The sequence below is a fragment of the Oryctolagus cuniculus genome, chromosome 6 (assembly GCF_051225735.1).
Source record: "Oryctolagus cuniculus isolate XC-2025 breed Fujian yellow rabbit chromosome 6, ASM5122573v1, whole genome shotgun sequence".
Taxonomy (NCBI): Eukaryota; Metazoa; Chordata; class Mammalia; order Lagomorpha; family Leporidae; genus Oryctolagus; species Oryctolagus cuniculus.
Window position 1 is genome coordinate 45,318,172 of NC_142872.1, and position 60,948 is coordinate 45,379,119.

The window sequence follows — 60,948 nt, forward strand, 5'->3', positions numbered from 1 at the left end:
CACTGAAAAAGCTATATAGGGATACACACCTAAACACTACAGATAGATTATTTATATAATGATATAAAGGGTAACTCCACCAAAATGCATAGTAATTCTGAATGTGTATGCACCAAACAACAGAGCCATAAAATTGGTGAAGGAAAAAAAAAAGAGCTAAGAGAAACAGGATAACCCACAAATATTTCAAAACTTCAACATCCCTCTCTCAACAATTTAAACAACAACATGGAGGCCAGTTTTGTGATTTAGTCTCTAAAGCCACACCTGCAAAGCCAGCATCCCCTAAAGGCAAAGATTTGTGTCCCAGCTGTTCCACTTCCAATCCAGCTCCCTACTAATAGCCCGGAAAAGCAACAGAAGATGGCCCGAGTGCTTGTTGCCACCCATTTGAGACATCCACATGGAGTTCAGTACTTCTGACTTTGGCCTGGTGCATCCCGGCCATTGTAGTCATTTGGAAAGTAACCATCAGATAGTAGAGGATCTCTATTTCTCTATCTCTGTATCTCCCCTCTCGTAAGTCTCTTTCAAATAATAAATAAACCCTAAAACAAACGTACAAACAAAAAAATTAGCTCTGCTACTGGTTCCAGCTTCCCGCTACTATGCATCTTGGTGGCATCAGATGATTGCTCAAGCAGTTAGGTTCCCATCACCATGTGGGAAATCTAGGTTGAGTTCTGGGCTCCCGGCTTTGGGCTGACTCAGTCTGGCTTTTATAGGTATTTGAGGAATGAACCACTGGACGAAATATATCTCTGGGTCTCTTCCTTTTAAATAAACAAAGCGGAATTATAATTAAAAATTCTCAACAATAGAAGAATTTAACAACACTCTTCAGTCAATGGGATCTAAGTGATATTTATAAAACCCATGTACATTGGCCGGCGCCGCGGCTCAATAGGCTAATCCTCCACCTAGCGGCGCCGGCACACCGGGTTCTAGTCCCGGTCGGGGCACCGGATTCTGTCCCCGTGGCCCCTCTTCCAGGCCAGCTCTCTGCTGTGGCCAGGGAGTGCAGTGGAGGATGGCCCAAGTGCTTGGGCCCTGCACCCCATGGGAGACCAGGAGAAGCACCTGGCTCCTGGCTTCAGATCAGCACGGTGCACCGGCCGCAGAGCGCCAGCCGAGGGTGAACCAACGGCAAAAGGAAGACCTTTCTCTCTGTCTGTCTCTCTCACTGTCCACTCTGCCTGTCAAAAAAAAAAAAAAAATGTACATGGCCAGCGCCATGGCTCAATAGGCTAATCCTCCACCTGCGGCGCCAGCACACTGGGTTCTAGTCCCGGTCAGGGCGCCAGATTCTGTCCTGGTTGCCCCTCTTCAAGGCCAGCTCTCTGCTGTGGCCCAGGAAGGCAGTGGAGGATGGACCAAGTGCTTGGGCCCTGCACCCCATGGGAGACCAGGAGAAGCACCTGGCTCCTGGCTTCAGATCAGCACGGTGCGCCGGCCGCAGCAGCCACTGGAGGGTGAACCAATGGTAAAGGAAGACCTTTCTCTCTGTCTCTCTCTCACTGTCCACTCTGTCAAAAAAAAAAAAAAAAGTACAGAAGAATATACATTCAGTTACCATAGCACATGTACCAAAATAAACCATATAAGCTATAAAACAATCCTTAAATAATTAAATAAATTTAAACCATAGTGAATATATTCTCTGACTGAAATGCAATGAATCTAGCAACTAATGACAGAAAGATAACAGCAAAATCCCCAAACACTTGGAACCTAAACAATGTGGTTCTAAATAATCCATGGATCAAAAAGGAGATTTTTAAAATACTTTGAATTAAATGAAAATCATAACAAAACTTTTGATATACAAATAGTGAACTCGTACATACTGAAATTAAAATATCATTAAAGTTTCTCAAAAAATGAAATACTTAAATATAAGTCTAACAATCAATGTACAGCACTTGTATGATGAAAATTATAAAATGTCAAGGAAAGTAACTTCAAATAATATTTCAATAAATAGAGAGATATACTACATTCATAAATTGGAAAATTCAACATGGTAAAGATGTCAACTATCCATCAATAGACATACAGGTTAAATACAATTTAGATAAAAAATTCCAGCAAAGTTTCTAGTATTACAGATAGAGTTATTTTGAAATTTGTAAGGAAAACCACAAGAACTAGAGTAACTGAAACAATTTTGGAATTGTTACATTAAGTACAACAATTAATGTAACAAAATGGGAAGGATGATTCTATTCAACTTTAAGACTTAGTAATGATAATAATAGTTTTAGCTAATAATAGCCATCAAGACTATGTAATATTGGAAGACTGGTAGACATACCAATCAATGGACCCTAAAATAGAATCCAGAAGTAGACCCATGCAAATATGTTTGACGAAACTGCAAGCACAATTCAGTGAAAGAAAGAGTTCCTCCAATAAATGGTAATGGAGCAGTCGGATACACCTAAGCAAAAAAGAACCTCAACCTAACTTCACATTTTATACAAAAAGGAGACTTCAAATGGGGCATGAACTTGTTGAGGGGAAGAAAACAAGAGGAAATCTGGATCTAGGGCCTAGCAAGGAACTGTCAGACTCAACACCAGAAGCACGATTCATAAAAGGAAAACAAAAGTGAGCCACATCAAAATTAAAAACTTTCTTCTATGAAGGAGTCTATGAAAAGTAAAAGATAAGACACAGCCTGCAAGGAAATAATCACAGCCGCATATACAGCAAGAGACTAATATCTAGAATATATAAAGAACTCTCAAACTTTAACAGTAAAAAAACAAAAGAAAAAGATAGAAGGAAGGAAGTCTAATAGGAGATGAACAAACAACTTGAAAGGAAACAGAAGATATAAAGATGGCAAGTAAGCACATGAAAAGATGCTTAAAATTGTTAGCCATTAGGGAAGAGTAAATTAAAACTGCAATGAGGTAACACTACATACCTATCAGATTCATTAAAATTAAAATTAATGACATCAAATGCTGACAATTACCCAGAGACACTGAATCATTTGTGTTTGCTGATGTGAATGTAAATGGTCCAACTATTGTGGAAAATAGTTTGGTGAATTCTCAAACAATGACTCAAAAGTAGATTCAAAATTAACTGTTAAATAACAAAGCAAGCTACAGAACAATATGCACAATTCGATCCCATTTTAAAAAAAAAGTGCAAAATCAAATTCTGTTGTATAGGTATTGTGTTTTTATTTGGCTATAAAAAGATGTGGAAGAAACCACAGCTGATGAATAATGGTTACTGTCACAGAAAAAGGGAAATGGAGGAAAATGCTTTTTCCAGATGTGACTCAAGGCAGTCTCTACAGCAGCAGCGCCCAAGAGAACATTCTGTGATGATAAAAATGTCTCAACTGTGCTGTTCATGAGGGTAGCCACTAGCCATTTGTGGCTACTGAGGACTTGAGATGTGGCTTAATGCAACCGAGGGCTGAACTTTTACTTTTAAAGTTAATTTAAATTTTAGGCCGGCGCCACGGCTCACTAGGCTAATCCTCTGCCTTGTGGCGCTGGCACACCGGGTTCTAGTCCCGGTCGGGGTGCCGGATTCTGTCCCGGGGGCCCCTCTTCCAGGCCAGCTCTCTGCTGTGGCCAGGGAGTGCAGTGGAGGATGGCCCAAGTGCTTGGGCCCTGCACCCCATGGGAGACCAGGAGAAGCACCTGGCTTCTGCCATCGGACCAGCGCGGTGCGCCGGCCGCAGAGCGCCAGCCACGGCGGCCATTGGAGGGTGAACCAACGGCAAAGGAAGACCTTTCTCTCTGTCTCTCTCTCTCTCACTGTCCACTCTGCCTGTCAAAAAGAAAAGTTAATTTAAATTTTAAAAATAGCCATATGTGGCTAGTGATTAACTTAATAGAATAGTAGAGCTCTAGAATCAATAGAGATGGATCCACACCCTATTTCTACCCCTTCTGAATTGCTTGATTGGGAGTACCTTGCTGGACTTCTTGATTTTTTTTTCCTCATCAATTGGGATAACGAATTTTCCATTAGTAAAGTCATTGTGTAATCTGTTGAAACATCAATAGTGAAAATTTTTATTTAACACTATGTGTTGTTTGAATTTTCACAATAAACAAGTATTTTTTCCATGATTTGTCTAAAATATATTTTTGAAAGCTAAATCTTCACTGGCTTTATAGGATCTTTTTTCCATGCATAGAAAAAAAAAACTCCAGCTTGAGCATGACTTCCCCCTTGAGCTGTTTATCAGCGAAGGCTGGCGTTGTTGAATTGCCAGGGTATAAACTCAGAAATAGCTAACTCGGGGGTTTCTAAGAGGACAGGCTGCTCTTCTTTTGCCCCTATTTTAAGGACTCTTCAGAGAGTTAGCCTGAGGCACCACTGGACCCTTGCCCTCCTAAAGCCTCCTCTCTTTCCCCACCCTTCTTCCCTTCCTGTCTCACAACCCTGAGATGTTGAAACTTTCGGAACTACCCCACCCACTGCCTTCATAGAGCTTAGACTCTAGTGGGACACAGAGAGAAGATAAATAACCAAATTGCATTTAATGATGAACCCTATGCATAAAAGGAAAGAACATAGTTTTAAAAACACATGAAACTGGTAGGAAAATTGATCAGGGAAGGTGTTTTTGCGAAAGTGACAGTGATGGTTAATCTTATGCTCACCTCAACTGGATCGCTGATGTCCAGACATTTGCTCAGATGTTTCTGAGAGCATCTGTGATTTTCCTGATGAGTTTAACATTTTAGTTGGTGAACTGGGTAAAGCAGGAAATAACCCCCACGTGAGTGGGCATCATCCAGTCTGTGAAGGCCTGAATAGAAGAGAAAGGCCAAGGCAGGCTGAATTAACTCTGCCTGAAGGTGTGAACTGTCACATCAATCTTCTTCCCCCTGGTTCTCAGGCCCTCGGCCTCTGCTTCATCAGTCCTCTGGCTCCCAGGCCTTCAAATCACTTCACCAGTTTTCCTGAGTCTTCAACTTAAAGACAGCATGGCCAAGGCTTCTCAGTTTCCATAATTGTGTAAGCCAAGACCATACAATAAATGTCCTCCTAGATAAATGAATCAATGGATAGATGATAGAAAAAAGAAAGAAAAACAGGAGGAAGGAAGAAAAGGAGGGAGGGAGGGAGGGAGGGAGGGAGGGAGGGAGGAAGGAAGGAAGGAAGGAAGGAAGGAAGGAAGGAAGGAAGGGTGGGTTTCCTATTGGTTCTGTTGCTCCAAAGAATGCTAATATGGTAACATTTAAGTTAAGAGCTAAAATTAATAAAGTCAGCCATGAAACGAGCTGAAAGCCTGGCTGTTCTAGATGGAAGAAGCAGCCTGTGCAGGTGCACTAAGTGGGAAGAGTACTTGGACATTCTTAAAGGTGAAGAAGGCCAGAGCGACCACAGAGCACTAAGTGAGGGAAAATGGTTAGAATGGAATAACAACCAGACAAAAGCCAGAGGACACAGCCAGAGTCAGGAGGGCTTTTAGCTTAAGGGCTATGTCCATGTGTGTTATGTGATACAACTTGCTTTTTAAAGAGATCTCTTCTGTCAGAAGTGGAAGGATAATCGCCCTATATTTTATGAATCCCTTCCCTTGACTGTTATTAAAACTGGTTTAAGGGCTCTGTTTCACTTTGCTGCATGCCTAACAGGTCAAAATTTTGTGGCTTAAAACCACAGTGTCTTACCATTTCTCACATTTCTTTGTTGGCTGACCGGGTTCTTATTTGAGGTCACACTCCTGTGGTTTCAGTAACGGGCAGTCTGGGGCTGCAGTCTGCTGAAGGCTTCACTGGGCTGAGCCTCCAAAGTGTCTCCCTTCTGTGGCTGTCAGCTGCTGCTGGCTGTCAGCTGAAACTCAGCTGGCCTGTCAACCAGGGCATCTACCCAGCTTCCTCGTCTGGCATGGACTGCTTTCCCCATAGCTGGGTTCTGAGCAAGAACAAGAAAAATAGAGAATCTCAAGAACAAGTGTTTCAAGAGGTCTTGGTGGAACCTGCCAAGCTTTTCATGACCTACCTTCAGAAAACACTGAAGGTCATCTCTATCATGTTCTACTGGTCAAGCATTACTAAGGCTAATGCAGACTCAAGGTGAGAGCAACTGGACTGTCAGCAAGGGATATATCTTAATTATCTAATTCTGCTGGAAAACTCACTGTACCATGGATACTTTAGAGCACATATATTTATTATCACACAGTTTTTACAGCTCAAAATGCATTGGTCAGCTTTTTGTTATTACAAGGAAATTCCTAACATAAGCCACTTATGAAGAAAGGAGGCTTATTTTGGCTCACGGTTTGGAGTGGGCTCACTGTTTCAGTTGACTGGTGAGGTCCAAAGATAGCAATGGTACAGCATGTGCTAAGGAGAGCTGGGCTCAACTCTCAGGATTTTATAACCAAGCCTCTAGGAAGAATTACCTTCTGATCACACACTTCTAGTTGTGTGAGAACATCCCACTAGGCTCACCTCCACACCATGATTGGAATTAAGTTTCCACCCTGTAAATGTTGTTAATTTCTAACTCTGGAAATCAACGGCATGCATGTATTTGGAAGCCATATCCTACTGAAACCCTAACATAAGAATTTCACCATGGCTTGGCTGTGGCCTCTTCTTTGGGGTTCCTTAAAAGTGAGCAACCAAGATCTCACCCAGGCCTAGGGTCTCACCTGATGGCTCAACTGAGACAGGACATACTGCTCACTTACATGGCTGCAGGCAGAATTCAGGTCTTTGTGAGCTGTCGGGCCGAGCCCTCAGCTCCTCACAGTCTGGCATGCAGGGTTGGCGCTAGGTTCCTTGCCGTGAGTCTCTCTATTTGATGGCTTTTTTCATCAAAGCCAGAAAGCCAATATGGAGTCATCTAGAAGACAAAAGTTCCAAGCTCATGTGCTCATTAGAAGGAAATCATAAGGCTGGCTCATGCTCATGAGCAGTGAACTTCAAAAGGGTATGAATACCAGGTGTGTGGCTCCCTGGGAACATTGGAAGTCTGCCCATCCTTAACCTACCAAAGGGACTTTCTGCTAAAGACTATAAAGGAACTAACAGAGATTAGTATCTTCAGCATTTACTGGGTGCCAGATATGTATCTTACAGGCATCGGAGTAGACCCAAGAAATATGAGCTTAAGAAACAGCATCTGGCCCCACGTAGGCCACAGGTCAATAGTAAAGACAGACCTTTGAATCAAGAATGAAATACGTGATCTGTGTAGAGTGACAAAGATGATGATAAGGAGAAGGCTTGAGAGAGTGAAGCCTGAGCAGGTGCTGAGAGGTGAGTGGGAGTTACTAAAGAGGCTGTACCAAGTCGTGGGACCAGCATGTGCAAAACAGCTAAAGTGAGAAAGCCTGGGGTACTTAGAGAATGACAGGCCACTTGCCAACAGGGAGGACTGGGGGCGGACAGTGGCCTGTGAAGAGTGCATTGAGGACATGTCAAGATGCGTGAATTTCATAGGTAATGAGGTAGAAGGCAGAGCCCTAAGTCAGAGAGAAGTATGACATGTTCTGCTTTTGCAACACGTCTCTACAGTACTTGTGCAGAGAATAAGCCAGAGAACAAGGATGAAGCAGAGGGGCTGAGGAGGCCATCTCAGGCATCTACCCATGGTTAACCGAGGCCTGCACTGAGGGCACAGCTGTGGGAAAAGGAAGGGTGGACACGTATCCAAGACAGCTGGAGATAAGATCAACAGGAGGTGCTAACTGCTTATAGGAGATGGAGAAAAGAGTTTCGCGGGGGAAGGAAGCAAGAGGCAAGAATCCAGGCTGCATCTGGGTTTTGAACCAGAGGCTGTTAAAGAGGAATAAAGCTAAAATTAAAAAAAAAATGCTGAGTTAAAATCCAGACACAAGGCTCCAGCTGCCTCTGAGATATTCAGATGGAAATGGCCAGCTGGGAGTTCACAGCTAAGTCTGCAGCTCCGGAGAACGAGCTGCTGCTGCGGACAGCTGAAACCTGAGGATGGACAAAGCATAGAGAGATGTCTTTTTATTGGGGACAGGCATTGTTTGGGCTGCCTACATCGCCCATCAGAGTGTCTGGTTCAAGTCCCGTCTGCTCTGCTTCTGACCCAGCTTCCTGCTGGTGCACACCCTAAGAGACAGCAGCTGATGATGCAAAACTTGGGTTCCTGACACCCAGGTGGGAGATCCAGATGGAGTTCCAGGGTCCTCATTTTGACCTGGTTCAGCCCTGGCTATTGCAAATGTCTGGAGAGTAAACCAGTAGATGGAAGATATCTCTTCCTATCACTGACTCTTGCTCGCTCTCTCTCTCTCTCTCTCTCTGCTTTTCAAATAAAAAGGAAAACAAATTAATTAAAACTAAAGACATGAACAATGAGTTCTGAGGGACATAAAAACTTTAAGGACACAACCACAGATGCTAAGAACAAAAATGCAAATAGCTAGAGAAAAAAAAAAACAGGATAAATGTTACCATTGTACAAAAGCAAAAGGGGAGAGAAAATTGTTAGACAGATTTTGCTTTATCAGTAGGGTCAAAGGCTACAAAGATGTCTAGTATGATAAGAATTAAAAAATACCAACTGCACTTACAGTGAACTTTTGACTTCCTTAAAAGGGTGAGGCTGGAAGTAGATTTCATTTCTTTAAGGAGTAAAGGGGAGGCAGGGAAATAAATTTTTGGAACAAAAAATGTGGTCAGAAGTAAAGGAAAGAGATAGGAAAGTAAAAGTTGTTGTAAGGTTAAGCGAATATTGTTAGGGGATGTTGTTTGTCATTTTGTTGTGTTGGTTAACATGTAGGGATTTGAACACACTCACAGGCAGAGGGTAAAGTTCCAATAAAAAGCAGAAGATGGGGGAAACAAACGAGAATGGAATTTACATTTATCAAGAGATAAAGCTCTCATACTCATGGTCTTTGTTCAAAGCCCAAATGCTTTCAGTCTGTTTCTATTCCTATACAAGGATATCATGTAAAAAAAAATACTCTTCTTCTTAGAGTCCTCAAATCACACATTCCCCTCTATTAATCAACTCAAGTTTGTCTCCTACTTTTAATTAATCTTGAAGCATAATACACAAAGCATAAAATTCACCGATTTAAAGTAGTTTTACTGTATTCATAAGGCTGTACAACCATCACTACTATCTAGTTTTACAACATTTTTATTATTCCAAAAGGAACCCCTAATCCCTTATACCTCTACTGCAGTCGTTCCTCATTCTCCCCTCTTTCCAGCATGTAGCAACAACTAATCCACTCGCCATTTCTACGAATCTACTACAATTAATCTACTCTCCATGTTTGCACATTCTGGGTAATTCATAGCATAGAAGCACATATTCATGTCCCACTGTATCTGGCTTCTTTCATTTAGAATAATGTTTTTGAAATTTATCTACATTATAGCATAGATCAATACACTTCATTTAATTTTATTCTCCTATATGAACATACCATATTTTGTTTATCCATTCATCATTTATGGACTTTGATTTTATGAATGATACTGCTAAAAGCATTTGTGTTCAGTTATTTTGGGTATATACCTAGAGGTAGAATTACTAGGTCATATGATAACTCTGCATTAACTTTTTTAAGATTTATTTATTTATTTGAAAGGCAATGTTACAGAGATAGAGAGAGGAGAGAGAGACAGAGAGAGAGAGAGAGAGACAGAGAGAGATCTTCAACTCACTGGTTTACTCCCCAGATGGCCAAAAATGCCAGGGCTGAGGCAGGCTGACACCAGGAACCTAGAGCCAAGAGCTTCCTCCAGGTCTCCTACGTGGGTGGCAGAGGCCCAAACACTTGGGCCATCTTCTGCTGCTATTCCCAGGCCATTAGCAAGGGACTGGATCAGAAGCAGAACAGCCAGGACACGAACTGGCACCCATATGGGATGCTAGCATTGCAGGTGGCGATATTACCTGCTATGCCACAATGGTGGTCCCTGTATTTAACTTTTTGAGGAATGGTCAGACTGTTTTCCAAAGTCGCTATACCATTTTATATTCACAATCACATTGTACAAAAGTTCCAATTTCCCTACATTCTCACCAACAGATAATGTTTTCTGCTGTATTTTATTCATATTTGAGAGAAAGAGGTTTCTGATCAACTGCTTCATTCCGCAATGACTGGGGCTGGGTTAGTCCTGAAGCCAGAAATCAGGAACACAATCCAGGTCTTTCACATGGGTGTTAGGGACACAATTACTTGAGCTGTCATGCTGCCTCCCAGAGTGTGCATTGGCAGGAAGCTAGGGCTAGCAGCTGGATCCAGGAATTGAACCCAGACACTTTGATGTGTTATGAAAACATCTTAGCTTCTTGACCAAATTGCTTTAATTATAATTATCCAGCTGAGTATCTCATAATTTCCATGTTTTTAATAATTAATGGCATTTTTTGTTTTTCTTAAGATGTATTTATTTATTTATTTATTTGAAAGGCAAAGTAACAGAGTAGGAAGGAGGGAAAGACAGAGAGAGGCAGAGAGAGAGAGAGATCCTCCATTCTTTGGTTCACTCCCACAATGTCCACAACAGTCAAATCTGGGCTTATAATTCCATCCTGGTCTCAACATGGGTGCCAGGGGCTCAATCACTTCTTCCATCTTCCATTGCCTTCCCAGGTACATTAGCCAGAAGCTGAATTCAAAATGCAGTTGCTGGGATGTGAACCAGTGCTCCAATATGGGATGCTGGCGTTGCCAAGCAGTGACTTAACCCATCGTGCTATAATGCTGGGTCCATGACTAATGGTATGAAACATCTTTACATTTGCTTCTTGATTATCTGGGTATCTCTGGAGAATTAGTCTTTCGAGTCCTGGTAAGTGAAGGCCAGCATCATAGCACAGCAGGCACAGCCACCACATGCAATGATGACATCCCATTGTGGAACACTTTTGTGTCCCCCCTGGATGCTCTACTTCCCATCCAACTCCCTAACAACGCACCTGGTGAAGAAGCAGAAGATGGCCCAAGTGCATAGGCCTTGCCACCTACACAAGAGACCAAAAGGAACTCCAGGCTCCTGGCTTTGGCTGGGCCCAGACCAGACACAGCAGCCAGTGGGGAATAATCAGCAGATGGAAGACATCTTTCTCTCTGTGTTTTCCTCTCCTCACTCCGTCACTCTGCCTGTCAAATAAATAAATCTTTTTAATAAAGTAAATGTTGAGGGAAGTATTGAAGGGACTGGAAAATACCAATGTGATTTTAAAAAAAATACATATGTGAATCCATAAAGGGAAAAATTCCTAACTTATCTTAAATATCTACCCAACAAAAAGTACAACAGAGCTAACATCATTTTTAGTGGTAAGAAATCAGATGCTTTTTCACCACAACACAGGACAAAGCAAAAACATTCTCTTTAAACTATTCCTTTTCAACATCACACTGAAGGGTCTAGCTGATTTAATTTAAAAAAAAAAAAAAAGAAAGAAAAGAAAAGCAAATAAAAGGTATGTGATTGGGAAGGAAGAAATGAAACCACATTCACATAAGATCATCTATTTAGTTTCAACGAATCAACCAACAAAAAAAACATAAACTTGAAAAGTGGGGCAGGCACTATAGCATAGTAGGTTAAGCATTTGCCTGTGACATGGGCATCCCATATGGCTGCCGGTTCAAGTCCTGGCTGCTCCACTTCTGATCCAACCCCCTGCTGATGGTCTGGGAAAGCAGTAGAAGATGGCCCAAGTCCTTGGGCCCCTGCACCTTCTTGGGAGACCCAGAACAGCCATTTGAGGAGTGAACCAGTGGATGCAAGATCTCTCTGTCTCTCCCTCTCTCTCTCTAACTCTTCCTCTCAAATAAGTAAGTCTTTAAAAAATAAAATTAAGTAAGTAAAAGATAACTTTAAGAAAAAGGAATTGGGAGGGGTAGCACTGTGGAGTATTGGGTAAAGCCGCCACCTGCAGTGCCAATGTCCCATATGGGTGCTGGTTTGAGTCCTGGCTGCTCCACTTTGAATCCAGCTCTTTACTATGGCCTGGGAAAGCAATGGAAGATGGCTCAAGTGCTTAGGCCCCTGCACCCACACAGGAAACCCAGAAGAGGCTCCTGGCTCCTAGCTTCAGATCAGCTCAGTTCCAACTGTAACAGCCATTTACAGAGTGAACCAGTGGATGGAAGACCTCTCCTTCTCTCTCTGCCTCTGCTTCTCTGTAACTTTGCCTTTCAAATAAAATAAATAAATCCTAAAAAAAAAAGAAAAGAAAATTGGGGGTCAGCGTTGTGGCATAGTGGGTTAAGTCTCCACCTATGCCACTGGTATCCCATATGGACACCAATTCAAGTCCCAGCTGCTCCACTTCAATCTAGCTCCTTGCTAATTTGAGAAAGCAACAGAAGATGGCCCAAGTTCTTGGCCCCTGCACCCATATGGGAGACCTGAAAGAAGCTCTGGGCTACTGGCTTTGACCTGGCACAGCCCATGCCATTGCAGCCATTTGGGGAGTGAACCAGCAAGTAGAAGATCTCTCTTTCTCTCTCTCTCTCTGCTCCTCCCTCTGCATTTCAAATAAATAAAAATCTTTTAAAAAGAAAACTGACAAACTGATTCTAACATGTACATGGAGAAGCAAATGATCCTAAGTAACTAACACAATATTAGAAGAGGTGAACAAAATCAGAGAACTGAGAGTACTCAATTTACTAGAAATCTATAGTAACCAAGACAGTGTGTTATGGGTGAAGTAATAGACAAAGAAGTAAGCCTAACAGAGAACGGAGAAGTAAACCCACATAAATATGGTCCAACTTTTGACAACGGAGTGAAAACAATAGAATGAGCAATGAGTCTTAACAAATGTGCAGGAGTAACTGGACATCCACGTGTGAAAAAATGAGTCCAGACACAGACCTTATCCTCTCAACAAAAATTAACTCCAAGGGAGCCATGTCCCTAAATAGCCTACAAAACCAATCTGGATAACCCTGGGTTTGGTTATGACTTTTTAGATGCAACACCAAAGTCCTGGACCACAAAAGGAAAGAAAATGTGAAGTTGGAAATTTAAAACTTCTGCTCTCAAACACTTTCAACAGAATGGAAGCCATAGACTGGGAGAAAATATTTTTAAAGTACTTGTCTAATGTCTAAAAAATATCAATATATAGAGAAGGAACTCTGAAAATTCAACAGTAAGATAACTGTTGATTTTAAAATAGTTGAAAGGTCAGAATCAACAGCTCTCCAAAGATGGTATCCAGATGACAAGCAAGCATATGAGAGCATGTTCAGTATCATATACGTTAGGGATGCAAATTAAAACAACAGTGAGACACTATTACATTACTTAGCAGAATGGCTAAACTTCAACACCAAATGCTGGTGAGGACATAGACAAACAAGAACTCTTCTCATTCATGTTTCATGGAAACACATTTCCATTCATTAGTCACAGAAACACAAAACAGCTCAGCTACTTTGGAAGACACTTTAGTGGTTTTTTACAAAACTAACCATTTTCTTACTCAGATGATACAGCAATCATGCTCCTTGAAAATTACCCAAATCAATTGAAAACTATGCCTACACATAAACTGCACATTAATGTTCATAATAGCTTAATTAATAATTACCAAAACTTGGAAGCCACAAATATTCCTATAGAGACTAATGAATATTCAAATTGTGATAGAGCCAAACAATAGGATATTATTCAGGATATTTTAATTCATTATAAAAAAGAGCTATGAAGTTAATTACAGAAATGGAGGAAGCAAATGTACATTGTCAAGTCAAAGATGCCAGTCTGAAAAAGCTAGCACTGTGTGACTTTAACTGTATCACATGATAGAAGAAGTAACACTTTGGACACAGTTCAAAGGTCAGTGTTTCTAGGGATGGAAGGAGAGGGAGTTCGCCAGGTGGATTACAGGGGATTTTTAGGTTGATATGGAATAGTTTTAAGGCAAGGAAACTACCCTGGGTAATACTAGAGTGGTGGATACATGTCATAATACGTTTGTAAAAACCTAGAAAATATAAACCACCAAAGAATGAGCCTTTTATTTATTTATTTATTTTTTGACAGTCAGAGTGGACAGTGAGAGAGAGAGACAGAGAGAAAGGTCTTCCTTTGCCATTGGTTCACCCTCCATTGGCCGCCGCGGCCGGCGCACGGCGCTGATCCGAAGCCAGGAGCCAGGTACTTACCCATGGTCTCCCATGGGGTGCAGGGCCCAAGCACTTGGGCCATCCTCCACTGCACTCCCTGGCCACAGCAGAGAGCTGGCCTGGAAGAGGGGCAACCGGGACAGAACCCGGTGTGCCGGCGCTGCAAGGCGGAGGATTCGCCTAGTGAGCCGCGGCGCCCGCTATGAATGAGCCTTAATATGTACTGTGAGTGTCTGTTGACAGTGGTGTGCTAGTGCTAAGTCATCAATTGTAACAAATATACCACACAGGTGGAGGATGTTGACGACCAGGGCGCGGAAGCCTTGTGAATGTGTTGGGTGGAAAGGGTGGTTGTATGGGAACTCTGTACTTTCCACTTAACTTTACTGTGAGCCTGAGATTTTTCTAAAAAACTAAAGAAAGTCGGTTAAGAAATGCATCAATCAGCCATCATCATAGTATTTTTTTAGACTCCCACAGGTGCAGGGACAGCCAGACAGAACAAACCCCATCTCAGCAATCCACACTATCAAACAGAGAAGGTTACCTTCGATCATTTCCTCGCAGACTAAAGGGGATTTTCTTCTTTGCTTATTTCTACAGTTTCAAGCTCTTAGAGGGCCCAGGGAAAAAGTCAGCTGAACAGCCAGCTGTGAGCCAGCCTCTGGGAAGCGCAACAAAACACAGCGGCACTCAGACTTCCTTTCCCAGAACAGACACGGATAGACTGTTGTTGCCATGGAAGCAAGACACAGGGCGGATCTGCTGTCTCAGGCTTCCCGCCCTTCCCCACACCTGCAAGTTCACCTGCCCGAGTCCACCGTTGATATCTTCCTGTTTTATTTTGTGTCTTTTCTGTTCTTCCAGAGCACTTGACATAACGATCATGAAAACACGCTGTCATTTCTCCTCCCCAAGTCTCTAGGTCGGTGGTTTTTAAGTTCTGCTACACACTGAAATCTCCTGGGCAGATTGAAAAAGGGCTGACACCTAGCCTCTGCCTCCTGAGATTCTGATTCAGTTGGCCTGGATCTGGATCAGTTTACTGCCTTCCCAGGTGACTCTAACATGTAACCACGCTTGTAAGCTTCTGGTCTTGGAGAGCCCTTTGGATTCACAGGCACCACCCTCCAGCCAGTCACATAGATTTGTAAAATCAGTTTAAGGACACTCTTTCCCACCCTACTCATCTTCAGCACATCCAGGAAGATTCCAGGAAGTATTTTTCATCCATTTGTTCCAGAATTTTAGCAGATGTGTCTGGAGCACCACTAAGTTGGATGCTGAAAAAAAGAGTTGCTTATCAAAAGCACTGTCAACCTAAACCTGTCTAATACAAGGGACTAAGTTATAGGGTCACCATTTATAGTTTTCATATGTTTCATACAAGATCTCGGGTCAGACTCCATTTGACAAGACGCTGTCCTGGTTCAGGGATGTGTTAGCCAGAAGTAGAGGTGTGTGTAGGGGGTGCTCTTTGTAATTCACTCAAAGGTACCACACAGTAGACTCGAGCGCAGACTTGAGCCTCATGCAGAATGACCAAGCTAGGCACTAGCACCATGCCTGACACATAGCAGGTACACAATTATTCCACACTAACTAAAAGGATCTATATAAAAATGTGCAGAGTTAGGGATTAATTCTATCCAGAGTGATGTCATCTAGGTAATATTGGAGCTCAGTCTGAGGCGTGACATGGCCTTCAGAGAGACAGGAGGGGAGCATTCTTCCGTGGAGTGGACAGTGGGCATCTGATACCTGAGTCATTTATACCCACTAAAGCACAGCACAGAGCGACCCCTTGAGGCAGGCAGGTTGAGTGGGGTACAAGCACTGAAGAGTTAATGATGGACTTGGGACTTTTATCCAATGGGGAGCAGTTGCAGGATTTCCAGGTAAGATGTAACACAAGCAGATCTTGGCTTCTAGATGATACCAGTAGCCAGGCCATATGGTGCAAGGTCACAGGGGGAACTCAGGAAAGGAACAAATGACCATTAAGACAAGCAAAGTTGAAAGGGCCCTTGGTGTACCAAGGGATCCTCAAAGGGACCTGAGGAGTTGATTCCTTAGAGTCCTGATGGCTCAGCTCTATCCTGCAGCCTCACACATACCTTGCTCACATTCTGCACCCCTTGAGTTTCCGGTTTGCTCTCCTAACCTTTGCAGTGGATGGAGCCATGGAGTGTGTGTGTGTGTGTGTGTGTGTGTAGGGCAGTTCCTTAGAAAATCAGATACCACCATCAGTCAGACAAGAAAGATTCTTGGGAGGACACACATTATTATTATTATTTTTTTTTTGACAGGCAGAGTGGATAGTGAGAGAGAGAGACAGAGAGAAAGGTCTTCCTTTGCCATTGGTTCACCCTCCAATGGCCGCCACGGCTGGCGCGCTGCGGCCGGCGCACCGCGCTGATCTGAAGCCAGGAGCCAGGTACTTATCCTGGTCTCCCATGGGGTGCAGGGCCCAAGTACTTGGGCCATCCTCCTCTGCACTCCCTGGCCACAGCAGAGAGCTGGCCTGGAAGAGAGGCAACCAGGACAGAATCCGGCGCCCCGACCGGGACTAGAACCCGGTGTGCCAGCGCCACAAGGCGGAGGATTAGCCTAGTGAGCCGCGGCGCCGGCCAGGACACACATCTTAATACCCTCCAAACCTGTTCACAACCAACAGACACAAGAGGACCTGGACCAGCAGGAGACAGAATGGCACACGGCCACTCCTCTCCTTCCAGAGAGCACAATGACCCCAGCAGAAACATTTCTGCAGAAACTTGGCTATGAAAACCGCACTGTAAATAGCCCTCCCTGCTTAGGGCTTTCAATGTTTCAATGCCTCTCTTAGGGCTTTTCTATGTTTCTGGAACTCTGAGTAAGGATATTGATTTAACCTCAAAAGTGGCATCTTAACACATCCACGTTCAAAAAACAAAAAGTTTCTGGTATTCCTTTCCTGGGATTTACCTCTGAAATGAGTAAAAATCGGGGTTAGTGTATGTCCTTATTTCTTCACATTCTTTTGTGAAATCTGAGTGTTCTTGTTGAAGTGTAGAACAACTCCAATAGTGTTATCTTCTGGGCATTTAAACAAACAAAAATCCCTAGGCCCCACGTCTTACTAAGTCAGAAGCTCTGCGAGTCAAGCCCAGTGCTGGGATTTTCACAAACTCCCAGCTGATTTAACCCATTTCCTCCCCGACTTCAGACATCCATGGAACTTTGCCATTTGCTACTATTCACTCAGGTTTAACTTTAAAAATGTGTTTGCCCTAAATAATATCTGATAAATTATTGATTTTGATGCATTTTTTAAAAATACACAAATAGTTATTTTTAAGATCCATTTATGGACCAATTTAAGTGGGCTCCTGCCTACTGCCTCCCAAAGCTGCTGATGTGAGAAGAGCTGCTGCAGGTCAATGCAGTCAGAGCCAAACGCTGCTACCCGCACTCTCTACCTGCAGATCCCCCTCTTGGGCTTGGATGAGCTCTGTGCAATGCCCCTGGCCGCTGAAGTGTGCCCTTGCCCTCTCTCTCCTACCTGCCTCCCTTCTGTTGCTGTGACCACCCTGAATTTTTCACAGTGAGCCATACCTGAACTTCTAAAGGAGGTAAAGAATGAGAGATGTTAATAGATGTCCAAATATAGTTTGGTGATGGATAATGTTAACCATGAATGTGCTAATGGGCTTTGTTTTCTAAGCATGGGACCCCTTTCTCAAAGAGATGTATTCCTGGAGCCCTTCCTACCTGGAGAGGCACACTGCCCACCTTGCTACCCTCCTCACGTACTTGGCTGCTCTCCCAGGGGCATTTTTATCCTTAGAACACAACCTCCTCTCTCTTAATACATGCACTTCTTCCTGCCCCAGGGCCTTTGCATTTGGTGGTTTCCTTTCACCAGATACTCATATGGCTGCTACCCACACTTCCTTTTGGTTGCAGTTCAAATATCACCTTTTTCCCACAGGTCACCCCTTCCGGCCAGCTAGCTGAAGTTCCTTCACTCCCCACCCCTACCTCCCCTGCCCGCTACACAGGGTTTCTCAGCTAGGGCTGTTGCTGCCCCTCAGGGGACATTTTCACAAGTCCCAGCTGAAGGCTATGACTGGCATCTCTCATAGAAGGGACAAAAGGTGACGCCCAGGGTAGCCCACAACCGAGTTTCTTGGCCCCAAAAGCCATAATTGAGAAGCCGGCCTCTGTCACAGTATTTTTTCCTGAACGTTCAATATACCAGCAATGGTGGTTCCTGTGTGTTTCTTTCCAACTAAATCGGAGCTTCTCAGGAACTGGCGTTTAGGTTTGTTCTGTGCTCTCTGCCCCAGAACCTAGAAGAATATGACACCTGCTTGACTCTCAACAAACTATGTCCTGGGAGTTCACAGCCAGAGTTCTCAGCCTGGCCCAAACTGGGGGGCCTCAGGAGCTGGCGAGTTAGGTTTCAAGTGAAAACAGACCAAAGAAAACAAAAGTCCTTTATTAATGAGTATACATTCACCTGAACGTGCACAACCACTAAGAACCCTTGACACTTGCAAGTACTCAGAAAATTAATTCATCTTTACCACCATCAGTAAACATAGTGACATGGCTGTTTCTTAAAGATGTATGAAATTTCTTGGGTTTAAATATATAGTCTGAATCACACCAGTGCCCTCATATCCCAAGATAAATTGTATGTAATGCAATCTCAACTGTGTTTCAAAGGATCAGAAACCAAAGTTCAGTATGATTTATAAGATTGATACTTATAATTTCACAATTCTTAAAGACTGATATTTACAAAAAATATGTATTAACTAATTTCCTCCCCTTCTCTTCCTACCCATTCTCCCACTCAGATATTGACAATTTGTTTCTACTATAAAGTGACACATTATCCAAAATCAAATTTTGCAAAGAAATTAAAAAAAAAAGACTGATCAGTAAACCACTGAAATTATTTACCAAGATTCATGCTACATCTACTAAAGAACCTATTGGAGAAAAAAAAAACCTTTCATTTCTGTAATGTTTTTCACTTCTAAAAAATTTCTCACAAACAACAATTCATTGGAGTTACCACTATACACCAGGATAGATATGGAAATGATAAAACAAGAGAAAATTTAGGCAAAAAGAATAATTTCCCTCAATGTCATCTAGTGCTAATGCTGAGTGGGGATTAGAACCCAGGTCCTATCTTTAGCCCTGTATACTACCTGCCTTCCCCAAAGCCCTCATACACTGTTTCACAGGATGCCATGAGTTACAGTACTCTTATGTTCAAACAAGTCGGAGAAACACTGAATTCAACAAAGGTATGCAGAATCCCAGAGCCCCTACTGTGCATCATCAATCTCCAGGAAGGGCATGGGGAACAGAGCCAGCATCATAAACTCAGGGCCCTAAGCTACTCAGCAGGTAGCCTGGTCCCAAAGGAATGCAATTCAGTGTTGTCAAGTCTCTTCAGAGAAGCTGCAAATCAGGGCTTTAATTTCAAACCTCCAAGCTTGGGCATGTTGCCTCAAAATTAAGGGGGAAAAACCTAATCAATGTTTGGGCCAAATTAGGCTGGCCCATTTGGAAACCTGGCACATAGTGTGGCACAATCTTATCTGCCACAGAACTTGAATGCAGAGGGCCCATTCATTTTCACAAACTCTACAGAACAGTGTCAAAAACGTGACCTTTAACAGCAAATATCTTGCCCTGCTGGACCACCATGGTGTCAGGAGCTCTGAACCTCGAGTGCAAATCACTCCAAGGTTTACTCAAACTGAAATAGAAAAAAAACACCCAGGCTGCTTAACTGTAGAAATATTTTTTTTTTCCGACAACTCTGGCCCTTGCAAATCTTCACTTCTAAGTCATCGAAAGGTGACTGAAATATCTTTACAAAGAAGCCTTTAGCTCTCCTGGCAAAGCCAAAAATTGAATTGAATTGTGAAAAAGAGCTAGATGGATTAGATTTGAAAAAGAATCTTTACCCTTCTGAAACAAAGTTAAATATGTACGTAGTTTGGAGACAATTAAGAAATTTCAAATGTTGGTTCAAATACTATTATAATTGCAATAAAACTTTGCTGAGACAGAAGCCTCTTTCTGTATTCCCTCCTTTTTTCCCCTTTCATTTCTGCTCTCATTCTAAAAATCGTCAAGATTCTGTTGGTTACCTAGGGAAGCATCTTGTACCACACCGCAGACTCGTCCTGCGAGGCCTGCACACCGCCGGGATCGTGAGGGCGATGGCGTTCTTCGACAAGAAGCACCGGAGACAAGTTTTGGTGAACATGTACACTTTATTAACGACCACGCACACCTTTTAAAGGACAGGCAGAGGGGGCGTAGCTCATTCAGGGCAACACTAATTCTATAGGATAGAGCCGATATTGGTGCCGCTAAGCTTCTCCAACCAGCTGGAAGGTCACGAGGGCTACGTAGCTTTCCAGGTGGTCCTAATGGGCCTGGCCCACACCTGGGAGCTGTTTACCTGATTGATAATTACAAGACCCTTCAACAGGGAGCGGGGTGGGGCAAATGCTCGTGGGGCTCTGCTGCCTGCCGGCAGTCAGGCCACTGGGGAAGGCGTGGCGTGCCATGCCCTTCTAACCTCCCGCATGGGCTAGGCAGGCAATCCCCCAGCCAGGCCCAGCATCACCCACACCGCACTGCAGATGTAGTAGGTGGTACAAGTGTAGTAGAAACAGCACAAATGTGTAAAATCACAGCATCAATTATTTCCTTTCTTTGGTATCTATTTTGTCCATACTCACTACTATAGTGTCATCTGATTGTTAAAATAGGCGTCCTGATCCAGGGATCAAGCGCTTAACGCATCCAGGGCTGTTAAGAAAGTAGATACACCTGTAATGGTGAATTAAACTCCTGCCGGCCTACAGAAAAATAGACATGTGCTCTCCTGTGATTTGAAACCCTTGAAGGACATTTGATATTGCAACATTTGATATTACAATAAAAAAAGTAATCAACAAATGCTTCCAAAATGAATCTCAAATTGGATTTTCTGATTTTTAAGTTCTAGTCCCCTCCTCTTGATCATTTTGGGGACCAGGGCAATCATTTCCTGTGCTTCCAGTTACCATTTTCTTTGATGGATACATGAGTCACGGGGTCTAGAGGGAACAAATAACTCAAAAATGTTCTTGTTTGAGAGAGAACTCTGCAATGACCAGAAAGATTGAGACAGTTTTAGTATACAAATTAGCACTGAATTAACAATGACATTGACAATACACAGTTTTCAGTTAGGGTCTCCCAGGCCCTGTGGCTGACATGTTGGAATGTCGAATGAAACTGACACAGAAAAATGGTCCTGGAGTTAACGGGTATCCAGCATGGTGACATCTGGTAAGTGTCTTCTGTAATCACCATGCCACATTGGAGAGCTGCGCCAGGTCTTATTCCATAACATAAAGATTATCCTCAATAATGTAGATATTGTCTTCTGCTCGGACTCGCACTTTATTTGCAGTTTGTGGAGCTCCAGTTTGAGGGGTATTAAATGAAACCATACTGCAGAAAGAATTGTCGAAAAGTAGCGTGAGGAAGGAAAAACCAGACCACAGTGCATACGTTTATGATCAGGCAAGAGTGATTATCTGCATTTCTAGGAGCCCCATTCATACAGACTATGAACAAAATTGCACTTTCTGGGGTTGTGAGCAGTGTGGCCCTGAGTATTAAGTTGCAGTAAAAATCTGTTTTATAAGCGTATAAACAAACTAAGAAGTACTCAAAAGTCTCAGACTGTTCTCCTTTGGGAGACTCATATAAGAGAATATAAAAATAGAAGATCTAAAAACAGATATCTGACATCAAACTGAGTTACTAAATCAAGGTGCTTATTTTCAACTATGGCTAAGAACTTACTGACCAGAGCTTTTCTTGCTATACATTGTGACCCTTTGCAATGCTATTAAACCCACTCGGCGCTATACATCCTGTGTTTAATATAGACTAGAAAAATAAGAATGCAGGAAAATAGTACTGTTTCAAAAGTGTACGCTGCGGGTACAGCGGGTTAACGCCCTGGCCTGAAACACCGGCATCCCATATGGGCACCGGTTCTAGTCCCGGCTGCTCTCCTTCCAATCCAGCTCTCTGCTATGGCCTGGGAAAGCAGTAGAAGATGGCCCAGGTCCTTGGGCCCCTGCACTCATGTGGGAGACCCGGAAGAAGCTCCTGGCCGTTGTGGCCAATTGGGGAGTGAACCATCGGATAGAAGAAAATCTCTCTCTCTCTCTCTCTCTCTCTCTCTCTCTCTCTCTCCACCTCTCACTGTGTGTAACTCTGACTTTCAAATAAATAAATAAATCTTTAAGAAAAAAAGTGTATGTTGGGCCATGGTGCTAAAAAATGAATCTTGGTGGGTCAAATTTCAAAAGCTAGGATTAGGTTAACTTTTCAAATTTTTCTTTATGTATTTTAATTTTATTTGAATGAGAAGGAGGGGAGAGAAGGAAAGAGAAAGAGAGGGAGGGGGAGAGAGAGAGACAGAAAGAGGGAGAAGAGAGAGAGAGAGAAATCAATTTTCATCCAGTGGTTCACTCCCCAAATGCTGCAGCAGCCAGGGATGGGCCAATCCAAAGCCAGGAACTAGGAACTTAACCTGGGTCTCCCATGAGGATGGAAAGGGCTAAAGTACCTGAGCCATTGCTGCTGCCTCCCAGGGTGCACAGTAACAGGGAGCAGCATGAGAGGAGCCAGGACTCAAATCAGGTACCCTGACAGGGGCTGAAGGCATCTCCAGCAGCATCTTAACCACTGTGCCAAATACTCATCCCCAGTTGCAGTCAGAACACATAAACTCACATCTGCCAAGTGTACCAAAGGGTCAGGCGTTGGAGACTAAGGATTAATTTTTGCATAGCGCTTTCGGTATTCTGTGTGTCTGCCTCTCACGCCAAGTTACAGGATGTACTTTACTGCGACTGCTTCAAGAGCTTGTTGGGCATTTCCTGCTGCTCAGGGCGGCCAGAGGGAACTGACATTTGGATTCTGGAGCAATCAAGGAGGTATAAGGGCAGAAAACAGACGTAACACCAGCTAGTGTTAGACAGTGTGTTATAACTGATGTTCTGGCATTTATTTATGGTGACTTGCTCTATTACCCAAGAGCACGCCCCACTGAACATATCTAAAGAGACGTAGAGACCAAGCCACTCTGTGGGCCTGGAACACGTCAGCCACACACATGTGAAAGCACTCACTTAGGTGTCAATAAACTCAAATGAGTCAGTGTGGCACAACTGATGTAAGTGCCAGGAAGATAATGTCGTGAGGGAACGCACGTATGTTAAGCAGCTTATTTTTTCAAAAGTTTACATTTTCCCCAATATTTTACTTTGTAATGGAGTAATAAAAAGCAAACTTTTTAAAATAAAAAATAGTAAGTTACCACAGGGGCAGAAATTAAAGAACTAAGAGGATGCTGTTCCACGCCTTTCTACCTATGAGGAGCATTTCCTTCCCACCCTCAGGAGCTGTTCGTCAAAACTGTTTATGAGCCTGGATCTTCAAGATAGAGTCCTTTATAGGATGTGTTTTGTGACCTTAGACGTCACCTCACATTTCTGAACCTATTTTCTAATCTCTAAAATGAAAATAATTGCAGTGCTGTCTCAAAGTTTTTATTGCTGCTAAGGGCATGGTTGCAATAATAAAAGCCAAGCCACACTGAACAATTACAATATCCTGGACCTGCTGGAGCCATGTTCTATGGATTGGCTCATGTAATTAACTCAGATACAGGAGAGTCTGTGTATAAATAGCCAATGATGAAGAACTAACAAAAACGGATGGCGACCTACGAGGGGTGGATCTTGATTCAAAAACGTCATGTGTTCATGCTCAGCCTGAACCAAATGAAGCACACTGGCTGGCCTTAGAACGAAGTAGCCATCCCCTACCACTGCAAGCACTGGAGCACAGACAGAGTAAAGGGGTCTTACGTTTTATCGGGGCAGCAGGGTGGACTGAAATATCTTCACAAATACAGTAAGTCCAAGCGCCTACAAGGCCAGACAACTCCTAAATGAGTGGTACGAGCTCGGAACGGAGCAGCAGGGAGTGACAGAAGCTGGGGCAGCTGGAGACACTTGCCCTCCTCAGTGCCTTCCTGCCCCTTCGGCCAGACATTCTCTTCCTCCAAGTCTTGTATTTGCTTGGAATTCAGACAGCCCATTGCCCTGCTTTATAATATGATGGTTGTCTAGAAGCCCCTAAAAGGACCCCATTTATTTGCTTATGTGCTTTCTGTTTGTTCAATTCTTTGGACTATAATAAGCACTCAGCAAATGCTCAATAAAAAGGGACATGACTGAAATGAAAGAACAAACCAAAGCAACTCACTGCAAGTTCAGTTCCATAAAGCAAAAATTTACTATTCAGCTCTCTTGTTCTAGTGGGTTAGGATTAGGTGCTCTTTCTAGACCAGTTTTGCTAAAATTCTGGGAAACACAGAAAGCTAAACATTTCAATGGAAAGTAGGGCTAATAATAGAGGTGCTCATTAAACTAGATTTTGAAGATCCAGGATATAAAATAGAAAGTTGAGGAGAAAAAGAGGAGCAGGACAGAAAACATTATCCTTTTCTTTACTAGAATAGGAACATCAGAAGGCTTTGACACAAACCTTCTCAAGCTTACCTTAGTGGTTGCATTTTCTTTTTAATGTAGAAATACTCTGCATGGGGAAGGGGGAATTAAAGAGAACATTAAACATGTCAGCCAGTGTTCAGGACAGCTTCCAGCCAAGTGTATCATTCCTCTTCTTACCTGGGCCCTTCCCCAGTAACCTCTAACTCCTTCCATTTTCCCTTTGTGAGTATGGAGCACTCAAACAGGCCTTTCATTGCTCACCACCTCATTTTCATTAAGGTCTGGGGCACTTGCCACATACCCTAACTTACTTTAATACTGTTGCTAAATCACTTTTCATTTAAAAAAGAAATGGAAAAGCCCAGGATTTTTCTGATGGGTTGCCAGAGAGCAGCCATGAACCAGGGCTGTCCTGGGATAACCAGGAAGTAAGGTCATTCTATGGGCACCTCTATCAAAGCCCAACTTTGCCAGACTTTACACCATCAGTCATCCCTTCCCTTAAAGGGGGATTGGAGAATTGGTTTAGCTAAGGGGGGGGAAGTGTATTTGAAGCATTTTTCACAATTTCTTTTATTTAATTTTTTTAAAATTTATTTGAGAGGGAGAGAGAGAGGAAACTCTCTCATCCATTGGTTCACTTGTATTGCATTGGCCTGGCCAGGAACTGGGTACTCAGTTCAGGTGTCCCAAGTGGGTGGCAGGAACCCAATTATTAGAGCCATCACCTGCTGCTTCCCAGGATCGGCATCAGGAATCTGGAGTTAGGAGCGAGAGCCAGCAATGAAACTCAGGCACTCTGATGTAGGATGCAGGTGTCTTAACCGCTAGCTCAAAAGTTGTCCCATCCACCTTTTTAAAAAATCTTTCCATTGTCCTAATAGTTATACTGACTAATGTGCTGAGAATTTCCTAGATTTGTTAACTCTCCTCTGCGCAGACACATAAAATCTAATAATGGATTTAAAAATGAGGTCTTGCAAAATAGATGACTGGGATTCTCTCACAGGGGCAGGTTATACTGAGAGAAATACACACGCACAACTGGCAGAAGGCGGACATAGAGCCCAAGTGGCTGCCTTCTGAAGCCCTTTGCTCTAGACTCAGTCCTGTGACCAGTTCCCCCTTGCACTGTCTCATTTGCCTCCTCTGCTAAATGGCTGTTGTACCATTTTCAGCACCATCACCCCTTAGGGCCAAATATTGGATCCTAGAAAGAGAACAAATCTTACATATTACAGTGCTTTGTTGCCATCTAACCCTTCCCAACTTGTTTCTTAGTGTAGTCAGCCCTCAGTATCCATGGGCTCAATACCCATGGACTCAACCCAATCTTACAAGAAAAAAAATATTCAGAAACAGAAAACGTGCATGTACTCAACACATACAGATATTTTTCTTGCTCTTAATCTCTAAGCAAAATGGTATAACAGCTCTTTGTATAGCTTTTACATTGTATTGGGTATTATAAATAATCTGTATATGATTTAAAGTATATGAAAGGCTGTGCATAGGTTGTTTGTGAATACAATTCCATGTTCTATAAGGGACTTCAGCATCCTTGGATTTGGGTATCCAGAGGAGAAAGGGGAGGGAGTGTCCTGGAACCAGTCCTCAGCAACAGGGAGGGATAACAATTTAATTTCTCGTATGGGGAATTTAAATTTAGTTTTTCTCCTTAGAAGGCCTATAATTGAAAAATGAAGAACAACACAGTTAAGAAAAAAATGGTGTTAAGCAAGAACTCCTCTCAAACATAAGCTCCATGAGATTTACAGAGAGTATTACAGAAGCTGTTTTCTATTACAATAATAACAGTTTAAGATTGCTGTGCATGTACCGTGTGCCAAACACCACGCTCAGTAAGCTGGAGGTGCTAATGCACTTAAACCTCACATCCCCCCTTGCGGTAGACAGTGCTATAGTGCCAAGTACATTTTACAGATGAGAATTTTGGGACATGAAGGAGCTAATAAAAATCACAATCATGTTGCATATGGGATATTTGAATCCAGGCACTCAAGTCCCTTAGGAACAGTCTTGAAATGACTTACTTTTGATGAGCATGACAACAAAAACAGCAAGCAACACCAAGGCAGAAGCAAAGATTCCAATATAGATTCCCTTCGTGGTGGTCATCCATGGATTTTGTGCTGGGAATGCTTGCTAAGAAAACATCAGCAGATGGAAGAAGTACCTTGTTAGAATTATGAATGGAAAACATCCCCTAGATTAACCTATCCAGACACATTTATCTTTATTGGCCCTTGGCTACTTCTGGAACGTGAGGGTAAAACTAAATAATCTGAGGTTATGACTGTATTGTGAAATTCTAAGACAATCTGAAATTCAAAACATATTCTAGGGTGATAAAAATGTTTTATATCCTCCTTAGAGTGGTATTTACATAGGTGGATACATTTGTCAAAACTAAAAACTGTATGCTTAAAATGGGTTTATACATAATGTATGTAAATTATATCTAGTTCAGAAATCAACCAGCTATTTCCATTAAATATGTCCTCCTATGATAATAAAAAAGAATAGAAACAATTTTTGTTCATATATGTTGACTTGATCTAAAGATATCTAAATGTGCTCAACTCGTGAATTTGACTACAGTCATTACTTGTTTTGTAAACTGTAATTCGAGATGCTCTCTATGTCTGCCTACATAGACTGCAAAGCAGCTTCTCCCACACATGGTGCTGATGAACAAGTTAAGGCCGTGCAATCAGGCAAGAACACAGAATTGTTTTTAAACCTCCTAGTGCACATCCTAAGCAATCGCTACCTCCTGGAACATGACTAAAACATGTCAGGGTTCACACTAGAACTTTTTCATAGCTCAGTTCTGACCCCCAAGTCATCCCACGGAGCAGGTATTTTAATGGAAAGGAATTAGAGAACTAGAGGATCAAGTCTCTTCCAGCAGGCAAGAACTAAACTGTGAAGTGAGAATCCCACCTCCTCTGCTTAGCAGCAGCGTGACACGGACAAATTATTTAGCCTCTCTGAGTTTCTGTTTCAGTGTCTGTAAACAGCAGAATCAGAAAAGTTCTTGGGTAAGGTACTTTCAGGTACTTCCTGAGGAACACTATTAAGAATATAGAGGAGGGTAATGACATCTGAGCCATTAATTACTTAAAGGGGTCATAGCCCATATCTAGGAGGAGAAAACTGTGTTATTTCCTTACCAAAGGGGGGAGTGAGTAGATGGATGGAAGATGTGTTTTGGAGGGAAGCTTTGCTTTTATTGTTAAATTACAATGCATTAACACTGCATATTCATTTTAGAATGTGCAGCTAAGCATAAAAAAGCAAAACCAAAATCAACCATAACCTTAATATCCAGAAACAAGCTCTATTACCATTTTGCTTTATATACTCTCTAGAATTTTATCCTTCAGGGGTTATTTAGTGGAAACAACTACTAAATTCTATGTATACTACAGTATATATTCTATTGTAGAAGTTGCTATTCTCACCTAAAAATACATGGTGACCCACACCTTCCCAAGTCAGCAGGCTCCCTGCAGTGACACTCTTTTTTTCCCCCCCTTTTATGGCCCAGGATTGGGGCCAGCATTGTCCATTCAGCAGGTTAAGCCTGTGCCTGCAATGCTGGCATCCCATATTAGCACTGACTCAAGTCCTGGCTGCTCTACTTCCAGTCCAGCTCCGTGCCAATGCACTTCGGAAAGAAGCAGATGACCCAAGCGCTTGGGCCCCTGCACCCATCTTGGAGACCTGGAAGAAGCTCCTGGCTCCTAGAATTGTCTTGGCCCAGCCCTGGCCATTGTGGCCATTTAGGGAATGAACCAGTGGATGGAAGAATATCTCTCCCTCTCCCTCTCTCCTTTCTCTCTGTAACTCTGCCTTTAAAATAAATAAAAATCAATCTTACAAAAATTATTGATATCACCCCTATGTGGTAATATTCTCATTGTCACTAAGGTCCAGTGAAAGGACTTTTGGCCCTGCCCTAAACAGCCCCACCACGCCTGAGCCTTTTAAATTTCTCTTATAATGGCCATGTTATCATTTCTCACAACTGCTATCAGAAGGATTATTCTAATAATTTCTTTTGGTGTTGCCTCTAAGAGCTACTTGCTCATACTGAAAGGAAAATTATTTCTCTCAGCAGCCAAAAAAAGGGTCCTATTCATAAAGTTGTCTCAATAATTTGTAAAGATGAGACTCTGATAAGCTTAAGACTATGGCCACTCAGCTTTTTCTCAAGAATACTGTGAGAAAATTATAGGAACAACTCACAGAACCAAAGTTAAGATCTTAATACTTTAATAAGTCATCATGTGGAAAGATTTACACATGAAAAAAAAATCAACAGTGGCCTCAAAGAGGGGCTGGCATTGTAGTACATCAGGTTAGCCACTGTTTGCAACACCAGCATCTCATATGAGAACCAGTTCAAGTCCCAGCCGCTCCACTCCCCATCCAGTTCCCTGCCAACGTGCTTGGTAAATTAGCAGAAGTTGGCCCAAGTATTGGGTTCCCTGCCACCCACAATGGAAATCCAGATGGAGTTTTAGGCTTCTGTTTTAGCCCTGGTCACTGCAGCCATTTGGCAAGTGAAGCAGCAGATAAAATATGTATTTTTCTGTCTCTCTAATCCAACCTTTTAAAGAAATAAACAAATATTTTTAAAAAATGTTTCTATATGGGCCGGCGCTGTGGCTCACTTGGTTAATCCTCCGCCGGTGGTGCCGGCATCCCATATGGGCACCAGGTTCTAGTCCCGGCTGCACCTCTTCCAGTCCAGCTCTCTGCTGTGGCCCAGGAGGACAGTGGAGGATGGCCCAAGTGCTCGGGCCCCTGCACCCACATGGGAGACCAGGAAGAAGCACCACCTGGTTCCTGGCTTCGGATCCGTGCAGCACCAGCCGTAGCGGCCATTTGGAGGGTCAACCAACAGAAGGAAGACCTTTCTCTCTCTATCTCTCTGTCTATAACTCTACCTGTCAAATAAAAAGATGTTTCTATATAGAATGGCTGTTATCAGAGAAAAGGATTTAGAGAGTCTACCTTGATATAAGCATACTTTCACCTGCATCATATTTATGTTTAGAATGACTTCTACTATATCCCACTGATTCAAACATGTTTCTCTAAAAATAATTGAGGCCCTCCTTGGAGTGTAACGTTAACTTGTACTTCTTCAACAGCTCATACTCTTTTTCTACATGTTCACCAAAGGATCGTCTGAGTAGTGTGTGTGTGTGTGTGTGTGTGTATGAGAGAGAGAGAAAGAGAGAGAGCAGATTCAGTAAAATAGCATTTACTGGGCATTTCTAGCAAACAAGTTCACCTAAATGAACTTTCAAAATTATCCTTTGTAAAAGCAAATTCATTTCTTTTAAGTAGAGAAGATATCATTCTGTGGGATAGTCTTACAGAAATAGTTTTAAAATGCAACTTGCTTCCAGGAGGATGTACAAGTAATCTGGCTAATAAAATAGGCAGGAGTATGCTTACAGTTTGATTGTTATGCCAAAGGCCATCTGAAGACTGTGTCATGGTGCCATTCCCATCTGCTCAACAAGAAGAAAAATTAATTAGAATTACAAAAATATTGAATTTTTACTGCAGACACTAAATATATTCACTTTGCCTTCTGGTGATGAATGAAAAGTTGAATTATAATATGATCAAAAGCTGCGTGCATTTCAAAAGCCATACCAAGTTATTAACATTTTATTAATTTATCCGGTAAAGTTGTGTTTTGCAACCTTTTTGTAATGGGCTCTTTGAAAATAGACCCCTTTTATTCTTCATGGAAAAAAAAGCCATGTACACAGGAGGTTTTACCTACAGTTTTATGGGAATCATAGAGGTCCACTCATGGAACCAGCTTAAGAATGCCTCTTAAAGGTAATCAACATTTTCATGGCAGCTAAAAAGTCATAGAGGAGAACTCCAAGGCCATACACATATTCAAAGAGCAGAACCACCCAATTCAGAATGGACATTACATTGCCTTTACCTTTAGAATATGGGTAAAATGTACCATGCTATCCAAGATAGGTGACACATAACTTGTGTATTATATGCCAATGTGTCTAGAAGTACTTTAGAAAATATATTAGCCATAAAACCAATATATCTTATATCATATAGTGACTAGGATTTTATTCAGTATAAGACATAATATTCTTAGAATTCTGAACCCTCAGAGTTTTGGAAGTGTTCACCTATCTTGAAATAGACAATGTGGGGGCTGGCGCTGTCATTCAGCAGGTTAAGCTACAAGTCTCGGCTGTTCCACTTCCAGTGCAGCTCCCCGCTAAAGCACCTGGGAAAGCAGTGGAGGATGACCCATTTGCATTGGCCTCTGCACCCACATGAGAGGCCAGATGAAGTTCTTAGCTCCTGGCATTGTCCTGGCCCAGCCATTTGGGGAGTAAACCAGCAGATGGAAGACCCCTCTCTCTTCCTCTTTCTCTCTGTAACTCTGCCTTTCAAAATAAATAAAATAAAAATCTTTAAAAAAAAAAAAAAAGAAAGAAAGAAAGAGAGAATAAGGCTCTGGCATGGTAGTGTCATAAGTTGCCACCTGCATCGGCATCCCATATGGGCACCAGTTCAATTCCCCACTGATCCACTTCCAATCCAGCTCCCTGCTAATGTTCCTGGGAAAGCAATGGAAGATGGCCCAAGTGCTTGGGCCCGTGCATCCACATCAGAACCTAAATGAAGCTCCTGCCTCCTAGTTTTGACCTGGCCCAGGCCTGAACGTCGCAGCTATTTAAAGAATGAACCAGTGGATACATGATCTCTCTCTCTCTCTCTCTCTCTCTCTCTCTCTCTCTGTGTGTGTGTGTGTGTGTGTGTCTCCTTTTCTCTCTGTAACACTGCATTTCAAATAAATAAATATATAAATATTTCAAAAAAGAAAGATAATGTATTCTGCTGACCATTCCAGGCAACTGTAGATCAAATACAGAATTTTCTTTTTGCTGAATATCCACCATATTCTATGCATTTTCCATCCTAAAAACTGGTTCCTTAGTCCCATTTTAATGAGAAGAAACAGACAGGGAGTGGGTAAACAAGCTTGCAATATACAAAAGCCTTTTCTGGGACTAAGAGTCAAAGGGAGCACATAAACAAGTCCAGTACCTGCTAATACTAACCGATAGAATAAATAAAGGGGAGAGTGATCCAACATGGGAAGCGAGATACTCAGCAGACTCATAGAATGGCGGATGTCCTAAACAGCACTCTGGCCTCAGAATCAGCCCTAAAGGCATTCGGATCTGGCTGAAAAGCCCATGAGAGTATTTCAGGCATGGAAAGCCAAGACACTCTGGAAAAAAAAAAAAAAAAAAAAACCTAAATGAAAGATCTCTGTGAGTGAGATCCCAGTGGAAAGAACAGGTCTTCAAAGAAGGAGGTACCTTTCTCTGAAGGGAGGAGAGAACCTCCACTTTGACTATGACCTTGTCTAAACAAGATAAGAGTCGGAGAACTCAAGGGGCTTCCATAGCCTTGGAAACTCATGACTGGTGCATAGGGAGATTACTGATGCCATAAACAGGAGTGTCAATTGGTAAAGTCAACAACAGGAGTCACTGTGCACTTACTCCTCATGTAGGATCTCTGTCCTTAATGTGCTGTACATTGAGGCTTAATGCTATAACGAGTACTCAAACAGTATATTTCACTTTGTGTTTCTATGGGGGTGCAAACTGTTGAAATCTTTACTTAATGTATACTAAACTGATCTTCTGTTAAAAAAAAAAGAAGAAGAAATTAGCAATTCCCAACTTGACTCTCACTGGGATTAAACATGACAATAGGTCTGATCTGATTTCATCATCATTTAAAAAATCATCTACTATTTTTCACTTTATGTTTCTGTGTGGGAGCAAACTGTTGAAATCTTTACTTAATGTATGCTAAACTGATCTTCTGTATATAAAGAGAATTGAAAATGATTCTTGATGTGAATGGAAGGGGAGAGGGAGTCGGAAAGGGGAGGGTTGCAGGTGGGAGGGACGTTATGGGGGGGAAGCCATTGTAATCCATAAGCTGTACTTTGGAAATTTATATTCATTAAATAAAAGTTAAAAAAAAAGCCTTTTCTGCAAACTACCACATACATTGCACTCCCATCAAATGTACATAGTATATTCTACAAAATGTCGTAACTACTGACAAAGCCAGGGAGTCCCAACATGAATAAAATTGGACTAATGATATCCCCCAAAATGTATACTACTGTGTTTACATTTCAATCATTCTGAGACTACCTAATACAGCATCAAAGGTAATATCTAGATTCAGGCAATATCTAATCCAAGGTCAGTTTGTGATTTATGTTATGTTCTTAAATAAAACCTTCAAGAATAGGACTGGTTGATAAAATAAAAATAATATAGACTTCAGTCAAATAAAATTTGAGTTCAGTACTGACAATGTCCATTATTAATGTAACCTTCATACTCAAGTTCCTTTGCATACATGCATATGTATATATGTACATATATATGAAGGCAGACACACAGCTACATCAAAAAGTACATGGAAAAAAAGCTTATTTTGGATCAAAAATTCTGAAATCCATGCATAATTTTTTCATAATATGCATTTTTCAGAACTTGTTGAGGATCTTTTCTATGCATGGCTTTTTAAAGTTTTCTACCAAAATATGTGTATCTTTTCATTCTATTTTACATGAACTTTTTAAAGTACCCCTGTATATCTGTTGCTGGGATAACATCGAGCTACAAACTATTAGTACCAAACTTAGAGGTGGGAATTCAACCAGTGATTAATCTGCTCTTGTCCCAGCTCTCTTAGCACAATGCCTGCCTGATCTGTCACATGTACTGTCTTCATTACTTCTCTTTAAACTTGACTAGCATGCTTACTGCTAGTCAGAGAGAGAGAGAGAGAGAGAGAGGTGCACTTGTCCCATATCATATTACCCAAGTTTGGTACCTGGTTCCAGATCCTGACTTCAGCTACTTGCTCATGAAGATCCTGGGAAGCATGGTGGATGGATCAAATGATTGGGTTCCTGCCACCCATATGGGATACTAGGATTGAGTTCCCAGCTTCAACCAAGCCCAGTCCCAGCCTCTGGCATTTGGAAAGTAAACTAGCAGATCGGCACTGTCTCTCTCTCTCTTTCTCTCTCTCTCTCTCTCCCTCTGCTTCTCAAATATCTATAGTTTTTAAATTTTTAAAAGGCACACAATTTACATATAAAGTTGCAATGAAATAAGATGATGCATGTAAAGCACTAGATACCATGTTAGAAAAATATCAGCTATTATTACTGTCTGTATGTGGAAAGGAGCAGTGAAGAGGGGGAAGAGATCGTGTGCAATGCACCTTCCAAGTATTATTTACTTTAATCATCCTGAGAGGGATGTTCAACAACGTGTCCATGGAAAGGCAGCTAGTCAGAGGCAGCTGAATGGGGAGCCGTGTGTCTCCAAAGCAGATCTATATGGTGTCTCCAACCTGACAATGGCAATCAAGGTGGGCTGCTTTGAAAGAATTAAATGAGAATGTGTATGAGTGCTGTGCCCCATACATCTATCAAAGGTGGGTGGCAGGTCCTATGACAGCCACAATAATACCTTCCAGGCCTCGCATGCTTTGCTTCCATGAAGTCTTAGCCAACAGAGGGCTGACATCAACACAGTGAGGACTTGGCCCAAGAGACTCCAATGTTCGGCCAAAATGGCAGCATTTACATGAGTCCTGGGGACACAGCTGCTCCGATGTCTGTTCCACTCTGGAAAGCTCTACGTTGACCAGGTTTTCCTGACATGATATTTTAGAGAATGATTTCCCACTCCTACTGTCTTCCTCCACATACCCTGAAAGACTGGGTTGCAGCTGCTCCTACTGCTGCTACCTTGTGTTTTTATCTATTTTCATTTTGTTTTTGTGCCCAGAAACAGTTCCCACCACGGATTCCATTTTCAAAACCAAATGTCACCGTTATTTAATCCCAACTGAATGGGTCCTTCTGTGAATTTCATCGCAAGTCCATTTTAAATTAATCAGCTTCCAGGAATGATTAGCAAAAGGTAGGCCAAAGCAGGTAGAAGGAGATGCAGACCCACAAGGACTGAGCAGGATGAGTCATACCCAGGAGGAGTCCTACAAGACTGGACCTGGTTTGGATGAACACAGGCACAAGGACACAGCCAGCTCTGCATCACAAAAGGATTTAGCATGTGACACTCCCAAAACTCACCTCTGCGGGTGACAGAGAGTTATCTGAGAAAGCTGACAGGGTTCTCCTGTCTCCAGCTTAATCAGGAGGAGTCAGTTCTACATTTCTAAAGAGCAGATATCATAAGGGACCTGTCCAGAACCTGGAGACAGTTTAGGGGGGCCACGGCAGGATGTCAGCCCATCTGCCCTAGCTCATTCAGGCTGCTTTAACAAAATACCTTAGTCTGAGTTACTTCTAAACAACAGAAATTTATTGCTTTTATAGTTCTGCAGGCTGCAAAGTCCAAGATGAAGGCACAAGCAGACCAGATATCTGGTGAGGAGGAAAGGGCAAGCAAACTCCTATAAAGGCACTAAGCACATTCATGAGCAATCCACTGTCATGACATAATCACCTCCCAGAAGCCCTAGGTGCTAATAGTATTGCATTGGGATTACGTATCAATATATGACTATTGCGGGGCACATAAACACAAATAGGCAGGATGCAGCCTATCAGAATGCTCGTGTCAATACAAGTTTGATAAAGCAGCATGGGAAGCTCCTGACTGTATTTAGGGTCAAGGACAGGGAGGAAGCCTGGGACCAGTTTGATCTACACCAGAGGGCTGATTTTAATGGGCTTAAGGCCTTGGCCCAAAAGATTAAACCCAGTGATAGACCTGGAGTCAAGACTGGGTAATATGATTTTTAAAAATATACTAATATGGACATAGATGTTCCCAAATCATACACACTACCTGTACCACACAGGCATATGGATTCTATATATCCTGAGTAGTATCTATAACTTACTCCTCATCCTTAAAACTATGTTCAAAGTCCTCCATTTCAGTTATTCCTCAGAAGCATTCTTCAATACCAGTGGTATGATATGCATTTAACAAATAATAAAATGGACTCAGAAAGGGTGGATGTTTATATAAATCACACAGCTGATTTGAGTGGACAGTGCCCACACTCAAGTTAGAAATGTGTATCCCAAAATGTGTGCTCTCAACAATGTCCATGATTATCAATATTTGAATGCTCTCAAGTATCTAGGAAAGAGAATACAGTTACCTGTTGGGCAAGAATACAAGGAAGGTGAGCTGGTGGGTTGTGTTCTTGTTCCCTGTAGTGTTGTAGACTGGATTTCTGTTTGCTGAGTTGAAGAAGATGAAGTAGTGACTAGAATGAAAAGAGTGGAAGAACTATGTCCCATTTATGGAGGAAATTCATACCCACAACAAAGATTAAAATAAAATCAGGAATTACCATCAACTTCCCACAGTGTATTCACCTAGCCTTCTGGAGGCTAGGCTCCCACCTACTCATTTCTAGCCCACTGGAAGTTAATTTAGAGCTGGCCATTAGACATTGTACTGTTGTCAAGTTACTTCAGGGGCCAGTGCTGCGGCGTAGCAGGTAAAGCCATTGCCTGCAGTGCCAGCATCCCATGGGCACTGGTTCAAGATCCAGCTGCTCCACTTCCAATCCAGCTCTCTGCTATGATCTGGGGAAGCAGTAGAAGATGGCCTAAGTCTCTGGGCCCCTGAACCCAAATGGGAGACCAAGAAGAAGCTCCAGGCTCCTGGATTCAGATCAGCTCAGCTCTGGTAGTTGCAGTCATTTGGGGAGTGAACCAGCAGATGGAAGACCTCTCTCTTTCTCTCTCTCTCTGGCTCTATCTCTCTATGTAGCTCTGTCTTTCAAATAAATAAAATAAATATTTTTTTAAAAAGTTAATTCATTATCACAAGTAAATGTGATCTCTATATTATTTTAGACAGTTTTTTCAATATATGAGAATATTTTACCTTTCCCACCCTTCTTGGTTTCCTCTAAATGTATAAAGCCTAACAACATCCCATGTGTAACACTCAACGAATCATCTATTGTATTTATACAAATGACATTTCACTTTCAGGGAACAGGGCCTGGGAGCTTCTACTGACCTTCCTCCTCCTTTCAGATTTCCTGTCCTTATTCAAATCCACACTACACACACATTTTCTCAGGAGACACAGATTATTGACCAACACAGAACAGATACTCAAGGTATTTAACTCAGTAAGATCTCTTCAAGATGACAACATTTCCAGTGTCTTGGGCTTGGTAATGATTTGCAACCCTCAGAGCAAAATTCTTGGTAGAACTTGATCCCAGCTCCTTTTACACTTACATTCTAGCCATTCATTTTTAAAGAAGGATTTCCTGTGTTGTCTGACTCAGCTTCTACTTCTTAATAAAAAGTTGCCATTAGGAATGCTCCAATACAGGGCTACATTCCCCTTTCCTGTCCTGGAGTCTCTCCTCTGTTTTTGGTCAAATGGCTCACCCTACCATCAGAGTTGAGGATTCACCTCTTTATAAGGACTTTACATGATTTCCTTCTTTTCAAGCACCATGGAATTTTGGAGAAAGTTAGTGATGGTGTCTGCCGAAGAATTCCCAGCCTAGGCTTTCCTAATTGCAGCTAATTGGTCTTCCTAGTTACCGTTCCTCACTACAGTCTCACATTGTCTTCTCACATTCTGAACTGCTTTCCTCTAGAGCTCAAATCTGTTAGAGGAAGTGGCTTTCTTTCAGAACTAAAGCCAGGACAGCCACAAAAGAGTCAGACGGTCAGTATTCAGTTTAGTTCTATGCTAAAGAACCTCTTGAGCTTAACTTCTATTTCAGGTTTGGATCCTGTGACATCTTTTTATTTTCTCCCTTGCTTTTATAATCTGACATCCAATTGTTCCATGAATATTTTAGGCAGCTAGAAGGAGCACAGAGAGGGATGCATGTAATGATAAATGTCCCTGTGTTAGATTAACTACAGTGCTCATTACCCTGTACTATAAAGTTCAACTCAAATTCAAAGCTCCTTAGCAAACTATCAGATTAAGAATAAGGTTCCATTAATATCACCTCTAGGAGGTCATATGGACATATAAACCAACACTTTCCTTCTGAATTTCAGCTTTAAGTGAAATCAGTAACATATATTTTCTCCAAACCAGGTCCATTCATCCATCTACTTTAGCAAGCACAAACTCAATATTAAAGAGTTTTATTGAGAAAGTCTAATGGATTCTGCAGTGTTTTCAGCTGCCTAAAACAAAGATAGTTTTCTTCTAAACTTTTCTGACTCTAAAATCCAAGTTATAATCTAAAGCCCTCTCTTCCAAACTCAGCTCATAGCACAACCCCTCAGATCTCCCCTGGTTAAATACACACATGGTTCAGTTGCAGTCAAGGGAAATCAATATATTCCATCAGATATTTCTGGCTAAGAGCTATGTCATTTCTGTTACTCAGAATCAAGAGCCACTTCAAGGGTCGAAGGGTTTCAGGAGGTGTTAGAAGTTAACCAATGGCGTGTGTTCATAAAAACTTTGATTAGATTATGTATAGCTCTGATGCCTGCATCTAGTCCTCAACTGCAAAGAGGGCTGAATTGAAGAAAAAAAATAAATAGACATATACATTCTAAATCCCTGCAGTCTTTAAATCTGATGTTTACATTTTCATCAGTATAAATAGCATCTTTTGCAACTTCTACCCTACATAACTACATTAAAGAACCCTTGAAGCAAGACTATGTAAGTCACTGACTGCCCTGTTGTATGAAGTCTTTCTCAGTGAGGATGTCAGATCAGGACAAAGTTACCCAGACATAAACTCAGAGTTCATGATAGGAGGCAAGATCCAATATTTAAAGGCACCAGCCTCAAATTCAAATCAAGAGACTGAATCCGGACTTTCTATCTTATATGACTTTGAGCAATGAACACTGGACTCTGTGTTCCCACAAGAATAAAATAAGACTGCATCAAATGGGTATAATCATTCTAAGAATTAATGATATAATATTTTTCACAGATTTGAAAGACAGAGATACAGAGAAGTAAGAAAAGAGAGAGAGAGAGATCAATCTTCCATCTGCTGGTTTGCTCCCCAAATGGCCATATCTGCTGGGTCTGGGCCAGGCTGAAACCTGGATCCAGGAGCTTCCTCTGGGTCTCCAACATGGATACAGGGGCCCAAGTACTTTCCCAGGCACAGTAGCAGGAAACTAGATTGGAAGTGGAGCAACCACACTTGAACTGGTGCCCAAATGGGATGCCAACTTTGCACATGGAGGCTCAAACTTCTATGCCACAATGCTAGACCCAATATTTTAAAGCATTATAGCATGGTGCCCACTATATAGGAAACAGTAAAAGTTATTACTAAACTCTTGTTCTCCAGTCCTGGGTCCCACTTCAGAGCAGATTAAATGGTCTCTCTTCAGACCTCCTCGGGAGGACAGAATATCATTAACCGGATCCTTACTCTCTGACATTCCCTACACTTTCATTGTACATCTGTAGCCACTTGGGTGAGATCCGGAACCCTGGTGGGTATTCTAGCTCAGGAGTCCATCTGTTTTTAGCTAATATTGAGTCCCTCTGAGAGTCTGATGAAATGTGATGGACGCCCTCACTCTGAAAATACCAATAATGACTTGGGAAACGAGGAGGATCACAGACCCTGTGAGGCCCACACACTGAGCCCAGGTAAGGACCCTTACAGAGATGACACCACTGCCTTGACACGATGTCCTACATGACCTACAGCTTTGCATCAGAAGGCTTCTGAGCTCAGAAAGATATTTGTTTTACCTGGTTTGTGGTTCTGAGTGGGTGCTGGCGTTGGATAAGCAGAGGTAGAGACCCTAGGTGATGTTGGAACACTTGTATCCTCAGCTGGAGTTGGAAATCAACATGAAAGAGAAGATCAATCAAGCGGCAAGAAACAGAGCTTCATGCTGGAATTGTAGCCCAGCACTCGATAGAGACTCCCCAGGCAAATTGTCTCTCCTGAACTCTCTTGTTCTTTGCCATTGGCCAACTAGACAAAGGAGGGCTTTGGAAACCTGCTCATAAAAAAGGAAGCAGTTGCCCTGACACATCCATATTCAGGAGGCCAGAACAGAAACCTCCTACTTGTGTTGAAGCACTTTCTAAAAACCAGTCATGCATATCTTGTGCGTCCTCACAAACATCTGTGAAATAAGAGAGAGTGTTAGTGCAGGAGCTGCCCTGTAGGCTCTCAGGGATAAATGACTAAGACTTGTAACTCTGGTGTGTGGACCAGATACAGACAGTTCAATTCAGTCAGTCCTGAGGTACATTCCCCAGGGACCTGCATCCTAGCAGAGCATTAACTCCCACCCACTAACCCATGCCAATCACAGGTAAGGCCACCACAAAGGATTTGTTGCAGAGTTAGAAGGTGGGCAAGCCCTTCTAAGGTTCCTTCCCACTGAGACCATTTACAAATTCATAAGAGCTAATAACCTCTTCCAAGATCAGAAGTGCTAGAGGAATCCAAATAGCTATTGAGGTCTGAGAATTATTCAGAGAGGAAAGAGAGAGACAGAAACAGAGAGAGAATCAATCTTTTGTCTGCTAGTTTACTCCCCAAATGGCCACATTTGCTGGGTCTGGGCCAAGGTGAAACCTGGATCCAGGAGCTTCCTCTGGGTCTCGCACATAGGTACAGAGGCCCAAGTACTTTCCCAGGCACAGTAGCAGGAAACTAAATTGGAAGTGGAGCAACCGACACTTGAAATGGTGCCCAAATGGGATGCCAACTTTGCACATGGAGGCTCGAACTTCTATGCCATAGTGCCGGCCTCAATATTTTAAAGCATTATAGCATGGTACCCGCTATATAGGAAATAGTAAAGGTTATCACTGAACTCTTATCCTCTAGTCCTGGGTCCCACTTCAGAGCAGATTAAATGGTCTCTCTTCAGACCTCCTCGGGAGGACAGAATATCATTAGCCAGATCCTTACTCTCTGACATTCCCTACACTTTCATTGTACATCTGTAGCCACTTGGGTGGAACCCTGGTGGGTATTCTAGCTCAGGAGTCCATCTGTTTTTAGCTAATATTGAGTCCCTCTGAGAGTCTGATGAAATGTGATGGACGCCCTCACTCTGAAAATACCAATAATGACTTGGGAAACGAGGAGGATCACAGACCCTGTGAGGCCCACACACTAAGCCCAGGTAAGGACCCTTACAGAGATGACACCACTGCCTTGACACGATGTCCTACATGGCCTACAGCTTTGCATCAGAAGGCTTCTGAGCTCAGAAAGATATTTGTTTTACCTGGTTTGTGGTTCTGAGTGGGTGCTGGCGTTGGATAAGCAGAGGTAGAGGCCCTAGGTGATGTTGGAACACTTGTATCCTCAGCTGGAGTTGGAAATCAACATGAAAGAGAAGATCAATCAAGCGGCAAGAAACAGAGCTTCATGCTGGAATTGTAGCCCAGCACTCGATAGAGACTCCCCAGGCAAATTGTCTCTCCTGAACTCTCTTGTTCTTTGCCATTGGCCAACTAGACAAAGGAGGGCTTTGGAAACCTGCTCATAAAAAAGGAAGCAGTTGCCCTGACACATCCATATTCAGGAGGCCAGAACAGAAACCTCCTACTTGTGTTGAAGCACTTTCTAAAAACCAGTCATGCATATCTTGTGCGTCCTCACAAACATCTGTGAAATAAGAGAGAGTGTTAGTGCAGGAGCTGCCCTGTAGGCTCTCAGGGATAAATGACTAAGACTTGTAACTCTGGTGTGTGGACCAGATACAGACAGTTCAATTCAGTCAGTCCTGAGGTACATTCCCCAGGGACCTGCATCCTAGCAGAGCATTAACTCCCACCCACTAACCCATGCCAATCACAGGTAAGGCCACCACAAAGGATTTGTTGCAGAGTTAGAAGGTGGGCAAGCCCTTCTAGGGTTCCTTCCCACTGAGACCATTTACAAATTCATAAGAACTAATAACCTCTTCCAAGATCAGAAGTGCTAACAGAATCCAAACAGCTATTGAAGGTCTGAGTGTTATTTAGAGAAGAAAGAAGAGAGAGAGAGAGAAAGGGAAAGAGAGAATCAATCTTCCGTCTGCTGGCTTACTCCTCTTCTTCTGGTTTACTCCCACGTGGCCACATCTGCTGGGTCTGGGCCAGGCTGAAACCTGGATCCAGGAGCTTCCTCTGGGTCTCCAACATGGATACAGGGGCCCAAGTACTTTCCCAGGCACAGTAGCAGGAAACTAGATTGGAAGTGGAGCAACCACACTTGAACTGGTGCCCAAATGGGATGCCAACTTTGCACATGGAGGCTCAAACTTCTATGCCATAGTGCCGGCCTCAATATTTTAAAGCATTATAGCATGGTACCCGCTATATAGGAAATAGTAAAGGTTATCACTGAACTCTTATCCTCTAGTCCTGGGTCCCACTTCAGAGCAGATTAAATGGTCTCTCTTCAGACCTCCTTGGGAGGACAGAATATCATTAACCGGATCCTTACTCTCTGACATTCCCTACACTTTCATTGTACATCTGTAGCCACTTGGGTGGAACCCTGGTGGGTATTCTAGCTCAGGAGTCCATCTGTTTTTAGCTAATATGGAGTCCCTCTGAGAGTCTGATGAAATGTGATGGACGCCCTCACTCTGAAAATACTAATGCATACAAATAATGACTTGGGAAACGAGGAGGATCACAGACCCTGTGAGGCCCACACACTGAGCCCAGGTAAGGACCTTTACAGAGATGACACCACTGCCTTGACAGGATGCCCTGCATGGCCTACAGCTTTGCATCAGAAGGCTTCTGAGCTCAGAAAGATATTTGTTTTACCTGGTTTGTGGTTCTGCGTGGGTGCTGGCGTTGGATAAGCAGAGGTAGAGACCCTAGGTGATGTTGGAACACTTGTATCCTCAGCTGGAGCTAGAAATCAACATGAAAGAGAAGATCAATCAAGCGGCAAGAAACAGAGCTTCATGCTGGAATTGTAGCCCAGCACTCGATAGAGACTCCCCAGGCAAATTGTCTCTCCTGAACTCTCTTGTTCTTTGCCATTGGCCAACTAGACAAAGGAGGGCTTTGGAAACCTGCTCATAAAAAAGGAAGCAGTTGCCCTGACACATCCATATTCAGGAGGCCAGAACAGAAACCTCCTACTTGTGTTGAAGCACTTTCTAAAAACCAGTCATGCATATCTTGTGCGTCCTCACAAACATCTGTGAAATAAGAGAGAGTGTTAGTGCAGGAGCTGCCCTGTAGGCTCTCAGGGACTAAGACTTGTAACTCTGGTGTGTGGACCAGATACAGACAGTTCAATTCAGTCAGTCCTGAGGTACATTCCCCAGGGACCTGCATCCTAGCAGAGCATTAACTCCCACCCACTAACCCATGCCAATCACAGGTAAGGCCACCACAAAGGATTTGTTGCAGAGTTAGAAGGTGGGCAAGCCCTTCTAGGGTTCCTTCCCACTGAGACCATTTACAAATTCATAAGAGCTAATAACCTCTTCCAAGTTCAAAAGAGCTAGAGGAATCCAAACAGCTATTGAGGTCTGAGAATTATTCAGAGAGGAAAGAGAGAGACAGAAACAGAGAGAGAAAGAGAGAGAGAGAGAGAGGGAGAGAGAGAGAAACACTAAGACTACAAAAGCAGAGCCAATGATGGGCTGGATCAAGAGTAAATGAGTAAACATGTACTTCTCTCTAAGCAGGCACATATCTTTCCTATAACGTTTCTTAAATCTCCACTCTACTAATTATAAAGTAAAACCTCAGTTCCCTGGAAGTGGGTTTGAAAACTCTTCTTTTGAGGGATAAAATTTAATTTGGGATCTGGTCAGTATTTGTCTTAAAGAGAAAAATTATTATTATGAGTACCTGTTAGGTACAAGGCATTAGTTAAAGTACAAGTTAGTAAACTTAGCTATACAGGGCCATTAATAAATGTTTTAAGCTTGTAGGCCTGTGATTTCAGAGGCAACTCTCAACTCTATCTGAAAGTAGTCATGGACAATATGTAAATGAGTGAGGGTGGCTGTGTTCCAATAAAACTTATTTATTGAAATTTTAATGGGCTCGTTATATAAGCTGATCTGGTCCTGAGGCTATAGTTTATTCATTATAGTTCTAATGTGTAGTCAGAGATTTGGGTACAATTCAATCTTCTCCCTCAACAGTTTAAAATCTGATCTACAGGGAAAAGCTAGCATGCAAAAGTTCTGATCAATGGATCATAATGGGAAGAATAAAGGATGATGAAATTTCATCAACTCATGAACTTTTCTTCCAAAGGAGCATTTTCCCCAGAAAGCTGGGGAACTATAAAGTTGGAAGGAGCTAAGAGAGTTGAAGAGTGAGCTTGGCATTGGAAAAGTGCAAGAAAACTTAAGCAAAGAGTTGGTCATTGGGGAGCAAGGCAGAGAGACACTTGTGCTTAGTTACTTAATCTGATTGGACCTTCTTTCCAAATGGATACACAATCATTTCATAAATATTCACCTATCAAAAATTTCTAAGCACTATGGAAGTCTTCTACTAATTAATTTCCATGCCACTTTTTAAAATTCAGCTGGGTTGGTAATGTCACTTCACAGCTCTATGAAGTGTGCAGACATAACTCTCTTACTCTTCTCCACAAGCCACCCCCAACATGTGTGCATAGCACATGACACCACCAGCCTCTTCTGGTTTCCCTAAATTCCCTCCCAGACATAGTTTCCCCAGAGTCAGCTCCATCAGAGTTAACCTCATCTTTCTTTCCTGTCTTTAACAGGAAATAAACCAAGTCCAAAAGCCAATAGGTTGCAAAATAATGTTCCTGTTAATTAGAAAAAGAGAAGGAAAAACAAGAAGCAGGTTATTAAGGCCATAAGTATTGGCTTCTAGTGTCAATAGAAGGCCTTTATAGAAAGAGATTGATTAAGAAACAATAGCAGAAACCAGGAAATCCTCAAGAACCTACTCTTCATCAAACAGAGAGGAGAATTAGGATATCCACATCAACATGGAAAATGTAGGTATTTTTGTCTGGTGAACATCTTAAAAGCCACTAGTGAACAGTTCTTAGAATGCAAATCTTTTCATAGAAGGTCATTTACATTTTTAAAGGATAAATTTTTGTGCAATGATGTGATATACTTAAAAAAATCCTCCATAGGGCCAGGAGAGGTGGTTGAATTACATACTTATACAATATATATGCTCAACAAAGTTCGGTCAACAACTATTAAACCTGAATGATTTATCTACAGAGTAATACTTTATATTGCCTATTTTTCATGTGTGAATCCCATTGTGGTCTTAACATGTTATACAAGGACATTGTAACATTCTTGTAAGATAGAATCTCAAGGAAAGGGGGCCATTCTTTAAGTTGAACAAATGCAGCTTGATAAAAATTTTTACTATATTTCCCTCTGGAACAGTGAATGCTATCTCATGGACAAATAGCTTGCTTGAAGTCCTGCTTTAGGAGGTTATTTGCTGATCCTAGCCATTGGCCTCGGATCAAGGTTGCTTTTACAATTGCATCCACACAAGTAAAAGTTACTCTATTTCCTAAGAGCCAGAGTTTATTGGAAAATGGGATTATAGGAACTTCCTTTTACCCTATAAAAGGAAAAAAGAAAATTACTCCGTAACAGAAAATTCAGTTAACCCACACAAAATATCAGTGTAAAGAAGATAAGCTTACCTGGTTTAACCTCCAATGATAGGGTGATCTTCCTATCATTGAACCATCCCCAGTGCTCAATACGGCAACAATAGAGGCCACTGTCAGCCTCATTACCATTCTCTATGGTCAAAGACACATTCCCTTGCAAAATATCCCCCTTTAGCTTGTAACGCATGTCCTTCTGAAAGGTGACACGGGATCCATCAGTCCAGATGAGCTGCTCTGAGCACCGAGATGTAGGACATGCCCCTCTACCCCAGCACATGGATGTGACCGCTCCATTTGTTACTGAATAGGTGCAGGGTAGTGTGACCGGCCAACCCACCACTCCACTCACTTGCGTATAAGAAACTACAGCACCTGCAATAAAGAGAAGATAAACAGAGAATGAGGTCCCATTATTTTCCTAAAGTATTTTTTGACTGTTTAATGGATATATTTGTAAATAAAACAACATATTATTCTGTAGGATACTCAGGTTGTTTGTGATTTTTACCACTGGAAATAACATCAAAAAACTTTTCTACATAACAGTTTTCTGTGTTTAGGATGTCTACCAGATAGATGTCTAAGAGGAAAATCACCAGGACAAAGGGCAGGAGTCTTTTCAGCCTTTTGATGAATATGGTCAAATGGCTTTCCACTAAGTTTGAAACAAATGACAGTTATGTGAAAACACGAATGTGTATTTTGCTCTGTATTTGCCAGACATCTACTGTTACTACTTTTATAATAGGTAATAGATACATGTGGCTTTTTTTTTAAGATTATTTATTTATTTGAGAGGTAGAGTTACAGGCAGAGGGAGAGACAGAAAGGTCTTCCTTCTGTTGGTTCACTCCCCAAATCACCGCAACAGCCAGAGATGCACCGATCCAAAGCCAGGAGCCAGGTGCTTCTTCTCAGTCTCCCACAAGTGTACAGGGGCCCAAGGACTTGGGCCATCCTCTACTGCTTTCCCAGGCCACAGCAGATAACTGGATTGGAAGAGAAGCAGCTGGGACTAGAACTGGAGACCATATGGGATACTGGCGCCGCAGGTGGAGAACTAACCTACTGCGCCATGGCGTTGGCCACGTGTGTGGCTTTTTAAAATGAAGACAGCACCAAAGGCCTTGCAGTGAAAAGTCTGCCTCCTTCTCTAGGGCCCCAGGCTCCTAGCCTAGATTCATTCACTGTATCCACTGACATTTGTTTTAAAAAATAAATTCTATTGCATTTAAATTTCAAACTTTTAATTATTATAATTTTTAAATTGTTATTGCAAATAAGATCACCTAAAAAGCAGAGCTAATATTTTATTTAAAGCATTGCTGACTTGAAGGCAGAAGTCTAGTAAACTATTCAGAAATCAATTTTTAGAAAATGAGTTTATAACACTTTTAGCAGGAATTGGGCTACTATGGGCTTTTGAATCTGTCCTCACCTAAACAGACAGACAAAAAATTCCAAGCAGTGATTCTCTGTCATAAATTGATGACAGCCTAGTGACTGAGTAAGAACCACTTACCCAGGTGAAACCACAGAATTGAAGAATACCCAATCAAGTACTAAATCATGCCACTTAAAAACAAAATTATCTCTGAGATAGTGGCATTAAAATCATGTTGCCAAATGCATTCAAGGTCACCCTTAAAGGAAAAGTGAGAGGATTCACTACCTAAACATATTTGGTACTGGGCTGTAACTTTTGGAGCTATTCTAGGAAAAAATGCCCACTGGTTCACAAAATAAGAGTTTATTTCTCACTGGAATTCTTATAATTGAATTCTGCCTAATATTTTGTAGGTTACACATGTAAGACATTATAATTAGGTTATAGCAATATGCAACAACAACAAAAAATTCCCTATATTCCCACCCTCCAGAGATTAGTTTTTAAAATTTAGGATATGTCTATTCCAACATTTCGTACTATTTCACAGAATATTTTAATGAGCCTCGGAAGACAGTAGATGATAGCTCAAGTATATGGAGTTCCTGACTTCTGACTTCAGTCTTGCCCAGTTCTGGTTGTCATAAACATTTTGGGAATGAAACAGCAGATAGAAAATCTCTCCTCTCTCTCTCTCTCTCTCTCTCTCTCTCTCTCACTGTTATTCCACTTTTCAAATTAGTTTAACACAATAATTGAACATGGTTTTTTTTTTTTGTCCAGAAAGCACAAAGTAACACACAGAAGGACTAACTCTCCCTTTCACCTCTGATTCCCAGCTCTTCCCCACATGCCTCACCCCACTCTATGGAAACCACAGTTGCTATACTTACATACACTGGTCTATGTGCACATATCCACCCATTCTTTTTCTTTTCTTCAAACACAAATTGTAGCATGTGACACACTACTCTGCTCTTCATGTTTCCTTGTTCACTTTGCCACAGATTTTGTAATTCTTAGTTGCTTAGCAAATTCTTTGGATTAAGATTTCACCCTGGTTTGCTGCTCACTGGTTAACTCATAGCCCTTCAACAAAGCCCCAAGGCAGATGCACATCTACCTCCCTCCTCTGCTCCACCTCCTACCCTTCTCCCCTGCCCTTTCCTCCGGGCTTCCACACCCCCAGCCCACCGACTCACCTGCGAAAAGTAGTATGAGGCTTAAAGTGAATATCTGGGGCAGCATGATGGTGTCAGCTGGAAGGAAAAGGAATGGGCAGACTGGCTGGATGGTCTCAGCACGTCTTAGCTCTAGACTGCAACTTCTCCTTTCACCCTGACTAGAGGAAGCACGTGAGCCTACTGTGCTGCAGACGAGAAAAGCCCACTCACAGTGGCTTCAGGGCTCTGTTAGCTCCTGGTGGTTGGGGGTTCTGCAGCTTGCAAAACACAGAGAAAAATATCCTTAGAAACAGCTCCTTCCCTATATATAACCTCCAAAGTGATTTCGAATCCTGACACAGCAGATAAGGGAGGAAACAGAAAGGAAACTGAAGGCAGAGATAGAGTATAGCTCAGTGGCAGAAATTTTTCTGCTCAGGAGCCACCATGGTTAATAGTCCCTAGCCTCAACCAGAGAATCATGTGGCCAAGTTTGCCATTAGCAGGATGAATTGAGCAAGAACATGAGTCAATCATTGTGCCTAATCATTCATATTACAGGATACTATGATTGCATCCTGCTGAAGGCTGCCAAGAGAAGTCTTCATGAAGCAGAAGTGTGGACCACATTTGGGTTCAGAGCTGAACTCTGCCATTCACAAAGCTAAGTAGCCCTGAGAATCAGTGAGCCTGTCCAAGATTGGATTTGGTTTGTAAGAAAGCAAGAACAAAGAAAAAATGAATGAAAAACCACTTACTCTGTCTTTCTCAAAGGATTGGTATAATGAGCCGAAGGACTAGGAGAGAACTTTGGAAACTAAATCTTCACATGCATTAATCACATTGGCTAAAATTGTTGGAAAATTTACTACACTGCAAGGTATGCCAAGCACCCACATGCATTTACTCCCCACAGACCTCCTGAAGGAGGTGCTGTTACTAACCCCATTGATGGAGGGGTGTGGACTTAAGACTGGAATGATTACTGCAGAGGCCTAAGTCAGTCAGGATACTGTCCTATGCTGTGACACTGTCCTGCAGCTGGTTCCCAGGAAACACAACCTTTCAACTAACTCGAACCATGACCAAAGAAACACCTACTGTACCTTAGGAATGTTCATTAAAAATGAACTTGCATATCATATTGTAAAAAGTAAACAGTTTTTCAAAAAATAAAATAAAAGGAGCGAGGTTTCTGTCTTTGTATCATTGCAGGAACAGTGATTAACGCCATTGCTTGTTCTCCCTGCATACAGAACACATCCAGTGTGGGAATGAGTGAGGGAATGCAACGCACCCCCTAACTGAGGATCAGCTCTTCTATTTTCATGTGTTCCTTGATTGTCAGTGAGCACCCTTTGATCCCTGCGATTTTCAATGTGCCCAATAACCACACATGAATCTGTATTGTTTAAACCTTGCTCAATTCATATACCCTTCCTGAAAGGTTAAAAGCTGTAATCAAATTCAGGCTTGTGGAACAGCCAACTCAGGCAACTGACTGGTTTGTTTCCAAATTCAGATCCTCTGTTGCACTAGCTGAATAAACATCAGTTTTTATTTTTTTAGCCAGACCTCATAATTTCAGGTGACAGGGGGAAACTGAGGCTTGCAGAGGTTAAATGAGCTTAGATTCCAGGCTTCTGGCTTTGAACATTGGCTCTTAATCATTAATCCATGTTAATATGAGTAAGCCTGCCTAGTACTTCATTAACTCCCCTTCTGACCTAAAGATTCAGTAACTTCCAGGGAGGCAATAGTGTTCCAGTTCCAGCCTGATGGTCACACTTCATGTAGAAGAAGATGGTCTTAGCATACTGTGGCCATGAGTCACTCGCCACTTCAGAGGGGGAACTCTTGACTCCAGGAGTCTCCACACATAGAATACGAAGCGTAAAGCTACAAACTAGGGGCTCAAAGACTGGATTTGACCTTCAGAAGTATTTTATATGACAGTGTTTAAAAGTGTACTCCTTAATCAATGATCAAAACCTAAAACTTCAGAGAGTTCACAGGAAACTTGGATTTTTAATCTTTTGCAAAATAAAATGAGGTGACCACACATAGCCCTTACCACTCTACCCACTTAGAGTTTTCCAGCTTGCCCCATTTCCACCTGGGAGCTTCACAGACTTACCTGGGCCTTGGATGGAAGGAGGATCTTGACTTAGACATTCCTCCATTATCCTGAACACAAGCTATTCTCCTGTCACCAACCTTCCCACGGGCTGTTCTACATCCTATTGGCTGAAATTCTGCTCTTCCATAATATGAAGGGGTAGGACCACGGCATTAAAAAATCCTTTCTGCTTTAAAATAGCAAATCTTCCTGCCTCTTGAATTCAACTGAATAATAAGATGAGTTCTACCAAAGAATAAGCATGTTTCTGGAAATTTTTCTGTCTTCTTATCCCCTATTTGATATGAGGGTCTTTCAAAATGCTGATAGAAAGTAGAATTAAATGGTAAGTTTATTTTGGTGCACAATTTTTTTAAATCAATGCATACAAGAGAACTTCAATGAGTTCATGAAAAATGTATTTTATAAAACAACTATCCATGGATTTCAAAAAAAAATTTTTTTTTACCTGAGCACAGTATCTTTTGATTCCACAACCTATGAACTTTCACAAGTACTATCATGTGCATGGCAGAGACACTACTAATCCCATGTCAACCCCCCAAGGCTAGGTGACAAATGCTGAAATGGCTCACAAAGAATTAAATCCTGTCTTATTATTCTGACGCTGGGCCAAATCCCAGTAGGCCAATGATACAAATTGTTTTAAATTTAACTCAATTCTACAAATTATTACTAATGTACAGAGGCTAACAGGGCATGACTCAATATACTAAGGATGTGAAAAATCCAGGGTTGTACAATCCAGGAGAGACACAGATAAGTAAGTAACTAATAATTTGAAGCACAATGAGCTAAGTGTAAATACATAATCAGAAAAAGTCACACCACCATGGTCAACTCTCCCACTGCTCTCAGCAAAAGCAAAAATGAAACAAAAAAGCCAAAAACATAACTCCTTATCAAGAGTTCAGAAACCCCAGTGATATGGCCCCTATCTACCTCTCAGGTTTCTTCTTCTCTCCCTCTCTCCCCTCCACCCTGGCCACAGCCACTTAGGCTGTGTCTTCCACTTCCCATTTCCTCATCCTACTGTTTTACACTTTTCCCTTTTCTTCTGATCCCTGATTTATATGTCACTTCTGGAATATTTCCTGTGGCCCCTAATTCTAAAATATCCAATCAATCAACCAGTGCTTCTCTCTATCATCACCCCAATTCAATTCTCTATGCAGCACTGTCTTATTTCCTTTAATGTGTTTATTTGTGTGAGTGAGATGGTGTAGGCTCTTTCTCCTCTCCTGGACAGAACAGTCTTTGATGATGGAATTATTCTGTATGGAGTTGCTCAGCACAGTAACCATTAGCCACCTGCAATCCCAGAGCACTTCATTTCCTCCTAGTACATCCTAGAAATTTTGAATTATTTTCATTTAATTTGATTTTAATTATTAAGTTTCCACATGTACTACTGTGTTGAGCAACACCCAACTCGAGGCCACAAACTTCTTTAAGTCAATTTAAGTGCTGATCAAAGAGAGAAACAAACAGAAGCACAAAGACACTAGAGAGACCATTCATATTGATGGGAGTTGGCCAGTGAAGAGAATAGGAGGAAATCCCTAAAAAAGTGGCATGTAAGGTTAATAGTTGGAAAAGAATGGGTAAGCAATGTGTTAGTGGAAGAAATGATGAACAAGAATCAAGAACTGGGGCCTGCATTGTGGTATAACAGGTTAAGCTGCTGCCTGCAGCACGGGTATCCAATATGAGCACCAGTTTAAGTCCAGGCTGCTCCCTGCTAATGAGCCTGGGAAAGTAGCAGAAACCGGCCCAAGTGTTTGGGCCACTTCCCCCATGTGAGAGGCCTGGAAGAAGCTCCTGGCTGCTGGTTTGGCCTAGCCTTGTCTACAACTATTATGAAGCATTCCCATGTGATGCTCCTATTTTTAACATTATACAGATATAAAAATTACAAGGCACTCACATTTATCATAATAAATAAAAACAATTTTAAAAATATACTCATTTCACAAATACTTGACAATCTGCAATCTGTTAGACGTAATTCCATTCATTTGGAATGTCTGAAAGATCCCTGCTCTCATGTAGCTTACGTGTAACCAGAAGACAAGTATGTAAAGTTTAAAGACATAAGCAACATCTTGCACATTACAAGATGTTGAGTGCTGGTGGGAGAAAAAAGAAAAGGGAGAGGAGGGTGGATTTCAACTTTCAATCAAATGATCAGGTCTGCTGAAAGCATCTCCCACTCTTACTTCTGAGAGAACGTATTTCGGCACAAAGAACAAGCAGTTGGCCATGCCAGAAAGATCTCTCCACAAATAGGGAACTGAGAGGGCAGAGGCTCAAGGCAGCAGGGTGCCTGTTGTGTTCAGAGAGTGGGGGAGTGGGGCAGGGTGACTGGAACAGGGTGAGACACACTGAACCCCAGACTGGCACTAGGAACGGACAGACATGTGGGGCTCAGGAGCCGTTTTTTGAGGACATGGGCTTCCACTCCATCTGAAAAGGAGCTGAACTGCACAGACAGAAGGAGATGGAACGCGATGTCCTTTGAGAAGCACTGCTGTGCCTGATAGATTGACAGGCAAGAAGACTTGTTGAGAGCCTATTCTAGGAATCCAGAAGGGGAGGGTTGACAGCAGACATAACCAGTGAACACCCAGTGCTCAGGCTCTGCATGCTTAGGAGGTAGAAGAGATGGGATTTCCAGGACAGGGTGAGGAGGAGGGGAAACCTGAAAAAGACTACAAGGAGTTTGGCTTGAGTCATTTGAATGACTGGAGACATCACTTAGACAGCAAAAGCTGCATGCGCCACAGAAGTATTGCTGGGTTTAGAGCATGTTAAATGTGGCACGTTTTAAACCCAAGTGCAGAATGCTAGAATTCATGAGGGAAATCTGAACTAAAAATACATTTTGGGGAGTCACTGACTAAGAAATGGAAAGTTAAGCGTTGAGCCTGAATGGGATACTCAAGGAAAGGAATGTGGTTAAGGACTAGATCCTGGGGCCTTCCACCATTAAAATTTGAAGAGGCTGTAACACCCAAATAAAAGCGGGCCAAGGAGGCAAGAGGTAAAGCATTAGGTAAATGGGGTCTTGGAAGCTAAAAATTAGCTGCTAATGACCCTGAGTCCAACAACACATAGACAAGGAAGGAGATCTGCACACAGAGCTGAGCAACCTGGACAGCATTAGTGATGTTAGCATGTTATACTCCAGAAAAGAGTTTGCAAGGGAAAAGAAAATCAGCAGATAATTGGAAACAGAAATGTTTTCGAGAAATTTTGTAATGAAGAGCAAAAGCAGAAGGGGCAGGTGGACGAATAGGGTAAAGAAAATGTTTTGTGTTTTTTTTAATGGTAAAAATAAGAGCTTCTATGAACAATCTGGAGATGAACAAGGGAGGAAGAAAAATTGATGACAGGAAAATGAGCTGAACAGCAGAGGGATGGAAGCCAGTGCTGAAGTAGAGGGTTCATCTTAGACATGTCCTGGGATACTACATCAGTGGACACGTCTAGTCCAGGGAAGCACTGGACTGACCGCTTTTTCAATAAGGCAGGAAACTCAGTCCAAAGTTGGCAGTGGCTATGGAGAAGAGCTTTGGAGGATTTGAAGAGAGCTTGCACATAGAAAATGGACTAAAAACTAATACAGGACCCACAGGGCCCAGTAACACTTGTAGGTCACTAAGGTAGAGGTCAAGATAGCGAGAGAGGATGATGATGATGATGATGAAGATGAAGGTCTCCAGATTCCTGGAAAAATCCTCTCAGCCTTGCCAGACACTCCCTACTCTACACATACAAAATCCCAACCAAATAAAACCTATCGGAGACTCATCTTTGCTGGATCCATAGTTTCTAACACAAAGAGACAGCCACTAAACCTTTAAAAGTCAGCAGCCAAACCTAGGCTCCTCCTTCCCTGATCATGACACCTTATACAATGAGCTATTTTTTACAGCTATTTCAATTTTACAAATCACAAATATCCATGAACAAAACCACCAATAGAACCAACAAAAGCTGTCACTATCGTGCAACATATTGAGCCTCTACCTGCAGTACCACCATCCCATATGGCTGCCAGTTCAAGTTCTGGCTGCTCTACTTCCAAACCAGCTCCCTGCTGATGTATGTGCCTGGGAAAGCAGTGGAAGATGGCCCAAGTGCTTGGGCCCCTGCACCCACGTGGGAGACCCAGAAGAATCTCCTGGCTCCTGGCTTCAGATCGGTGCAGATCTGGCAGTTGTGACCATCTGGGGTATGAATCAGCAGATGGAAGACTCTCTGTGTGTGTGTGTGTGTGTGTGCATTTGTGTGTGTGTGTCTGTAGCCTTGCCTTTCAAATAAATAATACATCTTAAAAAAAAAAAGCTACCTTGAGAGTCAAAGACCTCCAGTCAATCTTCTTGATAGATTTAACCCACTTACAACATAAACAGATTCCAGAGTGATATTACTGTGCTGAAATTGTACTTGATCTCTGCTGAACTATTTCTACGCATTCAGCCAAGGTCTTGATTTTAGGACTCCAGGACACAAAGGGACCTTAAACCACCTGTGGCCAACTCCCTTAATTTATAAGTGCATAAACAAGTCCAGAAAGAGGAATAAAGTATGGGACCCATTGAAGCCACCGGGGGCAGACGCAGAAGTGAAAGCCAGGCTTCAGTACTTCTAGTTCATTATCCTTGCTATTCGACCAAGCATTGTTTCAGCAAGTATTTACAGAGCACCCCATACTAAGCAGGGACCATGCTAACCAAATGAAACAAACCAACAGTTCCTGCCTCCCCAAGTTTAGGGAATAAGCTGTCATCTTTAAAAATGGAAGCAGAGTTACATGATGCCCCAGCATAATTGATGTTATAAACATGCTCACAAGACCTCCTAGATTTTGAATTGTATATATGACAAGGATGTTAAGAAACTGAATGTGATCACTTTCTCTCCAGGCAGCTGCAGGCACTACCCGTGTAGAGCAGAATGTGTCCCCAAGGAATCAGGAAATCAAAACAATGTGCATTGTCTATTTAAAGACATTGAAGATGACACCATGGGTTTGCTTTAGGATTATAACTTTAACTTTTTGGAGTAGGTGCTTTGCATAGAAGTGAAGATGCCAATTGAGACAGCACAATCCACTTCAGCGCACCTAGATTCAATACGTGGCTCCGCTCTTGAGTCCAGCTTTCTCCTAACGCACATGCTTGGAGGCAGTGTTGTTGGCTCAGGTGGTTGGTTCCCTGTCAACCACACAGGAGACTAGGATTGATTTCCTGGCTTCCACCTTTAGCCTGGTCCAACTCCCGCTCTTGTGGGAACTTAAGTAGTCTACCTGTAGATGGCAGCTCGATTTCTCAAGTAATCCTTTAAAGCTTTCACTTTTAACCAGTGATCCCTGCTGCTTATTATCACTAATATGATGATAATATATCTCTTCAATACACATTTTGTTGAAGACAGACGAGCCAAAGAGATTTAGCAGTATTAGGCTTTTGTCAGATGGCATTAGCATAGTTTTCATAAAGAACTCTGTACACTCCCAAACCTGGACTCCCCACAGGAGTGGTACCAATACCAATCTGAACAGTCCATGCTAGCAGCAACCCCGATACTGAGTTCTGCTAAAAACTTTCATCAAGGCATTGTGCTGGTGGTGTGTACTGTGACTTTGAACAACGTTGACTCTTCTACTAACAATACACGTTGATTAAAAATGTCAGTATTCTGGGGCTGGCGTTGTGACATAGCAGGTAAAGACATCTGTGATGCCAGCATCCCATGTGGGCACTGGTTTGTGTCCCAGCTGCTCCACTTCTGACCCAGCTCCTTACAACTGGCCAGGGAAAAGCAGTGGAAGATGGCCCAACTGCTTGGACCCCTGCCACCTACATTGGAGACCTGGATGAAGCTCCTGGCCTCACCTCAGCCCAACCCTGGCTGTTACAGCCATCTGGAGAGTGAATCAGACAGAAGCAGATGGAAGATCTCTCTCTCTCTCTCTCTCTCTCTCTCTCTCTCTCCCCCTCAAGTAAATAAATAAAAGAAATTTATAAAGTCAGCATTTTATTGGGACACTAACATGGAAGTATTTCCAATATTAAATGAAAAAAATTCACATAACAACTTATTTCAAAACACAAATGACAGCATATTTATGTGTGTGTGTGTATATATATATATATATTTACATACACACATATATATAAATGCCATGGGAATGAACCCACCAAGCTTTTCAGAGTATCCTATTTGGTGGGAAGCAGACTAAGAAAAGGGGTACTTTTGGCTGGCTCCACAGCTCAATAGGCTAATCCTCCACCTGTGGCACCGGCACCCTGGGTTCTAGTCCCGGTTGGGGTGCCAGATTCTGTCCTGGTTGTTCCTCTTCCAGTCCAGCTCTCTGCTGTGGTCCGGGAGTGCAGTGGAGGATGGCCCAAGTCCTTGGGCCCTGCACCCGCATGGGAGACCAAGAGGAAGCACCTGGCTCCTGGCTTCGGATTGGCGCAGCACGCCAAGCATAGCAGTCATTTGGGGAGGTGAACCAATGGAAGGAAGACCTTTCTCTCTGTCTCTCTCTCTCTCTAACTCTTGCTGTCAAAAAATAAATAAACTTACTGTTCAATTTTTTCCATGAATTTTTCATGGTGCCATAGTATAATGTATATAAAATGTTTTAACTACAAAACAAACAGGGGCAGGTGTTGTGGCACAGCAAGTTAAGCTGCTGCTTGGAATACCCACATCCCATAGTAGAGTGCCTGGGATTGGGTCTGACCTCCACGTCTGATTCAGCCTCCTACTCATTCAGCTGTGAGGCAGCAGAAAATGGCTCAAGTACTTGTGTTTCTGCCACCTGCCTGGGAGACCCAGAGGGAGTTCCTGGTTTCTGGCTTCAGTCTGGCCTGGCCCCAGCTGCTGCAGGTGTTCAGGGAATGAAACAGTGGATGGATGATATTTATGAGTATGTGTGTGTGTGTCACTCTGCCTTTCAAATAAATTAATATTTTAAAATAATTTTCAAATAAAAAAAGAACAAGTCCTAAAACTGTGCATTTCTACAAAAATGGAAATGTTATAATAATCTGATAAAGTTTTCATGGCCAGATGTCAATCATACTTTTCTTTATCCCAGAAAGACACAAAAGAAAGCAACAAAAGTTGCTTAAAGCTACACTCAGACATCAGCAAGCAGACAGAAAGATGGAAGATTTTGAAATAATACTTTAATAAACATGCAAGGGCAACACTGTGAAGCCTGTGTTCATCTACAAAGCAGGAACTACATCAGGTCAGTACTGTTGGATCATATGTCACTGTCACCTGGGTCACATCATGAAATCATCAGTTAATAATTATGAGATACCTGCCATGAGTCAGGCTATCCTTATTTATGAGTCATTTGACATTTTAGATATGTTTGGTCAGTGGTAAAGCTAAGAAGGAAATACCACCCCAAATTCCTTTTCTGTATCATTTAGAATCAAATAATTTGCAGGTCTGCTCTACACTTAATTGCCTTTTACTATAATTATTTGCTCAGATATTGGTCTTGCCTGATGAACTCTGACTGCCTGGAAGGAAACACTTACGAATCTTTATATCCGCAGCAGCTATATCCCAGCTCGAGTTTGCAACAGAGAAGGCACATGTTCATCCTTTCAGTCAACTTATAGGTACTTACTGAGTACCCACTGTGACTCAAGCATTGTACTAAGCCCCTGGGATACTGCAAGAATGGCAGTGTTTGCTCTCTAGCTGAGGGTTAGGTCAGACAAGTTACAAAAAAATATTTAAAAAACAAATTCAGAGAAGTTCAGATATGCAGGAAATAAACTGAACTAGAGATGGGCAGATTGTTACTTTAGACAGGGTGGTTGGGGGAGTCTCTTAGATGAAAATATAAACTAGAAAACTGGAAAACTAGAAAAGGGCAGCTCTGCAGTGTTCCAGGGAGAGGGAGGAGCCCCTGCCAAGAGGCTGGAACCCAGAGAAACAGGGCTGTTCTCGAAGCAGAAACGATGCCAATGGGCCTGAAGCAGAGAGCAAGGAGAGACAGGTGAAGTTAGCAGAAAGTCAGTTCCACAGGAAGCTGCAAACAAATCTCAAACAACAGAGAGAGTGAATCCAACTGATGATTTTTTACCAAAATAAATAAATAAATAAATATACTCCTAGGAGAGTGAAAGTGGACAGAAGGCTACCAGTTAGGAAGCTACTTCTCAGAAGGGAGAAGAGGAGGAAGGAAGGAAGGAAGGAAGAGACGAATTGGAGTAAAAATAACTGGTTACAAAACAACACTCCCCAGGAGAGGCACTCCGCTTTGTTTTTGTTCTTGCTTTTACCTCAAACTGATTCTTAAGTCAAAGTTCAAACAGTAAAAACTGAAATAAATGTTTAGTGAAAGCAACTTACTGGAATAAAAACTTGGTTTCTAAAATGATTGCCTTGAAAAAAATAAGTATATTTAGCTACACACCCATAAGTGAATCATAATTTTCATTTTATAATCCTACTTTCAACAGAACATACCTTTGGACACAATAACTTTGTGTATAGAACTCTATGCATTGAAAGGGCAGAAATGAACACAGGTTATTGTTTGGTTTGGTTGTTTTAGGGATAAAAGCTAGGTTTTAAACTGCACTTGCTAAACAACAACATTTTCTTTTTGATAACCAATCAACCACAGGCACGCAAACAGTTCTGCTCTGAATGGAACTGGTCCATTGCCTCTCGTATGTCAATAGGTAAGTTATAAAGGTCTTTGAGTTCTTGACTCTTTGAGAGCACTTATAAACATCGTGCACAACACAGACCACAGAGGTAGGGAAGAACATCTTTAATAAATGATCTTCTTAACTGTCAAAAATTTCTGAAAATGAACCTGACAAAATGAGAACCCAGGCCTTTGAAGAGTCCCACAACCCACAGATCCATGGGCTCCCATGTGAAGAGTTAACCCCCGCTGCACCGGGCCTTTGTAGGGTACTTGGTCACAAGATCCAGCAGGGCTCCAAACAAGGCACTGGGAAGGCCTGTGCGCGCTCACTTGTCAATTCTCTGCACCGCCCAGTCCGGCTGGCAGAGCGGGCAGCAAGTGTTCTGCTTCACCCACAGGGACATGCAGCAGTTGTGGAAGGAATGGTTGCACTCTCCCCACACCACAACACAGTCCTCCTGCTTGTTTTCGGCTTGACATCTAAGGCAGGCATCCATCACCTGCACCCTGCAGATGGCACACGTATCACACTCCACGTCCCAGCTTCACATGGCCACCGCGTTCCACTTCTTGAGAGAGAACATCTTGGCGTCCCCGACTCTGAGCCTGAGCTCCTGGAGGAGACAGGGTGCGGGTCTCCTGGGCCTCTTCCACGTTGAGCAGCGATGCCCAGCCTGCTGCGAAAACACTGGGTCATGGCATGCCGGGCGACTATGGAGACTCTGCAGGGTGCCCCGCGGGGCCACCTCATTGGCTCACCACAGGAGGCCCACGATTGGCTGGTGTGGTTAGTAACCTGCACACAAGTTTTTGTTTAAGGATATTCCTCACTGGCTTATTTGAAATGGAAAAGAGAACTGAGTGTGTGCACAATTTGCTCTACTTAATACTACACAACTATATAAAGTGTGTTCTCCAAAATACTGTGACATGTATCACTGATCTTTTACAGAGAGCAGAAAGAAGGAAGTTACAGTCTGAATGCGTGAGAGGGAGAGGGTGAGAAAGGAGAGAAAATGGCCCAGAACTGTGCTAAAAATGTAACCATTAACTACATGTGGCTATTGAGCACTTGAAATGTGACTGGTCATAATTTAGAGGTGTTATAAGTGAAAAATATCAGGGTACTTCAAAAAGTTGTAGAAAATGGAATTAAAAGTAAATATAAAAGATAAAAACTTTAGCTCTTAAGATATACTTTTCTAAGTGACGCTACTAGCCACTTAGCCCATCTCATAAGGACCTTGAGGGTCCTGGAAACCTAAACATGTCAATGCAGTCCTTTTTACACAAATAACTGAAGAAAAATGGGTGTCCTTTAAAGCTTTTGTAAGATTAGGAAACAAGTAGTCAGAAGGAGCCAATAAGGAATTGAAAATGAATACCTAATGATTTTCCACCAAAGCTCACATAAAATTGCCATTGTTTACTGGGAGGAATGAGTAGAGCATTGGCAGCATGAGAAAGTGTCTAATGCTCTCTCAGACATTTTTTATGTGAAAGCTTTGACTGTCTCTAAAACACTCTCACAATTAGAAGATATTATCATTCTTTGGCCCTCCAGAAAATCATCAGGCAAAATGCCTTAAGCATCCTAAAAATCTGTTGTGATGACCTTTCCTCGTCAGTAATCTATGTTTGCTCAGACTGGACAATTTCCACCTCTTGGTAGCCATTGTTTTGTTTGTGCTTTGTCTTCAGGGTTATACTGGTAAAGCCATCTTTTATCTATTACACATCTCCCAAGAAATGCTTCAGGATCTTTATTCCACTTCCAAATTTCTTTTGAAAGGTCTTTTCTTGTCTGCAACTGACCTGGTCACAACTGTTTTGGCATCCATCAAGAACAAAGTTTGCTCAACTTTTTCAGCCAGACTGTGCAAGCTGAGCAGTTGGCTATTACTCCTCAGTACTCCTCAATTAGGGCACAGAGAAGATAATTTTTTTTCCTCACAGGTTGATATGGATGGTATACTACTGCAGGTTTCATCTTCACAATGGTCTTATTCCTTTGAAAACCAGTTATCAGGGCTGGTATTGTGGCATAGCAGGTTAAGCTCCCACCTACAATGCTGGCATACCATTTGGGCACCAGTTCATGTCCCAGCTGCTTCACTTCCAATCCAGCTCCCTGCTGATG

The 60,948-nt window shown here is 42.2% G+C and overlaps 1 protein-coding gene and 1 pseudogene across 7 annotated transcripts; both read right to left on the reverse strand.

Annotated features, from left to right (window-relative positions):
- Positions 1–20,356: 20,356 nt before the first annotated feature.
- Positions 20,357–48,451, reverse strand: HAVCR1 (hepatitis A virus cellular receptor 1). Of its 7 annotated transcripts, none has more exons than XM_070076375.2 (10): positions 48,007–48,450; positions 45,448–45,789; positions 42,588–42,677; positions 41,051–41,134; positions 39,549–39,632; positions 35,977–36,084; positions 30,193–30,248; positions 26,751–26,862; positions 24,745–24,781; positions 20,357–21,610 (listed from the first exon to the last, which is right to left on the reverse strand). In XM_070076375.2, exons 1-10 carry the CDS (start codon positions 48,050–48,052, stop codon positions 21,496–21,498), a joined length of 1,074 nt encoding a protein of 357 aa, XP_069932476.2. In that variant the 5' UTR covers positions 48,053–48,450; the 3' UTR covers positions 20,357–21,495. The 7 variants fall into 7 exon arrangements, with proteins under 7 accessions (XP_069932476.2, XP_069932481.2, XP_069932479.2 ...); XM_070076380.2 differs by lacking the exon at positions 48,007–48,450 and adding an exon at positions 47,698–47,882; XM_070076378.2 differs by lacking the exon at positions 35,977–36,084 and having other exon boundaries at positions 48,007–48,451.
- A 10,530-nt stretch (positions 48,452–58,981) lies between these two features.
- On the reverse strand, positions 58,982–59,944 carry LOC149126129 (RING-box protein 2 pseudogene; annotated as a pseudogene).
- Positions 59,945–60,948: the final 1,004 nt, after the last annotated feature.

What these genes read in the sequence shown, in the direction of transcription:
- HAVCR1 (XM_070076375.2), bottom strand. Translation starts at nt 48,052, where the DNA reads ATGCTGCCCCAGATATTCACTTTAAGCCTCATACTACTTTTCGCAG. An exon ending in ATCATTGGAGGTTAAACCAG is followed by an intron (nt 42,678 to 45,447) that starts GTAAGCTTATCT and finishes GTTGATTTCTAG; the next exon opens with CTCCAGCTGAGGATACAAGT. An exon ending in CTTGTATTCTTGCCCAACAG is followed by an intron (nt 30,249 to 35,976) that starts GTAACTGTATTC and finishes CTTGTTGAGCAG; the next exon opens with ATGGGAATGGCACCATGACA.